Here is a 72,089-nt window from a genome sequence, read left to right on the forward strand (position 1 = left end):
CCATCCAGAAAAGTTTTACAGTGACAATGGCACAAATCTAACGGCTGGCGAAAAGGAGCTACGTGAGCCCATGCATGAATGGAATTAGAGCCGAATTTCGAGGCATTTGCAACAAAGAGGAATTGCATGGCACTTTAATCCTCCATACGCAAGCCACATGGGCGGGGTTTGGGAGAGGTTGGTACGCTCTTTCAAAAACGCATTAAAATCTGTAGTACGCGAACAACTTCTGGGCGACGAGGCGCTGTCAACCCTCTGCATGGAAGTAGAAAAGATTTTGAATGACCGACCGATTACACAGGTAATTGATGATCCCCGTGATCCAGAACCGCTGTCGCCGAACACAATTCTGCTTCTTCGCCCGAATAGGTGTTTTCCTCCAGGATTATTTGAGAAGGGCGATAACTATTGTCGGCGATGGTGGAGACAAGTTCAGTCCCTGGCAAACATTTTCTGGAGACGCTGGCTTAAGGATTTCTGTGAAACCATTTATTTTCGACAGCACAAAATTTCGTCATTTTTATAAAAATGACGATTTCGTCAGCACTTAAATTCGCCGATTTCTGATTTTGAATTTAAAAAAATTGCGTTAGTCACTATCCGATTTGTGTGTAATACATATTCGCGATCTATCGCAGTTGCGAAAAATCGTGGTACGAATGCGGGAACACACTTGAGAATCACTGCAGGAGGTGGGGCCTGTTTGTCACATGCCAATTAACTAGTCTTTTGTTATCAAGGGACAGTAATGGACCCTCTTAATGTATGCCATTCACACGTTCATTGTTATGATTACCGGACAAGTGGGATCGAATAACCGTTAACGAGTGTTTGTAACAATGAAGCTAATTGCCAATTAGGCTTAAAGCTGGGCTGATTAAAAAAAAATTGTCCATGTTGTGTTGATGAAACAATGTTGTTTCCGTTTTTTTTTGCTCTCTAAATGAAATGAAGTATTTTTTTGCAAGCAAATCAAACTAGTCACTTTTGTTTATTTTCTTGGGTTTGTGTTCTAGTTGGTATGATTTTTATTAAAATGCTGTCAATACCGTTTTAAAACTGTGTGTGTTATACGAAAGAGGTTCCAGTTTGTTAAGTGTTTGTTTTTCAAATAAAATGCTTTTTTATTCTGATATCAACATTAAAATTATAAACTCTATGTGTGTGTGTGTTATTAAAAAGTAAACTACCGGTATATTAATCAATAATGTCACTAATTTAAAAATAAATAAATCGATACATATAAAATAGTAATAAGTGTAGCTAAACGCAAACAATCAAACAACAAACAGCAATTAAAATATTCTTTATTAATTTGTGATAAATACGCATGTTGATCACACATCGTCATCTTTGCATTTGGTTTATTGTCTTTCATCGGCATTCGCTGCTTGATGGCTAATATGCAACACCCTGAAAAACACAATGCACCTTATGGGTAATACAGTTATAAACAATTAGCGCGAATTCATTACCATTCTACATAAACGAAGTCAACGCATTCGATACAGCTGTACTGTACACGCGTTTTAAAGAAGTGTCACGTGTCAGTAAAGTACCTTGTGTAATCTACATCCCTTTGTGTCAAAACCGGATTAATCTTGATTACGAAACAGCAGTGAATGTGTGCATGGATTGTTTTGAAATTTAATGCCTCATGTCTACGGTAAAGTTTTAAAATATTGTTCAACTAAGTGTTTGTTTTCATTCAAACATAGAGCATGATTGTTCGTTAGGATCTTAAATTCGCCGATCGGTCGACTGACGAAATTTATGAAAATTAATGCCTGACGATTAATAATGGTTTCACAGGAAATGGTTCGTCCGATTACCAAATTGTGCGTGTTAGAGCACAACGTAGCTTAGAATCATAAGCAAACATTGCATACAGAAAAGGTTCGGATGTTTATAGTTTATATCATTTAGTATAGTAGTAGGACCTTAATATTGTTGTTATTGTTTTTCTCTGTAGTCTAGTTTGCTGATGTAGATGGATATACATGTACTCGTATATGTTATAAGTTAGGTGTAAGGGTTTGAGTTCGTGCCTAGTCTTTGAGGTCATTTTAAGTAGTTAAATAAACTTCTGTGGAAAGTTCATTGGGCGGCGGTGTTGCAGACTAGCACCATTGTTCAAAATAGCAGAATGATGATTGAACAATAACGGTGTTGCGGGACTGGGAGGGTCGACCACCGCTATACTTTAATTGTTATGTCACATCTAATACGTACTTATCAATTCTTTGAAGTTTCGACACTCCGAATATGGTCATGGCATTTCCGGAACTCCAAATTTGGTAAAAGATATATTTAGACCGGTTGATATGGCAATATTCTATATTTTCATTGGTTTACCATTATGAATATTAATTAATGTATGTAAATTTTTGCTGAACGTTCTCTTAGAAATCGCCCAAAGCATTAGTTTGGAAAAGGCTCTGAAACAAGTGGGTCGTATTGTTTGAATTTGTGTACGTTTTAGGGGAACTTGGCATTGTTCAGTAAATTTTAATTGTATTTTTGTGTGTGTGTCTTGTTTTCAGTATTGTATTGAGCTTATTTTACAAAAAAGTTACAGTGTACTTTTTTTATGGATTATTGGTCATTTTTTGAAGTCTCCTAGAAGTGTATTCATATTTATAAGTAAACCTTATTTAGTATGAATGGAAGTTAAGTTTATTTTCAGAATGCGTAATTGATATTAATTGTTCATTTACATGTGTTAAGATCAAGCATGGTATGTGTTTCTTTTCCTTTTGTTACTTCTTTATAACATTGTTTATTTCAGATAACCGCAATCTTAATCGTAATCGTAAACGCAAAAGTTGTTTGAATTGATGTTGAATGATGAAGAATAATTAAACGATGTATGAACTGTAATGCGCGTTATTGAGTCTTTTGACCCTTAAACGTATATCATGCCGACTTGCATGTGGCAACTGTTTGAAAGCATGTTGAGGCCGTGACTTTTCGCAGTAAGTGTGAAACACTCATCTCCGTTTCTTCTTGATAACGGTAACACTTTGTTATTTAATATCGAATACACTTAATTTTGTCTAGTGTATCCACTTTTGCGACCTTCCACAATGTCGTAAAATACGATACCCGGTACATTTAATTGACATTGTTGGTGCTAAATGTCAGTTTATTGCTGAAATATACACTAGAGAGCAGTAGAGACCTGATTGCAGGATTGTGAAGTGTTGCAAGATAATTGAAAGTTTCATCTGCTCTCGCTGTTTTCAAATGAACACAAGGCCTTTAATTGAAATTCACGCATGTCCATGTTTATAAACACGCGGCTTTATATTTCTTTATGTACGATTTGATGCGAGTGTAACCTTTACGGTTTGTATTTAAAAATATGTTCATGTCAATCAAAAATCATCGCCATGCGAAAAAGGTTCTTATTACATATGCGACCAGCATAGCTCCTGCATAGCCTGCGAAATTGGGCAGTCTGGTCATGAGCCCCGCTGACCGCTTTATAGTCACGCACGGTTTCGTGGTCAATCGCCATATTTACTGCCGGATAAAGGGATGTCGGATTAACCAAGTGATATACGGTTAGTTTACACACGACTTCTGCATTGACCGTGTCAAATGCCGGAAGTAACTGACGACGGCCGGTATCGAGGTTTATCAACTTTATAATGTGTATACATACATTTGTAACAAGGAAAGCTTGAAATAAAGTATAATAATGGTACGAAGAAAGCTCAGTTTTTAAATAATAAATGTACTAAGCATTTAAATATTACACATGTAATAAGCGTTTTATATTTCGTATCCACCGAATATATATATATATATATATATATATATATATATATATATATATATATATATATATATATATAATCGACTTATGTGGAACATTTAATATGGTGGACCTATTATACAGTTTGAATGAAAATTATGTTTTCAGTTAATGTTCTATAAATCACATAATTAACAGTATAAGTAAATAGCTATTTGATACAGCAAATTGCATCGTCGCGTGTGCTCACCCCCTTTAGCTCCGAAACCGGTTTCATTTTGTTTTTAAGCACGCTTTATTTGTCTTAAGTTTCCACTTTTTATCTGCTCTTATGGCGACCTTTCGCCACATCGTATAATAAGTTAAATTTATAGGACATGTGAGTGTTTATTGTAGGTTATTAGCGTAAAAATACATCGGAGTTATGCATTCATTTGCGTTTTCAAAATTGTTATCTTCGAGTTGTTGGTGAAACATATACTGTAATCAAAAGGTCAGAATAATATGCATGCGGATTAATTAGCATTGACACTGAGCACCAAGCAATGAAAATGCGAGCAGTCAGTTAAAAATGCACCAAAATTGCCCGAGATTATGCAAAAGAAAAATGTTTTCTTTATGAACACAACATTTGCATAAACACTGAAATCTATAAGAAAACTCAAATTAATATCAAGTTGAGAAACTGAATTCTGATTACAAAAATGACCTTATTATAACGGCGTTCTTAAAGAAACAAACATTTATTTGACTTCACCCAATAACAGATTATTTAAACTTAATATACGTTTCATTAAATTTATATCGCTTCAGTTCAGTTTAAATGTGAGAAAAAACAAGAAGAAGTACATTACGTTATTATTTAATCACATGCATACAATCATTACAATAAAATGCTTGTGGTTTTTTTTTCAATTCTTTACTTTGAAAAATAAACTTTAATACCAATTGGGTAATTATCCATAAATACACAGTTCACGTCGGTAGTATTTATGCACACATATGAGCACAATCAATTAAAAAATAAGAAGCACATAAACATAAACTTAATTTCAATCTAACAGAAAGGCATTTTAAAAATGAGATCAATTGACAAATTTTTAGTAGCATAAAACCTTGACGGTTTTGCTTTCTAAGCTACCCGTATGATACATTTAAAATACAGACGACTTAAACCAGGATCTCAATTGACTGTTAACGAGGTAATGATGTTTTAAATAGACCGCCCAAATTCAAATTAATGTTTGACAACTTTGCGTATTACCAATAAGAAGCAATGAACGATGACTACAAAAAAACACTAAAATGCAGCCTTTAATCAAATCAATGTTAACTATGTTTTTTATTCATGTAAATGTTATTTTTATCTTATTTAACTTTAACAAAGTTATTTTTTTGTAATTATCCTATAGGTTATTTGTAATGTCATTATAAAGAGACCATTCGAAAACATAATTTATTTAGATCAGTGACATCCAGTATTTAATATTATTATTTCAAGGTATGAAATCGGTCCGAAACCAATCACATTGTTCAAAATTGATAATTCAAAACTTAAAATATTGACGGTTTTGCTTTCGCGTTTATTAAATCAATGGAGTACTATGAAAAAAATGTTACAAAACTTCATCTTCAATCAAGCTTGGTCGCCAAACGTGTTCATCTGAAAATCGTACAAAACACAAATAAAATCAAACAAGCAGATTATAATACTTCATATTGGTGTACCACGTCTTCTCTAAACTGAACACATACAAATTCTGACGTCAATTAATACGTCATTGTCGTCTGAAAACGGTCAAATCAATATCGTCCCTGAATTCATAATGTTTGGACGCGACACTGCAAAGTAGCCTTTTCACCGTAGCTAAGGCGTTATACGATGGCGTCTCATAATTACGTCATCACTGGACGCATTGAACTCGTCGTCGCTTTGAAGCGACTGAAAATATCGGGTTTTAAAGATTGTGACGTCATGAATCGTCAGGCCGGATGTGATGAAATTTAGGACTGATTGAGACGTAACGCCACAGTGACGCCCAATAGCCTTGGTTCTGAAATGTATTTTTTAAACGTAAGTCTAGCTAGTGATATGAGTTTTTTTAAATTGTGTGTAGGCCTATCATCATCCTCCTCCTCATCATCATCATCATCTGCAGCAGCAGCAACAACAGAAGCAGCAGCAGCGCAATCATCATACTAAAGATCGTTGTTCTTATTTTTAATGCAATCACAATTACCATCATTACCACCACCATCAACCAGCATTCAGTATACAGTTTGTTTGTATGTTTTTAAACAAAAATAAAATAAAAAGACCTGAATCTGTTGCAAGAGGGAAAATAATTAATCAAACTGAAGTGTAAAATAAAAAGCAAGAAGCACTCGAGTAATCTTACTTACATAAGCCTAACAAAATGCTCGCGTCCGCTTAAACATAAAGTGTCAACTTTTCCTCCTGCGAAGTACATTCATCAAGAGTTGAAAAATGTTCCCCATTTAATTAAATATATATGTCCACTCTCGCGCGTTGAACGATATAAAGTTACCGCTTACTGTCTAATAAGAGTCTATTAAGTTAAAAAGAAACAATTTCCCTCCCATTCGATTGATTCCATATTCCGCATTTCTTTTAGTCATCGTGTTTGCACGTGAGTCACAACAGTTCGGGCCCTTTCTTATAGTAAGTATATTGCGTTGCGCGATTTGAGTAATTCACACATTTTAATGGCTGTACATACTGTGATCACAAAACTTAATTATTATTCGCCAATCAATTGAAACCGTTAATTGGCACCCCATTGGCAAACAACAGTCGCGGCCTTTCTTAGAGCGTGTATATTGCATTGCGCAATCAACACTGATACGGGCCGCGTTATCAGTTTGACACGAAGAACGTCACGTCAAACATGTTACTCCCAGGTGATTTGGGTTGCTTTTTAGTAAGCGGTTCGCAGGTCATTAAATATTGGTGAAATTACGTTTGGATAAAAATGCGAATATCATTTTTATTATTCGAATGCTGACCATTCAATCGAATATTCGAATAATTTTGCCATCCCTAGTTTAAATCATACGCATACATACACAAATCAATAGTGCGCACACCATTCAATACAAATATAGTTTATCATAATTTGACAATGCATAATCTTATGTAATAAACAATTACAATACATATCAAAGTTCAAAATATCCAAACCCTAAAGTAGGATAATAGGAGTAGGAAAAGTCAAGTTTGAACTGTGCTGAGAATAGTCATACAAATTTTTGCATATCCTTTACAGAATTAATTCGCGTTTGTAAATCGTCACTGATATATGATTGATAACACGTGGATTTCCAATCTCCTAACAGTTTGATAGTATCAGCTGACATGCCATTCTTGTAACAAAAAGATGCCCCGCCTCTCCGAAACGAATGTGTTCCAATTTTTCCGGGGTCAGTGCCGCTTCGACTTAGACAATCCCTAACACGAGCAATGAAAAACGTCATCGCGTAGAGGCTTGCAAGAACCTTGTTCATAATAGACAAAAGCGGGGCCAGCAGTGTTTGCACATTTGGTCAACTCAAAATAGTGATAAATAGCCTGGGCTGGACATAAAGGACTGCCTGCCATGCGTGTTAATGGCTCCTCGAAGATCCGCGTTTGGTATTGAATAACTTTGCTCCAACGAACTGACAGCAGTACACCCCAGGGAAGGAAACTAATGTCTTGTCGGCGTAAATTCTTTGAGGGGTTAAAAGTCACCGCGCTTTTGAGAAGAAAATTCGAATTACGTAACAATCCATAGAACATAGTCAGACAGGCAGCCCAAACATTTGCGTCCAAAGAGTTAGCTAAATTGAGTTGCACGTAAATATTCCTGAGCATATTAGGGTCGATAAGCGTTTTTCGCACTACGCTGTCGTCCAGAAAACGTCTTATACCTCTTAACACACATGTGAATTGAAAATTATTTGTAAGCGGATTAGGTAAATTGACTAAATTCCATTCAGCATGTAGTAATCTAATTATATTCATATATTGTTTCACTGAGCTATATTTCTTTGACTTTGCTAGATAAGCAGCGTAACGACAAATAGTCTGTGACGTAGCTGGCACAGGGCAGTAATTCATCTCCGAACAAAAGGACATGTATGCTTTACGATGTACGTTATAGGCCTTCTTGGTATTGTCCGAATACGTATTGCTGATGTAGAAATTCACGTCTGAGTCGAGACCCGCTTCTCTACTGCAGTCTGTAATTTAAAAGGCACCACAGATATGAATTGAAATATCCCAGCTGTGTCATAGTGTGAAGGAGGCGTTGCATAGCTCCATGTTCTTGTAATCTGCTAACACAATCACTTAAAGTATTATACTGGCCTGGATAGTAAACTGCCCGTAACCTAAAATTATAAAGAACTGATAACCAGAAAATACGTCTTAGAGATTCCATAACAAAAGGGTTTTTGCAAGTCTCCTTATTGATAATAGCGCAAGCTGCCATATTTTCACAATGCACAAAAACCCATTTATTTTTCCACAAGTGTGACCATCTGTGTGCCGCTGGTTCAAGACTTAATACCTCAGGTAGTTTATAGGTAAACTAGTCATAGCATGTGGCCACGGTGTATACACACTATCACCATGGAAAAATTCGCCTCCTGCAATTTTACAAGCATCAATCGAGATTGACGTGGATTCTCTGACTGTCATTCTCAATCAGTAAAACGCCATTGAAAGTTTGCATGAATGATAACCACCACTCAATATCTTGTCGTATGTCAAGCGTTATGCGCGTTCGGTGCCAATGTCTCCCTAATTTATTACACCGATCTACCAGCCTTCTGAAATGCGTACGTCCACCGTGAATACATAGTAAAAGCCAGCTTAATTTCCCAATTACACTTTGAACTTGGCGCTTAGTAATCTTTTTATAATTAAGTGTTCTCTTTAATTCTGATCGTATTTCAGATATTTTATCGTCTGGCATGGAAAGGGTATACTGTACGGAATCTACTGTAACTCCAAGAAATATTAATCTTTGAACCGGACCTTCGACTTTGTTATAATTTATCTGGAAACCTAATTCTCGCAACAGACGGATAAGTTCATGTAAAGCAGTTTGACATTCGTCGTACGTTGGGGGCGATGATCAAACAATCGTCTAAATAACAAATTATCGTCTTAAAACCATTCCGTGCCATAATTGCACGCACTGATTGTGTTATACGATTAAATATCTGGGGCGACATTGATGCACCAAATGGAAGACGTTTATCGATCATAAAGGTTTCATGAGTGTCTCCAGAGAATTTCCACTTAAAAATTTGAAATTTGATGGAAGCAATTTCACACTTCTGTAAGCATTAGTTAAGTCGACCTTTGCTAGGAAAGAGTTAGGTGTTATTTAATCCATGGCATCCTTTAAAGTTTGGTATTTGAAGCGTTCCGTTGTTGTGTAATCGTTTAGCGCTGAACCGTTTGGTCTGCTGCAGTCATGAATTAGCCTGACCTTAGATGAGCCCTTCTTAGGTATCGCGCCGAGATCAGAAATAATACACGGTCTTTTATCGACGACTTCGTAATGCCCATTTGCAATATCTGTTAAAATTTGGGATTCACAACGAGCGCGCGCATCAGCATTTGTTGCCGATAGGTTATTATTTACTTCAACTTTTTTCGATATTTTTTCCGGGTCGACGATGTTAAAACCATGCTTTATTCCGTTCAGAATGAACTCGCGATCACAATAATCCACAGGTAAATTCCGCTCCCATGCTTCGTAGATAAGGCTCGTAGACCGGGTTAAAGGTTTTTTGGCTGGTCGCCGATTGTCCCGGCTGCCGGGTGACGGTACCGACACTTGAGTCCAAAGGGCACGATCCCTTAGCTTTAAATATACGACAATCTTCCCGAGGTTGTCTCGAAGGGTAAGACGGTATGTGTTGCGTGACGTTACGCGGTCGTTTTGGGAGTAGAATTTGCAGCTTCATATGTGGTGAAAACGTCCCCCAACCAAAAGCAGGCTCGGCTTGGAGCTCCCGGTAGCTGTAGTAGAAGTTGAGGACGCTGTTCCATTCGTAGTTTTCTGCAAATTCGAAGATTTTTGTTGTTTACGCGAGATAAAACTCGACGTCGGTGCGTTTGATCTGACCGGTGCGTAGGAGATGGTTAAGAAGTCGCATGTTGGCAGCCCCCCATTCTTCTATGTAGATTCCGAGGTAAGGGCGGTCTTCTGATGTTTTGTGGACGGTCGCCACTTTCTCTCAGCACGTATTCTATTCTTTTATTTTGGCGGCGGCGTTTCGTCTTTTCAGTGAGAAATTGCGTGATATGTGTCGCCTTTTTGTTTACTGATTTTATAGTAAGTATAGTTGTCGAATCCATGAACGACATGTCACCGTGTGTTGAAATTTCTTTGTCTGCTGAGGCACTTAAAAGATTGTCAAATGCCTTACCTGCCACTTGCAGTATTTGGTCTTTGGTCCTTGGTACTTCATATGAGGGATTATCCTGCTTTGTTTTAATATTCACCATGATCACTTTAATAGCACCAAGTGTCAATCCCTATTTGTTTGAGATCGCTCTCAGTTAAAAGTCGAATAACGTCCCATGTCACAATATATTCCTGCCGAAGTATCTGGGAAACTTTCCTCGAAAGTTGTAGTTCTGAACACCACGAATCGAAATTAAATGGTTCCTCGATTTCATTATCGACTGTTATTTCTGGTTCATTACTTGCTATTGTTAATCATGTTATTATAATCACGTTTATTTAAAAAAAATCATCACAAGCAAAATAGTACATAGCGATTCCGAGGAAGAAAACCGCGCGACTGACAAAGAAGCCCGCTCCCTGTTCCCTACAGGTCATGACCTCGTCACGTGATGTTTGGCGCGCTGCAAGTTTGTAGTGTTTAAACGATATTAAGAAACTTAATACCAACAAATTATATATGAATGTTAACTTGACAATCAGCGAACGATTAATAACACTTACAGATTGTAACAGAACAAAACAAGGGCAAAAGTTGTCCTGATAAATGATTCATGGTCATTTCGTCGCTAAATTCAGTTGACCTTGGAACTTCACCTTTCTGTATGTCAATTCTTCTACATTGTTTTATTAACTTGACAATTTATCAAGTAGATGTATTTCAATCGGACAAACTGTTTTATAATTATAATATATCCATACAAACACAAACATACACATAAGTGGGATGTGACAAAGTTTTATTAAAATGGTAAACACTTGACATCCACTACTTCTACTTGTAATACTTATATACTACTTATACTACGGCATCATTAACTATTTCTGCGGCTTCTATTACCAAACGTCACTACTTCTAATGTAAATATAAAACTGTATGACAGTACAGTTTGTAAATATATAAGGGTTAAGCCAAAGCTGTAGACTTGTATTCATTCGTGTCTACTATCAAGAAATTTATCCAACGTTATATGCGCTGTTGATGAGGGTGAAAACAGTTAAAAACCTGAGAAAGACAGCTACGACGGAAATATCATTATGCCATGGGAAATAACCCGTGCGACTCTAATATGCAACTACGGACAAACCGGTATACACGTTTGTTGGCCCAAAGTTTGCTGGTCATTCGACCGCATACGATCAAAACAACTTATAATAGCTATATGGTGTTTGAGCAATTAGTAAAATATATTATTAAAGTTACACGCAGCAATGTCATATTATAATTTTTAGTGGTTGAAAGGGTTTACTACCGATAATGCATCAACTCTTCCACATTTAGTTTTAACTAAATAATCGTCTGCCTTGCCAACAAACATTGACATTTGGAACCCGTGAAACGCTATCTTCGAGGTCGACCTTGCGGGAAACCAGAAAGTACGTCAGGCATATGCACTTAGTGTAGTTCGCATGTCCCTAATTCTAGGTCAAATTTGAAAAATCTCGGTAACCGATTTTATGCGATGTTTTATCAACAAGTCAACTGCGAACTTGTATGAAACTCGATCGCGACAATAGTCACAATATGGTCAGATATCTACACTAGGCAAGTGCGAATCTGTATTTATATATGTGACCTTGACCTTTTTAAAGATTGCAAGTATCATGCAATGACTCAAACGTTTAAGCCACATCAAATTGCCATCATAATTGTTTTTTTCATACTGATTCAAAACAATCAATCCTGATTTTCAAAACAGTTTAAGGATGTTCGATCGTTTTGTGATAATTTTCAAAATATCCGGAATGCTATAATTTTTTGTATGGTGATTAATGAATCTGTATCTGAAATTAATATAAAATAAAAAAGAGAGGTCACCGTGAATAATTTTGAGATAACGAAGGTTTTTAAATGCCATGTGCGTTTGAAAAAAGGTCATTTTTGCGGGGCATAAATTTGGGGGTACGGTAAAATGTTTTTGTGTAATACATTTAAAATGGCATAATAGTATTGAGATTGCATTAGATTAGCAACTGTAACATGTGTATTATCATAGTGAACAGTTTTAAAACCAAAAATTATGGAAATCGTAAAAAATAATGAGAAATAAGTATGAATAGTTTTTTGTTTGTTTTGAATTTTTTATTGCACAGTTCAAAATAGATAACATGCAATACAGATACATATTTCTGTTGATGTAATATTCATATTCATTTGAAGTTCTCAATAATTAAAGGAAACTAGCTAAGCATTAAAATGAAGTAAAGAAATTGATAGGTCACCGTGGATTTTTTTTTGCTATAGACATTTTAATATGGACTTAATTTCAAAAATACAATGACTAACATTGTAATAGTATTTAAAACATATCTATATAATAACTGCTCCATAACAATCAAATTATCAACTGAAATGTGATACACGTAGAAATATTTATAATGTATATTGTTATGAAAATATTTCAGATGTAACAACTGAAAAAACAATGTTGATGTTCATATAAACATCTTAAATTACCCCACCCACCTGTTACCCATGTTGTTGGTTGTAAATTGAACATATGTATTAGGTATTTTAAAATTATTTTTAGAACTGTGTGATGTGTATTTAAAGACAAGAGGCCATGATGGCCACGTATCGCTCCACTGCTGAAAAAAAGACTGAAACAAATATTCTCCGCATGTGCAGATACTTAAATATAGGCCCTATTTAAGCACATGTACAATTTTGTGACCACCTGGGCTGGGTCAAATTTAACCCCAGGGGCATAATTTGAGCAAACTTTGTAGAGGACTACTATATCTCACTCCATACAAAATGTGGTGGCCCTAAGTCTTAGATGTAGAGTTAAGGACAAGAATATTTTTAAAGTTTTCACAAAATAAGCAAGATACAAGCGTATATAATGTTCAATTTTGTGACCCGCGGGTCAGGGTCAAATTTGACCCAAAGCAACAAACTTGGTAGATGACTATAAGATGTTCCTGCATACCAAATTTGGTAGCCATAGCCAGAATGGTTTTCAACAAGATTTTTTTAAGATTTCACAAAATAGGCGCTTTATAAGCGTTTATTAAATTTTGTGACCCCCCGCGGCAGGGTCAAAGTTGACCCCAGAGGCATTATTTGAACAAATTTGGTAGAGGTTTATAAGATGTCACTACATACCAAATTTGGTAGCCCTAGGCCCAATAGATATGGACAATTTTTTTTAAGTTTTCACAAATTAAGCACTTTATAAGCATATGTTCAGTTTTGTAACCCCCGGGGCAGTTTTAAATTTAACCCAAGGGGCATAATTTGAACAAACTTGGTAGAGAACTATTACATGTCACTACATACCAAATTTGGTAGCCCTATGCCATACTAATATGAACAAGAAGATTTTTAAAGTTTTCACAAAAAATGCCTAATATAAGCATATGTTCAATTTGACGGACAGTGCGAAAACTATGTCGCCAATTGGGGGCATACAAATGAAGAATACTGTGTTTTAAATATAAAATGCCCATAATTAAAAATACCGTTCGAGTTTTAAGTCTTATGCGTCACTGTTTTGCTGCACGAGTAACAGCTATAGCCTTTCTTTTTTTGTGCTGAAGGTCATGGAGAAGGGCCAGTTTCGATGTGAAAGTCCCAGGTGAAACACCCAGTTTTTGATTTACCTGAAACAGATTGCAGTAAATGACAGAACAGTTGACAATGCACAATGCTAGAATATGCTTATGCGGAATAAAATAATATGAAATAATGTCACTAATTTACAAAAGTTACAACATTTTATAAGACCTAGTGATCTACATACACACAAATAAGAATTAATTCAAGCCCTTTATTTTTCAAAACCAATACGTATTTGACAAATTGAGAATATTTATGTTTTGTAAACTTGTAAAATTTCATATTTATTACCAGTATTAATAACTAGGACTGCAGGAAGAAAATAAACTTATGTCACTTTAAAATATACATGTTTAACTAAGGACAACCATTCACATTCTACTGTAATTGTGTTTACTGGCAGTAAATCAGACAAAATATGAAGGAAAAATATAGCAAGTACAATATAAAAAATGTATGCATGTAGACTACACGCGAATTACTTAGAGATAACTATCTGAATGTATTCAAAAGTATCAGTAATTGAGACAATAAATCATGATATAATGCACCAATGTACCAAAAAGACAAAGAAGTCTTACCCAAATGCAAGCTTTGTGATCATGTCATAAACTCTGCCATGTTTCCGTCCAGTAGCCACATTATTTACTGCACCACAATTGCTAAACTGTATGTCCAAAACACATGCCTGTCCGAAATCCCTGCTTTCTACAGTGTTAAGTAAATTCATGGGCACTTGACAAGCACTGCATGCTAAAAGCGATTCGGTCAATGTGTCGAGTTCAACGACACGTCTACCAATTTTATATCCAACTAGCATCGCTGTTGTCACATGTGGTCACGCTTACCGACGAACCGATAGAAAAATCGTCAAAATAACAGTGGTCATACCGGAAATCCTGATTGTCGGTGGAAATAGTCTTTCTATTGAAATCCACATTGTTCTTTTGAACGTTGTTGTTTTCAATACCTTTTAAGTTTCGTTTTGTATTCCGAATTATATCCAAATTAGACATTTTAAATGAAAATTATTAAGCCAAGTATCTGATTCTCATTGTTGACAAATTATCGTTTCGTTATCAATAGACGCTTGTATTTGCACAGAAAATAACATCTACAGCGTAAGCAAGCGTTTCATCGATGTCGATCACGAAGTGACGTCAAGCAATCGAACGCTTGGTTTCAATGCAGTAAATCTCGAAAATATGTAAATGCCGAAAATTTAAAGGCGCATAATCAAAACAGTAAAACTAGAATTTACACTCGTTTATTCCAACCTAATATTTTGAAACCGTGAAAATATATAGGTTTTTAATTTTCACGATATAGTGAATCAATTACCGTAAAGTGGAAACGATCGAACATCCTTAAAAACCGTAATAAAATTTTACGGTCTGTTTGCGACATTGAAATAAGTGTTTTAAAAAACGCTTTGCGTTAAATTCTTCATGCTAGCGCTCCGCTCCCATGATGCAATTTATGTGTGATGAAATCAATTCCGATTTCGAGATCAATAAAAAAATGGAAATTCATCATTTATATAGTTTTTATAAGTAAATAAGGCGATTGCTCGGTGTTTAGAAATTAGCGAACGATATTGTTAGTTATTATGATGTAATAATTAAGAAGACATATAACTAGGCAAACCCAAAAACATTATAAATAATTACATTTAGACTTCTACCAATTATGAAGCAACCAAATTGACCAACATTTGAAAACATGCTGGTACTTACGCATTTGCATTTCCTCACGCATTCTCCAAATTGTAGAAGTTTAAAGAACTAAATTGAAAAATTCTTAAACAAGTTCCACGCCTAAAGCCTCGGTGGTTGTTGATGATAGATGTATTGTTAATGGTTGTGGTTATTTCGTTGGGAACCATGACCTCCATGAACGTGCTCGATGGTGCAAGCGGTTGTAATAGGCATTGGTGTTGAGCCTGTTGTTGTTGGTATAGTGATTTGACATTTGCATACAAAGGGTAGCGGTTGCGAGGGGGCATGCGGTAGCAATTGTGGTGTTGTGGTTTGGGTGGAAGTTGAGATTATAGTTGTGTGTTGAAGTGATGGTGGATGTGTTGGTGCTAGTCGAGGCGTTGGTAGAGACGTTGTTGCGTTTTAACTGTGAGACACATGGGGTTCATTATAAGTTTGTACGTGTCTCTCCTCTTTGACAAATTATTTAACAGATTTCTTAAATGCGTTTTATTATAAAAATTACTTCTTGAATCGGTATAATTATTCATGTTCCACATAACAAATGGTATCGTGCCATACGCTATCGAATTATTCCACGAGGTTTACAAATGATATTCTCCGTAAGACAATCTGTTTTTCCCAACGATCTCGTTGTGGCATTTATAATAGCGTCGGACCGGTGTCTCAGAATTATTTTTCAAATGCACATGGGCAAACAAACATAATAATTATGAAATATAAAAACTTACATGATAGGACTAATTTGTAAAATTTCATCTTTCAACGTACGGAAACGTACGGAAACGTACGGAAGCATATGATACATCCCAATAATATGGTCGAGACTTTTACTTAATATCGTTATGGCGAGTAAAATTAAGAGGGAAAACCTACAAAACTATGACGACAAACCATACTATTTAACAGTAAGTCGATATTAACTAATCCGGCATGACCATATTATTGGGGTGTACCATATTCTATGATGGCATGATATGAAAAAGGGGTCATGGCGTGAAAATAACTCATCGTGTCGACTAAAACAATGATAGCAAGTCATTTTCACAAGAGCATGACGCCAAATATTATGTTGATTTGTCGACTTAGATCATGTCGACCAAATATGTTTTCGGCAAAAGTCGGAAACATTTACGTCGAGACTAAATGTCGTTATGGCGAGTAAAAGTAAGAGGGAAAAGCTATGGAAGCGTAAATGGTACACCCTGATTCTGTGATGATGTCAACATTCTATGACGACATGATATGATAAAGGTGTCATGGCGTAACTCATCGTGTCGACTAAAACTATGATGGCAAGTCATTTTCACATGAGCATGACGCTAAAAAATATTTTGATTTGTCGACTTAGATCATGTCGACCAAATATTTTTTTGGGAAAACCCGGAAACATTTACGTCGAGACTTTAACTTAAAGGGGGCCGAGTTGATGTTGGTATATTTTCCCAATTTTGTTATGTGTCGCCAAAAAAGTGATTATGAGTCAAAATGTGATGTTATTTATGTCAGATGTGCAAAAAATTTGGTCAAAGTCGGTCAAGAAATGCCCAAATTCAGTACAAAGATACGGCTTTTCAATTCCTGTGCACGCACAGAAATGATCTAAATTTAAAAGACGCGCGGGTCACATGTAAAACCACGTGACCATTGCATCATTGTATACAAGCCATTTGCAATGGAGAAACCGCGTCTAGGTAGGCCTCCAACATTAACGCAATCAGCTCGTAAACGACAAAGAAAAGCATCGTACGACAAAAAGAAGGCCAGAACTATCGATCTGGGAAATTCGCTCGAGGCATGGACTCGCCTGAAGAATGAAAATAAATGCACAGACTCGGAGTTGGTGAAAATGCTCATTGCATCACATGCAAAAACAACCGTCTCGGCCAAAGAAAAGTACGTATAGATCTAGGTCTATAAACTATTAAAATTTTTACGTAGTTTTGTTTATCAAATTTTACTTCTTTGTGAATTCGATAATTTGATAATAAGCAAGCAACTTGGCTTTCGATTGTTGTTACATCGAACATAATTGGTGCAGTACTTAAATTCGGACAGTATCATGTCCGAATTTATGGATCACTCATTAAGCTATGGAGCCAGATAAATGTATCAAGTTATCAAATTGTTTTCTTAACATTTAGTTTCACAAAATCAACATGTAAACAAACTTTGTCACAAATATATGTGTAGATTACATTTGCACTGTTTTAAAGTTGAAATTAAAACATTGCCACATAATTTTCTTAATAAATGCCCGTAAGCAGTCTTTTATACCTTTTAATACTGGTCGTGCATCTTAATACTTATGTAAACTCTGCTCTTCACATAAATGAAACAATCATAACACTTATAAGGGTTTTCAACTTATTTTTTGTTCTTTTTATAAGTTATACATTATCCTTATGTGTATCTATTATATCACGGTAAGAAATGTAGTTCACAAATTGCCTTCCTTTAAGACATTCTGAGTCAGAGGAAAGTTCAACTTCAACACACTCAAAAAGAAGAAAGCTGTCTACACCAAAGTCAAAGCTTGTGGAACAACCACACTGGTCAAGTGAATTGTCAGATGTTGCACAAGCAAGTGTCAGGTATGATTATAAAAGTGATAGATATTGAATTTTAATAGCATTTTGCAGAGTTCTCTTACACAGCCTGCAAAATTTGCACAAGCCCGCAGGGTTTTGGCTAGTGAAAATCCATTCGGGCTAGTGGGAATTAAACAATTTATATTGTCGGGCTGGTAAGAAATTTTTCTTTTTATATATGCGTATAAGAATTTGGGCTATTACTTTAAAATCTGAATGTTGCACACTGCTAACATGAATTTTATCAAGTGAACATGCTGCTTTGTTACTTTTATAAATATCTGCAATTATGATTACAGTTCAGGAATATCTGGCGTCCAGGAGATGTCGGACTTCACAGACATGGACCATGATAGGTGAGATTTGATAAAAAATATGAATTATGGAATTACAAACTTGTCTTATCAACACATAGCTCAGTTGGTAAGAGCTTCGTTTTATTATTCCAGGGGTTTTGGGTATGACCCTCTACCCAGGACCACACACAAGTGGTGATTGGTCTTTAAACTATTTATATTGCCATTTGCCCACTAGTAGGCACTACCTCTGAATAATGATCTAAGTAGGGCAGCAGTAAGTTTCTTGTATGAATATGTGTGTGTTTTGTACCTAGTGCATAATGCCTCAAGCGTTACACATCATAGAGAAAGTTTTCTTCCAGTAGAATTAAACCAGAACAACCATGCACTCCAGATTTATAGGCTGTTTACCAATTATTCAGCTTACTGTACCAGCTAAATGGCATAAATGTTAGAATTCTTCGTTACTGTTCATGTTGAAATACATTCTTTTTCAGTCCGAACAGAAGTGGGGAAAGAGCTTTCATAAGGTATGCGATAATTCAAAAAATATATAAACATTTACCTTGTTCATATGCTTCAGGCTTTACCCAAAAACAAAACAGAAATCATATGCTTCAGGCTTTACCCAAAAACAAAACAGAAATCATAGTTTAATCATATTATCATGTAAATTGAAATATTTGGACATGTATAGAAATAAGTGCTTTAAGTTCTTTTCTGCCATTTTGCCAGAGTGAATAATCCAGATCCCCCGTCCAGTCCAGATGCAGGTGCCATCCGTGATAGTAAGGACGCAACTTTCCAATTTGAGGAAGAGCTTGAAATTCCTTTGCACATATGTAAGCATTATATAACATAGTTTGTTGCGACTTAGCTGAAAGTATAGATAGAATTTTCTCTTTTAAAAGTAGGATTGAATAGTTGTGCTTCCTTTTTTGACTGAGCACTAGTTGATGTGATATGGTTCTTTTTCATAATAAACATCACATGCTTTCTTTTAGATGGGAAGAAATGATCATAAGTAGTAGAACAAAAAAGAGTTATTGGTCAAATCTGCATAAAGGGTGCATCTGCAACTAGATACACATACACTTTCCTATAACTACTTTGGGATGAACATTGTAAACCTCATGAGTATCTTTTTGTGTATATAATCACATGTCATGTTTTGTTAATTTTACCTTAGTATATTATAAACCCTTTACTTGACATAACAGGGAATCAGACATTGAGGTGAGCAACGTGCCAGATGTAGGGCCGATTGAAGCTGAGGTGCATGGAGACTTTGGTGATGAAGAGAATGATGACGATGAAGAAGACAATTGTTCCCCCAAGCTTCAGAAATTGAAAAGCGTCACTGAGGAACACTGCAAGCAGCCCATGTACCTGCTCACAGATTCTTGTTTGGATTCCCTGCTGGCTGACATCCCAGTATCCTGTAGATGTAGGGAAAAACCAAAGCCGACAAAAAAGAGAGTTGGGTCGGCTGTCACAGTAAACTGGGTAGGATATGTGACAAAATGTAAATGTCTGTTAACTGAAATAAAAAAAACTGAAGAGTATGAGATTTTCCTCAGAAAAAATAAGTAGTGGTAGTAGTAGTAGTAGTAGTAGTAGTAGTAGTAGTAGTAGTAGAAGTAGTAGTAGTAGTAGTAGTAGTAGTAGTAGTAGTAGTAGTAGTAGAAGTAGTAGTAGTAGTAGTAGAAGTAGTAGTAGTAGTAGTAGTAGTAGTAGTAGTAGTGGTAATGTTAGCAGTAGTAGCAGTAGTACTAGTAGTATTGGTTGTAGCAGTAGTAGTAGCAGTAGTGGTAGCAGTAGTAGTAGTAGTGGAAGTGGTGGTGGTGGTGGTGGTAGTAGTAGTAGTAGGAGTAGTAGTAGTGGTAGTGGTTATGGTAGTAGTAATAGCAGAATTAGTAGTAGTATTGGTTGTAGCAGTAGAAGTAGCAGTAGTAGTAGTAGTAGTGATGGTGGTAGTGGAGGTGGTGGTGGTGGTGGTGGTTGTAGTAGTAGTAGTTGCTGTTGTTGATGTTGTAGTTGATGTTGTAGTGTTTGTTCTTGTTGTATTACTAGTAATTGTAGTCGTATTTGTAAAAGTAGTAGTAGGAGTAGTAGTTATTGTTGTTGTAGTAGTAAAAGTAGTAGTAGTTGCAGTCGTGGTAGTAGTTGTTGTAGTCGTAGTAGTGATAGTAGTGCTTGTAGTTATCTATTTAGTGGAGGAGTATAGGAATGGTGGTGGTTGTGGTGGAAGTAGCTGTAGTGTATTAATATAATAACCTTATTATACTCTTTCTTCTTACAATAATAAATTATTATAATAATAATAATAATAATAAATGGTGGTTTGTTTTTCTTCAGATTTGTGATTGTGGGAAGACGGTGAAGTCTTGGGCAAGCCAGCCAGCATTGCGTTACGGCTCTTTTCTGGGCAATTTTATGCTCATGGCATCAACAATTTTGTCTGGCAACAACTATCAAAAAGTTGCACTGCTGGCCAAGTTCATAAATCTTGGTCTCCCTCATAGAACAACCTTCCAAAAGATCCAGGGACATTTTGTCGCTCCTACAGTTGAGCAGTACTGGAGTAATATTCAAGCCTCAGCCATTGTAGAGACCAGAGCCACAAATGTAGTCATTTCATGTGTGTTACTTTGTTTCATGTCACTGTATTTTTAATTTGTATTAAATAATGTTTAGAAAAACAATAATGCCGAGTTATATGAACACTTAAAATTATCAAAGCGCTGAAGGCACTGTAGGTGTTTGCTGTTGTATAAGTTTAGACGCAACTCAGTTTTAAAAATTATGTAATAGCTTTTTATATTGCAAGTTTAAATTAACACAACCCATCAACATTTATAAAGAGTGTGTCTTAAAGCACAGGTCCAGATGTTGTTGTTTTTTAATCATTAATAAAAATATAAGTTAAGCTTCATTTTGGATTAAACAGGGCTTAATGCATATGCATTAATTGTCATCCCAGTACCAGAGACTCTTTAAATGAAAAACATTATGAAATGTCGTCCTTGATCAGCTTGTGTGCATTGCTCAGGCTAATCAAAGTGCACAGGCTAATCAGTGTGCACAGGCTAATCAGTGTGCACAGGCTAATCAGTGTGCACAGGCTAATCAGTGTGCAAGGCTAATCAGTGTGCACAGGCTAATCAGTGTGCACAGGCTAATCAGTGTGCACAGGCTAATCAGTGTGCAAGGCTAATCAGTGTGCACAGGCTAATCAGTGTGCACAGGCTAATCAGTGTGCAAGGCTAATCAGTGTGCACAGGCTAATCAGTGTGCACAGGCTAATCAGTGTGCAAGGCTAATCAGTGTGCACAGGCTAATCAGTGTGCAAGGCTAATCAGTGTGCACAGGCTAATCAGTGTGCACAGGCTAATCAGTGTGCACAGGCTAATCAGTGTGCAAGGCTAATCAGTGTGCACAGGCTAATCAGTGTGCACAGGCTAATCAGTGTGCAAGGCTAATCAGTGTGCACAGGCTAATCAGTGTGCACAGGCTAATCAGTGTGCAAGGCTAATCAGTGTGCACAGGCTAATTAGTGTGCACATGCTAATCAGTGTGCAAGGCTAATCAGTGTGCACAGGCTAATCAGTGTGCACAGGCTAATCAGTGTGCACAGGCTAATCAGTGTGCAAGGCTAATCAGTGTGCACAGGCTAATCAGTGTGCACAGGCTAATCTTATTTGACATCCATTAAGCCCCTTTTTCCTTGAAAACAGCCAATATGTACAGATTTCAATGATAAACACTAGACTGGCCAATGTTGTCTTACAAGCTGTTAAACACTAGTAGTCATATACACCCACTGCAGTGAACAGGCAGATGTGGTGGTTATCTTTCCCAGCAGACGCTTCTAGCATAAACTTGTCGTCTGCTAATTTTACTGAAACAGGCAGTGGTTGTCTTTCCATAGCGTAGTTTAGCAGTTAAGCACATACTGATTTGCAAAATTTGCTCTGTAACATTAGAGTGAGCTTTAGCTCACACTAAAAACTGATAGATGCCTTAACCTAGTGATCAATATGAATTGCATAATTTACATTGTGTACATGTGTAATTAAAGGTGATGGCCGCATGGACAGCCCTGGCCATTGTGCTAAGTACTGCACATACACCTGCATGAACCAGCAGACAAAAGGGATCCTTGCCATGGAGGCGGTTGACATAAGCGAATGCCAGTTTAAGGTATTTCAATCATGTGTGCCTTTTGTTGATACACAAGTTAACTACATTTTTAAAGAAAACTAATGTAGCATGTACAAAACCCTACCTGATCTGACATCAAATTGCTGAGCATATTTGATATTCTTAAAATAGTTAAGGGTAATCAATTTTTTGTCGAGACCGCTTGCGGTGAGCTCGAAATAGTTGTCACAATGGCGGTTCAGTGTAGGTGCGTCCGTCCGTCCCGCTGGGCGTCCGTCCGGATTATGCTTGTCAGGGCGTAATTCTGTCATTAATAGGCGGAATTTCAAATAACTTACCATTAATGTTCACAATAATGAGACAGCCTGTTATGCGCAAAAATTGTGTCGCTATGAAAAAGGTAAAGGTCACAGTTTGTGGTCAAAGGTCAAAATTAGGTAATATTTTGTTGTCCAACTCGTAACTTTGCCATACCTTGGTTGATTTTGATATAACTTGGCACAAATGTAAAGCACAGTAAGAGGAAGTGTCTGGAATAAGACCCAGGTATCTTTCTGAAAGGTAAAGGTCACACTTAGCCTCTCAAGGTCATAGTACAAGATTGTGTTTTAATAGGCTTGTCCCGTCCATATCTTTGTAATAAATGGAGGGATAAGTAGCGGGGTAGAAATATGATGATTAAATCAGTAAATTCTGGCAATTATGCAAAAATCATGCATATTTACACATTTGCTAACACTAAGATATATTTTTCGTCAATTTATTTTGTTAAATATCATCATTGGAGATTTTTATATAAATACAGGACATGATAGCACACTTCAGACAACAATGACACAGATGGAATGTCTTGTGTGCGATACACTGTCTCACCGTGTTCACTATCATTATCCGAAAGCTCCAGATAAATGACTATGCCAAAAGAGCAAACAACACACTTTGTCCAAATTTCACTTGTTTTCATAACCTATTCACAGTCAACAGGCTCAATATTGGCATTGGGCATCTAGTTATTACTAATTGCCTCGAGTAAAATAACTGAAACATGTATTGAAATGTTAAGGATACAGTGGTCAGTTACAAATAGCAAGATATTTTTACTTGTCATTATTTATTAGAAATCATTATTTTGGACAACCAATTGATGTCCTCAACTTCCAAGTTTTGTTTTTATACTTATAGTCTACAGTGATGGAAACATTTGCCTTCAAGAAAGCGCTTTCGGGGTTGTTGAAGGAGGGGATGCAAGTGGTGGAGGTCGTAACTGATGCCCATTCTCAAATCTCGTCACTCATGAGTAAGTTTTTCTCTTCTTCCAATAGTATTTCTTACTTAAATATGTTTTTTTAGTTCTTTGATTGAAAGGAACACTTTTGTTGTTTGTTGTTAATTTTGCCCCAAAAGCTGTAATGTGGAATTTACTTGCTGAAATGAATTGGTTGTTTACAACTGTTTGCATAATTTATATTCTTTTGCAGAGAAAGAACATGGCAAGATTAAACATAGTTGGGACATGTGGCATGGTGCGAAGAATCTCGGAAAAAAGCTATTTGCAGTAAGGCTTCAGCATATTTAATTTGTTTCAGATACATTTCTATTTTCATATTCTTTATTTCTGAATTTCAATGATTATGCCCCCCTTTGCACATGTCGGTCCGTCGGTCTGTCGGTCGGTCCGTCCGTCCAACAAATGGTTTCCGGATGATTACTCCAGAATGCTTACGCCTAGGATCATGAAACTTCATAGGAACATTGATCATGACAGGCAGATGACCCCTATTGATTTTCAGGTCACTAGGTCAAAGGTCACAGTGACTCGAAATAGTAAAATGGTTTCCGGATGATAACTCAAGAATGCTTACGCCTAGGATCATGAAACTTCATAGGTACATTGATCATGACTGGCAGATGACCCCTAATAATTTTCAGGTCACTAGGTCAAAGGTCAAGGTCACAGTGACTCGAAACAGTAAAATGGTTTCCGGATGATAACTCAAGAATAATTAGGCCTGGGATCATGAAACTTCATAGGTACATTGATCATGACTGGCAGATGACTCCTATTGATTTTCAGGTCACTAGGTCAAAGGTCAAGGTCACAGTGACAAAAAACGTATTCACACAAGGGCTGCCACTACAACTGACAGCCCATATGGGGGGCATGCATGTTTTACAAACAGCCCTTGTTTATTTGGATATTGAAAGAAATTATTCACCTAGGTTGTTGATCATATGTGAAGAATATAGACAGATAATAGTTCAAAGTTTGATTTTTTATATAATTGATATATGTTATATTTCGACCATAAGTATTAGCAGCTTCATACAAAATGTAACAAGTAATAGATCTGTTTCAATGATAGCAGCATGATATGTGTATTTTTTTTGTTTGCACTTTATTGTTCTTATCAAACACTTGCTTTGCTGAAGGTTGCTCAAGAGAGAGGGAATGAGTCGCTAAGACCATGGGTGGAGCCTGTTGTCCACCATTTTTACCATGCAGCAGAAACATGCGAAGGGGATGCTCTGAAACTAAGTGTAAGAATAGCTCAAGTTAATGATTACATTGGCACAAATAAGAACTTTATATACTTTGAAAGTCTAACAGCCTGATAAGTTTTTTTTTAGGGATGTCAACGAATATCCGAATATCCGAATATTCGGTCCCGGACCGAATATTCGGATAGTATTTTCCGAATCGAATATTCGGAAGAAAAAAATAAAAAAAATCGAGTAATTTCAAAGACTTTGTATTCGTGAAATTTGCTTCAAACATTGTAAAAAAAGTTGTTCCTCGTGTCATAATGTTTAGTCCGGTAGGCGCGATAATGCGTCGCTATGGTGATGACAGTATACCGGTCATAAATCCCGCTAATTGCCTAACAAAGACAGTCACTTTGTGTCAAAATTATGATAGGTGCGAATCGCATCGGCAATCAAAACACCGACGTGCACTTGATCCAATGACTCAAACTACATTTAAATGATCAAAGATTAAATGAGTAAAGGAAGTGCCGACTTGGTGTAAAAAAAAACAAAAAAAGATTGTATGGTTATAATCACGTTGTCCAATATAAAACGCATTTTGAAAATAATTTACTCAACCTCTTATGAGTATTTGCGTATCGTATGGTCCAAACTTTAATTAATTACTCAATATTCAATCAGGTATTATACTTAAAGAAATGTGCTTGGTATTTCGCCCTTATATCATTTGCTTATGAAAATGGAGCCACACGCTAAACCTCTTGACTGGTGGAAACGTCACGAGAGCGAATTTCCGAAAGTCGCTTATGTTTTAAGAAGTGTTCTTTCTGTACCTGCAACTTCTGTGCCATCTGAGCGCATATTCTCAACCACTGGATTGCTCATCAATAATCTAAGAAATAGACTCGCCAGTGATTTTGTCGACGCAATCGTGTTTTTAAATAAGAACAATGTTCATGTGCCCAGTGACGCCGATCCGTGTGACTTTTAAATGTGGCAACGGTGTTTTGTTTGCACGTGTTCGCTATGTAAATAATACGTTTAAGTTCAGATTAAATTATTTATAGATCTGTTTTTTACTCATGTAAATATTATGTTTCTCGTTCTATTGTTGATGTACCATATTAAAGCACGTGTTCACTATGTAAATACTACGTGTAATTTCGGCTTAAATTATTTATAGATCTAACTGTTTTGTCTTGTAATTGTTTTGTCGTCATGTAAATATAACAGTTTAAAAACAGTTTTCGTCATTCAATTTTAACAATAAGCGACGGCAATGCTGTGTCAATATTTATTCACTTCAGGTGAACTTCCGGTAAAAACGAAAGTAGAATTCATGGAGTAATGGTACGGTAAACATAGTTGTTGTTTTTTCCAACAGATGTTGACCGAATATCCGAATATTCGTTCGTAAGGATGACCGAATATTCGAATACCCAAATCGGTATTCGTTGCCATCCCTATTTTTTTTACATGTTTTTTCTCGATTGTTTGCAATATGATCTTTTTTTTAGATGAAGATGGTAGCAGTCCTCAACCATACTGCCAATGTCCACAGATGGATACTCGGTGAATGTGACCATGAAGCTCTGGATGAGGATCAAGACAGGGGAAATAAGCAATGGCTGGATCCAACAGGACATGAGATAGTGACCCTGGAGAAAGTTGAACGTGACACAAGATTCCTTGGAAATCTTCACCACAACACCACATGCCAGTATGTATCTGCTTCGTTATGAAAAGAGTGCTGAATAGGATTTTACTATCAGGAAATAAAGCAATTGAGTAAGAGTAATTGATTGGTGATTTAAAATAAATACATATATAGTGTTATTTGTTTCGCATATATCAAAGTACATACAAACATCATTCTGCTTTTTGCTTTTACTGCATTCAGTTGATAAGAAAACCAACCAGCCTCAAAAGTTGTTCTGTACACTTAAATACAGTCTTATGGCAGACATTTTAGAATATTTTTATCGTTATGGCGAGTAAAATTAAGAGGGAAAACCTCACAAAACTATGACGACATACCATGTTATTTCAAGGTAAGTCAATATAAATTAATCCGGCATGCCCATATTATTGGGGTGTACCATATACGCTTCCGTAAAAAAACTACAACACTATGACGACATACCATGTTATTCACATTAAGTCGATATAAACTTATCCGGGCATGACAAGATTATTGGGGTGTACCATATACGTATCGATACTTCCTGTGCTAGTCACGCACGCATTTATATCATCATATGGAAGCGTATATAGTACACCCTGATGCTGTGATGATGTCAACATTCTATGACGGCATGACATGACAAAGGTGTCATAATTATTCATCGTGTCGACTAAAACTATGATTGCAAGTAATTTTCACAAGAGCATGACGCCAAAAATTATGTTGATTTGTCTACTTAGATCATGTCGACCAAATATTTTTTCGGGAAAAGCCGGAAACATTTACGTCGAGACTTTAACTTAATGTCGTTATGGCGATTAAAATTAAGGGGGAAAAACCTACAAAACTATGACGACAAACCATTTTATTTGACAGTAAGTCGATATAAACTAATCCGGCATGACCATATTATTGGGGTGTTCCATATACGCTTCCATAGAACATCATCAGTTTCAAGTGCACTCTACTTTACACAATGAATGCACATGTCGACAAAATACAAACATAGAATTTCACGTGGTTGCTCGTCATAATAAAAAAAAACTGATTTGTCATCGTCTTGTGATTTTAAAACATAAAAAAATGTAAGCGTTACAATTGTTTTTATTATCACCGAATCCCATATCATATACCAGCACATAACAGGCGCATGCGCGCTCTCGCTAAATTGCATAAGCACACGATATAGATGGCCTTGAAAAATGCAGACGATATGAACAAACAAGGCAAATGCAGACGGGATACTGTTTTCATAAAATGGATTTAAGTAATTACAGCTGCTCTACACTTGTAAATCTTATATTTTATCAAAAATATAAAGCATCTGAAAATATTTTACAGATTACAAGTATATATATATATATATGCTCGGGAATCGGAAAGTAAGAGCTGGAGAGGCTGTAAAGCGCGGTTGTCCCTTGCACCAGCCTGCATTAAATGGCCAACGAGCATATATTTGCCCTGAGCACTGGTCTTAGCGTCGGCTATAAAGCGCTTATCTGGAGTAAGCCTGAGAGGCAACGAACATATAATCCCCGCCGTTGGGAGCGGCCCCAGATGTGCAAATTCGGGGCTATATATAAGAAGGGCAGGTCGGTCGGGTCTTGTCAGAGTTTTCAAGCCGATGTGCCAGTCAATCACTAGGGCATGCGGCGGAAGCCTTGGGCTTGGAAAAGACTGAAGTCCCTCATCCTAATAATGTCGGGGTAATTTCAGAGGTGATGGGCCATCTAATGCAAACGTTATGACCCCTGAGAGTCAGCCGAGAGAGAAGCAGCGGCTAGGCGATGGACAATGTGATGTGTTGTATGTGCCGTCCGCATTAAGTGTCCATGAAAGTCATTTTTTTTAAACCACGAAATTTCGGGCTGATGAATATTAAAGATTGAACCGTATCTCTCGAATATATCTCAGGAATATTTTTGCATACCAGAAAACCATTGATCTGCAAATATCAGTCAGATTTACTGATTTTTTCCTAGTTATGTCCTTCTGTTTTATATATTGTCAGGTTTGTCTAACTCCTCGCAGACTAGTAGACAGTTATATTTTCAATCAATAATGAAGTTTACCAATCATGAGTTAATATGTGTATGTATAACAACAGCAAATTGTTGCATAATCTTATTTATTGACTGTAAACATTCAGATAAACAACAGATTGGCCTTGCTTTAAATTTTTGCTTCCTGGTTAATTAAGCTAAGGTCTTTCCACCATATTGATCGTGTATGGGAGAGTTTACAAACTAGTGTATCAGTAAACATCCCCAACCTAAACTATAATCATGGAGTAAACCATTTGAAACTGTCGAGCGTCTCAAAATGACCATAACCTTCTTAATTGTAAAACAAATCAAATGCAACAGAAATAAGACCATATACCGATGTATTATGTTGATCTATCAAACATAAGTACTTGTGGAGTCGTTAAACCAATGTTTAATTAATATCTGGAGTGATGAACTTTGTGACACACAACTTGTTTATCTTTAAGATTTTTCCACAAATACTAGTCTTCGTTTAGCGTTTACAATCTCAGTGTAGGCTGTCAGATGAGATTTAAAGCTCCGTTCGTACTAATTTAAATCTATGAGGATGTAATTCGGCTAAGACTTGTTCAGAAATACATCCGCAATAGTGGTCGTAACTATTTGATTTGATTGACGATCGTTTTAAACAAAAAACAACAACAAAACAACACTTAAAATCAACGCCGTCATTTAAAAGATATTTCATGCAGTAATTCGCAGTTGTTGTTGCAGGTCATGACCAAATCATTTGGAAGTAATTCGACGTTGTCAACTTTACTAATCTGACAAATGAGCTAACATTTATGGTTCAATTTTTCGATGCTATTTGGTTTAATCCAAAGACCAGATAAATGCATTGACCTCAAACTTCACGACATCATAACTCATGAAAATCATCCAAATGTAATTCCATCATCTTCCATGCAAGATAAATTAAAACGTTGCCCATGATGACCATGCAGCTTTCACCCACGTTTGAGGTAAACGAAGCAATTGTCTACTATTGGTGTGGTAACCATATTTTGGACACACGTGACACGTCCTTAAATTTGTCAAACTTAACGTTCTGACCAAGCTTCATCAAGATTGTGTCTTACATGCGGTCTCTATTGTAGTAACAAGGATTTGCTATGTTTCAATTAGGTAATCTAGTTTTTAAACGCATATGACCCAGTTTCGAACACGGCTTCTAGAGTGGTAGCGAGTTTTTTCTTAGAATTTACATGGATTTTGCCCTAGTTTTAGAACGCGGAATCGGGTTTTACATTTTCAGGATAAACATTCTTACCAAGTTTAATCAAGAAGCGCGACAAACGGACGGAAAGACGACGCGATCACTATATGCACCATAACAGTTTCGAGGAAAATAAAATACTTACTCGTAACAAATACGTAAACAATGTACAAATGTAAATTTAACAAATATGTTAAGAAAATATACATCTAATCAATTGACTTTTAAATACTGTGTTAAAGGAGTTCTCCGGAATGAAACATATATATGAACTTCGCTCTGGGTAAACGGAGCTTAATGTATGTGCGTAAAGTGTCGTCCCAGATTTGCTTGTGCAGTCCGCATAGGCTAATCAGGGACGACACTTTCCGCTTTTATGGGTTTTTTTGTTTATATAAAGTCTCTTCTTAAAGAAACTGTAGTTGAGGTGGAAAGTTTCCTCCCTGCTTAGCCTATGCGGACTGCACAGGCTAATATTGAATGACACTTAACGCACATGCATTAAACTCCGTTTTCCTTGACCGAGGCACATATAACATGGTTGCATGTTAACTGTAGCATGAATCAAAGCTTTGAATTAGTCGTGATGCATCGCTGCTCGGAATAAGTATTGATACCTTCGATTAAAGGGAACGTTATACATATCCATAAATTTGTGAGATCTTTTAAAAAGGTATGTGTTGTTGAATGTTTTGCACAATAATTAAAAAAGATAAAACAATTACTTTTCTAACTTAAAAATAGTATAAGGGACGTTTATTATAAATATATAAAGTTTTAGGCAGCACAAAATATTAAGCACACACAAATGATCAATAATGTACACGAATATACAATCGTTGAAGATCAGGTAAATGTTCATATTTATTAGATGTATATATATATATATATATATATATATATATATATATATATATATATATATTTCAAAACAAGTTTGACATGATATGGTTTTCTGCAACACATTTTATGCACATTTAACATGATCGATCGAACTCTAATTAATTTAACAAGTTTATAGTTATTGGTCCTCTTCGGCTAGTGGTCCTCGACCAATATATAAGGAGTGATCGCATTACACGTGTCACGCATTATACAACGATGATGTACTTCTCACGCTTTTGGACATTACATGTATAGACACTATATAATAACAGCGTCGCAAATGTTTACACGTACAGTAAATTCCAAGCGATGTCTCATATTTGTAACATAGTTACACGAACAAACTTGCTTCAGGAGCGTTCATTATTTCTTGCAAGGCAAGTCATTGATGTTTCTATCGCAGAGTTGTCAATAGAATTCAGTTTATATTCAAAGTCAATCCAGAACGCGGTTACCTCATGGTCACTGCCATGAAGAGGAAATTGTATGAAATAGTCTTGGTGTATTAACTTGTCTGCATCCGGTATCCCATCCACAAAGTTGTAATCATATAATAGTACCAACGTGATGTGTTTCCTTCTCTGGATCGCTTCTTCGTTCGCCATATGGACCGCAATAGTCCATTCATTAGAGTCCTCGCAACCTGAACTTACAACAAACAAAACACATCTGCTTACGTGGATAGCGTTTCCAATAACACTACAAAGGTTCAAACCAGGAATAATGTCTTCTTGACTGAACACTTTGTACCCGAGTTCACTCAGTTTGGGTAAGACAGTGTCCGCGATGAATTCCTGTCCCTCGTAAGAATACGCCAAATATGCGTGATATTTATACGACCAATCATTGGAATTTTGAATGACGGTATATCCATTTCGCATACGCCGTTTGCCATTTCGAACGTAAAACCAGTATTTTATTTTCCATTGAAATTTATACACCAACATAGCGACAATTATGCTTAACAAAATAATCACGGTCATCATCACACTAAGTATAATCCGAGATGTTAAGGTGCTACAATTGTTATCAAAATTGTTTTTGAATGATTCAAAGTCTGTTTGAGTGTTGACTTCGTTTTCATTGCATGTAAACTGTAGTAAATACCGCTGACTTCGGACGTCTTCAGCCACGCTTTTCATGAATGCCACGACATCAGCGTTACATGAACATAAAAAATCATTGTTCCTCAGATCAACAACTGTTTCGTTTCTGTTTTCAACATTGTTTCCAATAACGTGTAAAATCGGTTTAAATTCAGTCCAAGTTAAAAAACAATTTTGTGAAAGATTTAGCACTTTGAGTTTTGTTAAGTTATCTGCATATATGGTGAACGATTTAAGTTTGTTTAGTGACAGGTCCAAGAACGTCAAATTTATCTGATTTTTTAAAAGATTATAATTTAATGAATTAAGTTCATTTCTTGATATATCCAGATGTCTAAGCTGTATATTGTTTTCAAATAAATCAGCATAATTTGTCATTGCAAAGCTAAGATGATTTCCAGACAGATTTAGAAACTGGAGAGAACGCAGATCCGCAAATACAGTGCGATGAACGTCGGAACAAAGATTGGAACTCAAGTCAAGATGTGTCAAGGATATAGACTCAGGCAATGGATTCGGCAAACTGTTTAATAAAGCGTTTGAGGCATACACCGTTTTTAAAGAATTATTCTTAGCCGTGTATGCGTATAGGGCTAGCCCCAAGTTACTAGAATGAACATCAAGTGTTTCGAGTTTAGGTGGCAAAACAGTGGGTATCTTAACCTGAACTTGATTAATGCAGCCTGATATAATAAAAGCTGCATTTGTGTTTTTGTGCGTGGAAATGCGACTCTTGAATTTCTTTGGTATTTCATTTAAATCCGATAAACACATGTCTATTAAATCATGGTTGGTGTTATTGTCATAAAGCGTTAGTTTGTTTAACGAGAGGTCTAATAATTCCAAATTGGTTAAGTCTTTTAGATGCATAAGGTAATAATCCATATCAAATCTATTGTTGCCAGCATACAATTTCTTTAAACTTCTTGGTAAGTTGATAAAAGCATTATCATGAAACCTGAAAATATTGTTGCTTTCTATGTATAAATGTGTAAGAGATGTATTTTGCAGGCTCTTTGTGATACTTTCATTTATAATTACATAATATTGTCTGTCAATATTGTTTAATGCGAGCATTTTTAGGCCGCTATTTAGGCGACCAAAACCCCTTGACGCGTTGACAAAGCCTAATTCTAAATTACACGTAAGGTCCAAAACGCTTAGATTTTTGACGCCATCAAATGCCAGATCGGAGATTGAACGAACATTGCAATGAATTATTGAAAGGCTCGAGATATGTTCCAAATTTGTAAGCATCTCATTGCTTATATGTGCGATATTACAATATTTATGAGCCAGCCGCGGTGGATCTATTAAATCGCCAGAAATTCGGATCTTTTTCAAGTTTGGCATTCGTTTAAACTCTTCTCCAAACACTCCGAATGGTAGTCCATCTATCCAGATTTCTTCCAGTGTGGGTACATTATACCACAGCTTATTCGGATAGCTTTCATTTGCATACGATACATGTGTGGTCCCATACATTCTCAATATTTTAAGAGATGGCAAGTTCTTGAAGAGGTTCGAATCTGTCAAATTTGTGAAAGGCATGTTGTGGTTGTTTGAAACGTCAAGCTCCTCTAGAGAATCGAGTCCTGCGAATGTAGTAGCATTGATTATAGATCCTTTCGATCCGTTCATTGATAAAGATGAATTACTCAAATCCAATGTCGTCAAATTGATGAATCCTGCAAATGGTGATTCAGAGATCGCGGTTAAGCGCGAAAGATTGTTGTTGGCGAGATTAAGCTCTATGATGGCACTAAGTGAAACGTTAACAAATGGTGGTACCTCATTCAATGACTGTGATGAACAATCAACGATAAACAGAGGCGTCGTATTTTCATAACACTCGCAGCTACATGGCCAAAATGAGTTGTTGCGACATGATGTGTGTGATGCCACAACCTGTTTGACCGTGAGGAGAAACAATGTCAATCGAAGAACAAATCTTGAAAGCGTATGTTGTTCACGGAAAGCCATGATCGATTCCTGTAATCTGAATACGATAAAAATATAAACAAACATTGCGCTACTATTAACTACATCTAGGTAACACCAGTGGTAGTTGACAGCTACACCGAAAAATGCGCAATAATTTTGGGTTTGTAATTGCACAACCGAAAACATGTTTGTATAGACGATTAACGACGTTAGAGAAGATGCTCCGAATACCAAACACATTAGCCGATTAAAAAAATATTAGTCGGTATAATGAGCACTTACAGTCAAACAGAGACAACTCTTAACTGGATATAAACTAATGCGATTATATTTAATTTCCCTATTCAACTGAATGTAAAAATAGATTTCGTACAACTTTTCAAGTAATTTTCTGAAACTTGCAAGAAAGTGAAAGTAATTTTTTGAATAAACCATCATTTGTTTATATTTAAACAGTCAAAAGTATTCATATTTTGTGTCGTTTGTGTATGTTCGTTTTTCTCATGACTGAAAGATTAAGTCAAGTTTTTAGTTAAATAAATAAATCTAGAATCTAGGCCGTTACACACGTAAGCCATCTTTTTTGCGATCCATTAATACATGAGCCAATGCTACTTCCGAGGTGGCGCTAAGGACCAGGTATTTTGAAAATTAACGGATAATTCTACATGGTGATTAGGTTTTATAAGTTGTTTTTCAACATATTTCGCATTATTTAAAAACTCGGGCATTATAGTGCGATTCAGCGAAGATGTGTTCATCCTCAAATGTACATAAGCATACAATCACAGCCCATCTTCAAACGCGAGGACCTTTGTAAGCGGTTGCATGGTGGGATTTTTAAAATCAAATCGATGTATTTTACCTTTGTGACGAGCACATTTCTACCCAATCGAATCGCTAATTTCAGTAAATAATTGCTTTGAAAATGTACAAGCTGTTGCATTCACAAAAATATTTGCTTCTTGCCGATCTTATAGATATTTTTTGCATTCTTCTAAAAGAGATGGAGCCCATGTAGGTGGCGCTAAGAACTTGAGGTGGCGCCAATAAACATTTTAAGCTATTTTTAAGTGACATATTTTATGTAACAATTTCTACGTATTATGTTTTCAGGACTTATGTTCTGAATTTGACTACTTTAATTGTCAAATCTATAAGCAAATTTTATTCGCGTAATTTTCTAATAATGCCTTAATATATTTAAACGTTCGTCTTTGTAAGATAGGAAAATGTAACGTTGAACAAATGAAGGCGTTTCAGGGAATGGCCGTTTGCATCTGTGCGTGATATTTTATTGATCCGCCTCCGTGTTTTAGCGAAATTAATCAAAATAAAGCCAAGTTATGTTCTTTTAAATACTTAAATTATGTTTGTAGCGCATGTATGTTTGCCCAATACTTGTGGATAGCGATTGGTGAACCGACCTATAACTTTACTCGTCTCTTCACTCCTACTTGAACGTCGTCTTGGATTGCTGAATGTGGTACAATCGGGTCGACACCTTAGAACTGTAATAAGGGGACAAAACTCAACGTTTCATGCAAAGGTAACATATTTTAATTATTTCGAGATTTATCTTACTGTATTAACAAACTTGTTGTAGATTAATTATTTTGAGAATGCTGAGAATTAGGTTATACAACTTTTCGGATATAATATATTTTCGTGTATATATCCTACAATCTGTTTAATTCAGGTTGCTAATTTCTAAGTTGAGTTGTTTACTTATTTTCTTAAATATTTACATCTGGTATTTTTATCAAATGTGTTGAGGTTCTGTACAGATTTGGTTGTTCGTATTTATGTTGAACATAGCACTGCATTATTAGAAATGAAAAGTATCTATCAATGAACAAAAGAAAGTCATGTGATGATGTTATTGTCATTCGACTGTTCTTAGCTCACCTGAATGCTCAGGTTAGCTTTTGTGACCGGTCTTTGTCCGTCGTCTGTCCGTCCGTCCGTTAACATTTGCTCGTAAGCACTCTAGAGGCCACATTTCTAGCCCGATCTTCATGAAACTTGGTCAGAAGCTTTGCCCCAATGAAATCTCGGTCGAGTTCGAAACTGGGTCGTGTCGGGTCAAAAACTAGGTCACTAGGTCAAAAAAAAAGAAAAACCCTGTAAACACTGTAGAAGTCACATATCATGCCCAATCTTCATGTAACTTTGTCAAAATGTTTGCATTAATGATATGTTGGTTTAGTTTAAAAGTGGTTTAGGTCCATTGAAAAACATGGCCGCCAGTGGTCGGGACAGTTTTCCCTATTTGGCTATAGAGAAACCTTGTAAACACTCTAGAAGTCACACTTTTTGCCCAATCATCATGAAAGTTGGTCAAAACATTGGTTTTATTGAAATCTCGGACGAGTTCGAAAACGGCCCAGATCAGTGAAAAAACATGGCCGCCAGTGGGCGGGGCATTTTTCTCTATATGTATATAGTGAAAACATGTGAACACTCTAGAAGTCACATTTTTGGCACAATTTTCATGAAATTTGGTCAGAACATTTGTTTCCTTGATACGAGAGTTGAGTTCAAAAATGGTTCCGGTCAGTTGAATAACATGGCTGCCAGAGGGGGGGGGGAGGGCAGTTTTCTTATATTTATATAGTAAAAACAAAGCTTGTGTACACTCTAGAAGTCACATTATTTGCCCAATCATCATGAAACTTGATGAAAAGATTGGTTTTATATATATCTCAGATGAGTTCGCAAATGGTCCCGATCGGTAAAAAAACGTGGCCGCAAGGGGGTGGGGAAGTTTTCCTTATGTGACTAGAGAGAAACCTTGTGATCGAACACTATAGAAGTCACATGTTTTGCCTAATCATCGTGAAACTCAGTCAATACATTGGTTTTATTGATTTCTCTGACACTTTATAGCTCACCTGATTGCTCAGAAGAGGTTTTAGGATTGGTCTTTGTCCGCCGTCCGTCCGTCCACATTTGGTTTGTTATAACTCTCGCATACACATTTCTTAAGCATTCTTTATCAAAGTTGCTGAAAGATCTCAGTCAAGTTTGATAATGAGCAAAATCACATAATTAATGCCATAATTATGGCCCTAAGATTGTCCAAATTTTCATTATATTTTACAAAATCCTTGTAAACACTCTAGAGGTCACAATTTTGTTTCAGATTTTATGAATCTTGGTCATAATATTTGTTTTTGTAAGCAATTAAGTTTGATGTTTGGTAAGGGGGATCAACTCAAAATATAGGTAACCAGGTCAAATCTTACAAAAACAATAACACTCCATACGCCAGAGTTTTGGTTCAATAATGATGAAACTTGACCAGGATGTTTGTCTGGACAATATCTAGGTCAAGTTTGACATTTGGTAAAGATTGAATGAACCGACGCCTCTCAGGTGAGCGAACTAGGGCCATCTTGGCCCTCTTGTTCATATTAGCGCCACCTCCTTGGCATTGGCTCCATCTCTTTTGGAAAAATGCAGAGGTATCTATTAGATTTACACGAAGCCAATGTGTTTGTGCAAACAGCAACTAACATATAAACGCAATCGTTTGATGTATTTAGCGATTTAATTGGGTGGAGATAAGCTATCCTCAAATTCAAAATACGTCGATTTGCTTTTAAAAACTCCACCATGCAACAACCTAATTAGGTCATCACGTTTCCAAATCGGCTGCGATTGAATGTTCATGTACATTTGTGGGCGCATAAACATTCACTGAATCGAACTTCATTGTCCGATTGTTTAACACAATGCGAAATTTGGTGAAAACATATAAAACCTACTCACCCTGTAGAATTATGCGTGATTTTTCAAAACATCCGGTTCTTAGCGCCATCTCTGAAGTATCATTGGCTCATTTATAAATGCTTCGCAAAAAGAGGTGGCTCCTGTGAGCAACAAATGAAACTGGGGAAAGCGCACAGATAGATAGCTAAGATGCTATGTTACAGTTGTATCTTAACAGGGTTCCCGCTGTCGATCGCCATTGGCGCCAATGGTGACAAAATAAAATTTCTGGCAACGAATATCCGCAAATCGCGATTTTTTTAAAATTCCACATGTATTTATGCTTAATATGTCCTTAAAATGACAAAGACGCTCTGTTTACCAGCTGATTTACGACAGTCGTGATGCAATCGATTTCCGCGATAATGCTGAAATCAATAGAGCATGATGACTGTCGCAAAGTGGCATGTTATGGTGATAATTGCGTAGATTTGAGGTGTTGTTACAAGTTATCTTAAAATTGGGCTCGATTGATCAATGTCGGCTCGGATACTTCTTACATGTAACCCGAGTACTCGTAAGTATACTTACATGTACCCCGGGTACGGTAAATATACTTAAACGTACTCGGTCGATACCCGAAATGTACCCGAGTTGTATTCCCGCCAAAAATCCGATTTCAGAGTTTATAACGCCTTTTAGAAAGTGAACGTATGATTTTGATTATGTTAATAATATTGAGACTCCTTCAAAAATAGACAAACGGTAATGTTCAGGCTTCAAGAAATGACCGATAATGGTCATTCTAGACTTTTATTCAGATTTGGAAAGCAGTCTTTTTATTTGGCATGTAGTTCCGAAAAGTATCAATTTCTTAAGCACATGGTCACTACACATGTTGAAGCTATCACACACGATAAAAACATGTAACTACATAACTTACATTGATAGATTGTTGAAACAATAACAACACGTGTTTTATAGCAAAATAATAAGATAACCTAGCCGACTGATATTTTCACTTACCGAAATTGACAGGATTTATTCAATTATTAGTGTTCGGACTAACAAACGCGACTCGCAATCAACATATCGCAGAAAAGAAAGAGCGCAGTAATGATGTCATTATACCGATTTCATAATCCTAGCATCCACCACGATTTATAAATAAAAAGGATTACTAAATTTTTGTTCGGAAAAAGTAGCTGTTCGGATTTTGGATTTAACTCTACTTTGCTTTACTTAGTGCTGCATTATAACGTTTGTTTTATGTTTTGTTGTCTTTCAGCAGTAGAGGATATTCATCTTAAGATGTTTGATGCAAATGAGCATCAGTATTAATAGGTTTAAATTAAAACCAAATATAAATAAGTAAAACTTATAACAAACCTATACACAGCAGATCTTTATTTCTTTCTTTTTTTCAAAATAAATCCATTTTACGAACCCTTACTGTGCTAGTCACAAATGCATTAATATAAGCAACACATTCCAAACTTTCTAATACATTTAACATCTCAGTGGCTGTTTATTCCGTTTGATTAAATTCGTTGAAATGAAATTGTGTGCAAACATTGCATAATTTTGTTTTTAAGCGGTTCGGGACAACAGCAGATAAGGGTGTGCTCCATTTAACACATTGAATGCAGACGACACAATGCAAATACATGTATAGAATTTCACGTGGTTGTATGTCATAACAAAAAAACATGAATGTGTCATTGTCGCGTGACAAGAAGTGAACTTAAAGGGACCTCTTCACAAATTGTTAAATTGACAAATTGAAAATAATATTTTAGACTTGCAAATTTTCGCTGTAGTGATGTAGCGAAGAAATAGTTATACTGCACATTTACCAATCTCGAACATACCAATTAAATATATCTTTTGACGTATTTTTTCCAAACCTGAAAATTATAAAGCGTTGCAAACGCGAAATGATTTATGTATAACCACATAATCGAAACTCATATACAATCGTGAAATAACCGCATGCGCGCTGCGCACATCCGTGTGTTTGTTTACAAACAATGCCTGGACCAAAATCGAAACCGAAAGTGCAGAAAAATGCAACACAATATAGAGACAAGCGATTTCATTTGAATTTGATCAATCTTGGCGATACGACTGAACGTTGGAAGATCTTTAAAAGCATCTTTTGAACAGACAAAGAAAGAGGTGTGGCTGATATACTAATCGGGCTGTAAGTTCTACATTTCTTATTCTAATCTAGGCAAGGTTTTTACCAAGCAAAAGTTTCGATATGAATTTTGTTTTATGACATGGAGAATTTGTTCTGCAACGTATCTTAATAAGTATTGATAGTATAATATGTGCTTTGTGCGTTTTTATTATAAGCTTGCCTGCCTCATAATATTCGTACAACATTTTCCAGAATTTGTTGAAAAAATCGATCTATCATGAGACAAATGAACTATGAAATTAAAAATAAATGACTAACTTCTCCTATATATATTCAGTTCTTTGAACATTAATTATGCATTATTCTGAGTTAAGGTATACATGTTTTAATTTCTTTAATATATCATGAATGAAACTTGTATATATGTTTATTTACTGAGTATTATATTATGCAATGATATATTATTATCCAGTGTAGTGTTTTCTCTTAATTTAAAATAAATGTTGGTGTTTCTGAAATTTAATATATTGAATCGATTTGATATTCTGTCGGTAAATAAAGCTAAGCCTTATTTTTTAAGCTCTTTGGAAAGGGGCATGCTGACTAAACTGTGCAATTTTTACTGTGTAGCATGGTGTTATAACAGCAAGCTGTGAACCTACGAACAGTCATCAGCATCGTGACCTGTCTTCTGTGTCGGAAGGAAGAAACATACCTGATCAGGTGTCAGGAACTGGAGAGATGACATCTGACTTGGAGTATGAAAACTGCATTGTATTACTAGATTTCAATTGATAAAGTAACCAATTTATATTATAAGCCGATTTGACGTGCTTCCTTGGTTATTAATTTAATTTTGCATTTTTTACTTAAGGTTAAAACATGTATTGTTATGAAAAGGAGGAAATCGGGTGTTTCGTTATGAGATTAGCAGACGCCAGTCTCCTTCATCCTCTAGTAGGACAATTACTAGTATTGTCAGTTACTGACTCAAGTATGATCACTTAGTACTGGTAAACCATTTAACCCATACACGTGTTGTTCGGTTAACTGATTGGCAATATATGAATAAAATACGTATTAAAATGGCATTTTCAATACATTATTATTATTATTAGTTTAAGTGTACATTCCCTAATTACAAAATAAGCTTGTACAGAGATTTCAATTGACACAGAATCATGCTTTCTAATGCAAGCATTTTTCAAAATTTTCACTTTGGACTCTTGCTTATTATCTGCTGTGCATCATTTTACAATGAACTTTTCAATCACGGGGTTATTTGACTCCTTGTTTTTTTTTAAATATATTAAAACCCCTGCTAATATGCTATTTCAGAGGTGTGCTTGTGCATGCCAAGACTTGGACAGTGGTGCCGGTCAACGCAAAGAACAAATAGGTATACAGGTTCACTCCATGATAGCACTCTAAGTTCCTTGTTGATCCAGCTGATCCAGAGCTGATGCCTCTACAATTTCCCCTTATCCACATCCTGCAACTGCGGAGCTGCGATAATACAAGAGATAATACAAGAGAGCAAAGATCAATGGCAAACAAGCGGGAGGCAATTGGTAGATTCACTAAATGAGTTAATAGAAATAGGCACATGCCGTATGTCGTTTTAAAAGATTTTAACATACCATCACCGTGAAATGAAAACTTTGCGATCTTTACAGGATGGTTTTATAGGATATAGATGACTATATGACTTGAAACGATGCTTGATTTTTTTTTGTCAGTGTGAATGCGTGACCAAATGCTTGTTGTTATTACATACTAATGATATATATATATATATATATATATATATTACATTTTAATTGCTGAACTGCTTATCAACAAACAACTTAAATACAATTGTTGAAAACTCAAGAAAAACGCAGACAAGAGTCCTGAACCAGAAGACTTACTAGTAAAATTGTATGTCTATGTAGCGTGTTCCAAATCATCATGTATTTACAAATAAAGAACATAAAATTTAAGTATCGCGAAATATCAATTTTGTTTTTACAGATGACTTGATATAGAGAATACATCGTTGGTGCCGGGATGGAGACAGTTTATTCGGCGAGGCTTAGAAAATGGAAGCTCGCCATATTTTCATTTTCGTGCCGAACCGGATAAACTTTCTCCATCCCGGCACCTACCATGTATTCTATTTATACTGTTTCCACTTTATTTGATCTTAATTATAGTCACACGCAGTTATTAGGCATCTCAAAATTGGTACAGTGCCTTTAAAACTTGACCGTAGAACCTTCATTGAAAAGCACTACATGTACACAACAAAATAGTTCTTTGCTGCGGAAATTCATCCATCTTTATTAACGATTTAACAACAACAAAAAAGCATATTGGAGTATACAAGTCACAATGAAAACTATTAGCCAACAATTTGAACAGTACAATGTATAGAAATAAACAACACATTTTCATTTTCGAGCCGAACCGGATAAACTTTTAATCTTATTGTTTTATTTCATTTTTTATATAATTTTATTGGGTCTTCAATTACGATAGCAGCCGATATTGGTAAAATACTACACCACTGTCTAGTGTATTGGAAAGGTTACACTCAACTATGTGTAACAGCGTGCATAGGAATACACTACCGGTATTTCCTGTTGACCGGAGATAGGAAAATGTATTTGCCACCCCTTTGTTAGGTCAATGTTTGCAACAGAGGCAGGATAAATTATATATAATTTTTAATTAGAAGAAAAGAAAACACCTTTAGATTTAGAAAGTGTTACATACTTTAGGAGTGGTGGTCCGAGGTTTGCGAAAGTTTGTGAACAGGTGGAGGGAGAGGGTTAAACATTGTCAAAAATAGCGTGACATACAGTATGGAGGGCCTCATTGTCGGTATGTTTCCATCCATGTGTGTGCGTCTCATCGGCGAATTAGAGCTGGGTGCTTATCCGATTGGCTTCAGCAATCTGTCCGTTCAATTTCCATCTCAGCCAATCCACGTTCACCATCTGAGGCTGTTTCCATATTAATGAGCGAGGCTGACCAGCGATTAAGCCAATAGACGGTTTTGTTTTCTAACAAAAGCACGTGCGTGCCGCGCGTGCGTTTAGCACGGTTAGTTAACAGATGCCGCTGAGTAAAGACACTATCTTCCTTATTATCAACAAGTTCTAACGGTAATGAAATATTTATATTTCTCAGTGTATAGTGAGGATAGAAATTGGAGAATAAGCAACAGTAAAGGATTGGTCGAGATTATTTTGTTGTCGTTCTAGTTAGTTGATCACGCCCAATCGTCATTAGTTACAACACGCATGCTATCAGATCTTAAAGCAATAACATAATTTGCTAACAAACGTTTAATAATATGCCAACAATGTTAAAATACGGTAATACGTATTTCTGAAAACGAAACTTTCGAACTTTCGCTATCGACAAAATCGTAATGGCCACAGTCACAGTCTTTGTTTTAATTCATAAATAACAATGTGTGAAGTTGTGAGTAAAGTAGTTTTATTTATTAAAGCAAGTTGTGCTGTCGTTAGTATTGCTCCTAAAAAAGAATTAATCCGCTAAACGAATGTCCCGGTAATGCGCTTCGTTCGCCTGTTTCCTTTGGAGGCTAATCAAATTAATAAAATGCGTGATTGTGCGAATAAATCACGCGTGTTTGTGAGTATAATTCTTTTTTTAACCGGTAGAAGACACCTGGGACTCGTACCTGTTTACAGACGACATGCAGACGACAATTTCCAAAGGGTTGTTTATCGGGTCTTATTATCGGAGAGTGCTTATTTTCTCGGTTAAATTAAAGAATAAAAGAAATGAAATCGATTTGATAATAGTTTCTGATTGGAAACATCCATTGTGTAGTCCTTTGATACTTGGAACAACGAAATAAAAACCCGATTTGTATTGTCGATTTATTATCATAATTACCAACACCACGTTTACTTGCTTTCAGTCTGTGTCGATTATTAGGAAGTTCTCAGAAAATGCATCCTTTGTCATTTAGATGCATGTTAAGTGTTTTTGAGAAAATTATTAAGTGATTTAAGTTTACAGTAATGTAATGAATCGAAATTCCGTCACTGTAAATCGGCAGCCGATAGAAGTTCAAAGGCTAAATGGGGCCGAATGTTTCCAATTAGATTACATTATCATTCTGGACAACGTTTCCATCATGAATTGTGATATTCAGTGACAAACTACTACGGTATTATTATGATACCTTGAAATATATTTTGTTACAGATTAATTGTTTCGGCTAGTATTAAATTAAAAATTCGATCACTTGAGAGTTCTTGTAGGAAAAAATCGCGGGATGAACAAACGATTGTTTTCTCATCAAAACCGTTTTTTAACGTTAAAATCAAAATGTGAAAGCTCGAATCGGTTAAAAGCCCAAAAATGCAGATATATAAAAAAATTATAAAACAATTAATAATAATAATAATTTTAATATATTATTGTTATTATTATTAGTATTATTAGTAGTATTATTATTATTATTATTCTTATTGTTATTATTATTATAATTATTTTTTTATTTTGTATCATTTTTATTATTATTATTTGCTTAAACATAAATGTTAAGTATATTAAAATGTTAACCATACGTTAGCGAGATATAAAGGAATGGCTTTGCACGATTAATTGATTGAATATTAGGTTTGAAAGAATATGTACCGGATCGAGCAACTTGTTAATAACACAAACAACAAATACAAGATATAAATATAAAATGATAGCACAAGGTTACTAGACTTTTACTCCTTGAACGTCTTTTTATTAACACGAAATGGCTTAACGACTCAAATGTGTCTGCGCCAAGCGGTTTCATTAAAACAGGTGACAAGGGGGTCGGGAAGTAAACATCGTTGTCACGTGACGCGGAAATCCAATCCATGGCACGACTGAAACGACAACGAAGACCAATTTATTGAAAAAAATTCTTGGTTAAGAAACTATAAATTTATGATAATAAATATGAGTATCCGGGTACCACATTATTTGATTTCGGAGACAAATTTTTTCACTCCGGAGGCGGTTGTGTACACTTGTCGACTATTTTTGGATAGCAAGCGCTTAATTACTCGGATCGCCATTTTCGCCACCGGTCTTGTGATTATAAGCATCTAATGGCTCGGAATCGGGATTAAAATGCTCGTCGGCACGCGACGAAACGACAGGCAGACGACATTTGTCATGGTTACTATCCTGTTGAAAAAAATGAATCGACAGCATTCGGCGCATGTCGTTTAAATCTTTTTCAAGCTACAGGCGATCAATAAAAGAGGATACCCGCATAATTAAGGCACGTCCTAATCGCAATTAAAGGCATTTGGCATCAGAGCGTGTTTTGTTGTCCCTCGGTGGTTTGTGGTTTTACGACTGGCAACGCCTGCGGAAAAAAATCTCAGACGATTTCAACCTGCTTTTTTCCCACGGAACCGCGAAGCCTCTTGGTGAATTGCCCGGGTAGAACTTAGTTTCGAGGCTAGAGAGTTACAGTATGAGTGCTTTATTTCCGAGTTGCGTTAACCTGTATTGGAGACGCAGTCGATCTCTGTGTGTGAATTATATCGTTATTAGTTACTTAGTTGTGTGGCTAGTGAGATTAGAATAGAGCGTTCCATGAATAAGTTGCGTTATTCGCTATGGCAGACTAAGTCATCAACGAACGTTTAGTGCGTCGTTACCTTCGTGCTCATTACGAACTTCCTATACGTAGATCAGGTAGATAAAGGGCAATAAATAATTACTATTTTTTTAAATAAATTAAACGGTAACCGGAAACTGTTTCTGACCGGGCATGTCCTTTTGCCTAACATATAATATTTTTGCTAAGAAAAGACTTCATTTAAACGAAAAATTCATAAAAGCGGAAAGTGTCGTTCCTGATAAGCCTGTGCGGACTGCACAGGCTAATCTGGAACGACACTTTACGCACATGCATTATGCCCAGTTTTCTCAGAACACGACTCATGTAACTGCACTATTTTCAGTCATGCAATCACTGCGGTGAAAAAATTCCTTAACCAATTTATGCCCAGCGTCTAGAAAAAAGGCCTTGGCCAACAGCGTAGACCCATGCGGCGTCTCATCAGGGTCCGCGCTGTTTGCTTAAATGAATTTATGTAAGAGATATTCTAAATATAGAAATAAATATACTAGACATCCCTAATTTTGAAAATAAATTGATCCAATTTAGAAGGATGGGAGAGTCCACTAGGCATAAATGGGTTAAATACCCCCGGTAGTCGTTACATCTTTCGTAGATTAAATGCAGGGTAAACACAAAGGGTTCGCAATAGTTTGTTCGTGAGGCGATGATGATGTTAATGTCTGGTAAAACTAAATCTAACAGACGTTGACTAGTTGAAAGTTATTAATATCTCGATCGAACAGATCTCGACATGAAAGGGACACTTGAATCGGTGGTAGGCATGAGAAACAAAATCGTAAACAATGAGAAGACGTCAGTGACAGAGTACTAGTGATCGAAAACGCATAATCATTGAACGGGGAGCATACTTTGTCGCCCAGGTGTGCCCAATGGGATCGTTTGAAAGGTGAAAAGTCGGAAATGTATGACCCCGACGATACACGTTCTTTAGATGAGACTTGATATGAAAGATTGCTCGTGTTGATTATATAATACCAGCGGAACTTGCAGGCGTGGCTTTTAATGTTATGATGATAACGTGAAGAACAAACGCGTAAATAAGCATACATATTTTTGGGGTACATAGGTTTTGACCTAGATTTCTCGCGATAATTATATGTCCACAGCCACTGCCTATAGAATAATGTTCGTTTTCATTTTTATGGAATACAAACTTACAAAAACGGTTTGATGATTTTTCAAATTATTTAAACGATCGTGTGCTATTAGAGTGATATCTTCCTTTACAGAATCAAATTATTATTCATTTATCCTATAAAATCAACACTGTCAAAGTATTTTCATGGTGCGCAATTCACATGTCGAAAATAGTTAAGGTAGTAAGCTTTATCAGCGCGTAACGTCTGCCTTGTATTGAATTTGTAATATTCATGGTACAATTGTTGCAGACTTGGACCATTGTTCAAAATAGCAGGTTGATGATGAAACATCCGGGACTGGGAAGGTCGACCACCCACATATTATAATTGTTGTGTCACATCTAATGCTTATCAATTCTTTGAAGTTTCGACACTCCGAATATGGTCATGGCATTTCCGGAACTCCAACTTTGGTAAGGGGTATATTTAGAGGTGGTTGCTGGGGCTTATACTAGAATTCGATTGGGCAAAATGATGTTATTTGCATGGTTTTATTTAGAATTAGTTTACGTCCGATTGAAACGACGCCCGAAGCCCGCAGAACATGTTAAGACTCTGAAACAAGTGGGTCGTGTTTCTCATTAACGAAATATAAATTTTGGGGATTGCGAAGGCATTGTTCAGTAAGTTAATATTGTTATTCTATGGTTATTTTTTGTATGTATTAATGTTCTTGCATTTTTTCTACAAGTGTAAATTAATTGATTATTTTTTGGGGTTAAGTGACTTTTTAAGTCTGATTAATTAACTCTGTAAGAAGGGTAAAGGAAAACCACACAGTCATTTGTGAATGTAATATAGTTTTCATTTCAATTATGTGTTATTGTATCAGTTGAGACCATTGTTGTGAAATTTTCATAATGTTATAATTATGTTATTATTACGCACATGTTTTTTTAGATTCTGCATGAAATATTGTCATTTGCTTATTATACTTTCCATTCGCATTGTTAATTACAGATAACCGTCACTAACGTCACAAAGTTTGTACGTACGATGATATATGTCAGAATCGTCAATTAGAACGCATTTGTAATCGCCATATTCGTCATAGTCTTCGCATTTGTCATCGTTGCCATAACCGTCGTAGACGTCATTGTCGACGTAGTACTTGTTAATGTCGGCGTCGTCGGCGGCACTGTTAATGTAGACGAAATAAAAGTGTAAACGAGACGCGTGTATTGCAGTGACTTGCCCCCAAAACTTTATATTATCGGACCTAGACCTAGTCTACTCCTATAAATATGAGGTCGATTTACATCGACCTCATATCGTTTAACGCTATTTTGCAAAAGCATCGTTCCGACATGAATTCATGTCGGAAGCATAACAGCGCAGAATAATCATGCAATCAATTATTAAACATTAAATATCAACATTATTTTACTAATTGCATTAGAAGAATGTTTATAAAAACTTACAAGTAATGATATTCCTGACCTTAAAACACTAACACTGTTCAAATTCCATATTGTTGCCATATAGCACTGTGTAAATTGAAAGTTGCATAATGTTACCTCATTGGTCGGTTATAAATACATTGTTTTGTCTATATATAGTATTTGATTTAGACGAAAACAATAATCTACGTGCAATGTCAGATTAGTTTTCCATTAAAACTTTGATCTTGCTGTGTGTGTTTATGGACGTATTAATTATGTTATACTTATTTTTGCTTTTCATAAAGAATTATAACGTGTAGCCCTTTTTGTTAACTGTTTTTAGCAAAAGATTCGCGCCTTAAGGCACGGAAATTAGTTAAAGCGACACTTTCATTTAAAGGTTTAATGTGAACAATATTAAATGAAACCTTTTTCGGTATTAATAAATTTTATTGACATGTTCAATTCGATACTTGAAAAGGTGTTTAGTCTTTAACAAGATGTCGCTGATATTGTCAATTTCAATCACTGTTAATATTCTCAATGTTGTATAAGAAATTGAATAGTTAATGAATTATCACTTTGTCTAATTAAAAAAAAAACATAATTGACGTGTTCTTTCTTTATTTATAAACATATACACTTTATAAAGTTTTTATACGTTTTGTCAGTTGCATTCAAATCCTAAAATACGTATTAAAACATTGCGGTCACGCTGTCATTTTAACCAAAAATAAATCGTACACAAATTCGAAAGGTTAAAGTTTAATATTCAATGAACAAAATAAAGCACGAGCTCAACGACCAAAAAACGAAACGCTCGTACGCACACAGCCACAAATGCACAGATATTTATTTTTCGTCTGTTTTATTCCTGGTGGAAAATCAAATTTATGGCAGCATTAAAATATGATAATTTTTCACGCGCTAAAATTGGCGCGAATACAAGCGAAGATATGCTGAATGGTATGAATTCGAAGCATATAGAGAAATCGAGATTGCAAGTATTTAAAAAAAGTCATTACGTGGTGATAATTATACGTAGCCGTCACTGGACGGATTCCAACCCCGTCAGAAATGAAGAGTTGTTGCCACTCGACGCATGACTTTTCTGAGCCCGGGACATATCGACAGATGGCGGTTGCGATCGGGCTTTTTACTTGTACTTTTAGACTGTTGGCACGATAACGCCGGTGTACTGATTTCTGTTTTGTGAGAACAACATTGTTTCAATGCCGAATGCAAATCGGAAAATTGCCGACCGATGTGAACTCTTCGAATTGATGGGCGGTAGGTAACGGGTCTCTTTGTTTTGATATGCGCGGCTCGGTAGATTTACATTGCGAATTTTCGTTGATGCCATTTTCTATGCAATTAAATTTATTTTCACCCAATATTTTGCACGGCGATCGCATAGTGCTTTTCAAGGGCGCCGTCCGGTAATCCGGCTGCTGTTGTCACATGCTTTAAAGCATCAACAACCGTCGATCAATTTGGAACCCATATATGGAATCTATATTCATGTATTTACTTTGTCCCTGCATAATTGACCATATTCAAAACTCCGCTAATGCTAAGGTACAAACATCGATATGGAAAAAATCAGTTTATATTGAACTCCGAATAACTACTATTACAAGGCGACAGTACAAGAACTTTAAGATCTACCGGCACTCGTTGAAAACAGCACAGAGTCTTCTTTGTGTATATATGCGCTTATATGGCAACATCAATAACATGTTAACACTTTTGCATTATTTGTTTTGGCTGAAAATAAACTATAACTGTATATATTGATTAAAAAAAGAGAAATAAGAATAATAACTGGATATAACGTTTCTTCCAAGTATAGCTGAATGTCGTGACACGATCGTGATCGCCTTGCCAAAGTCGGTTTTAAAACCAAAATGTAGGTATATGTTCCTGTCAGAAACGCGTCAGACTCACACATCACTCATAGTTAATGACGCTCGATTGGTTGTTTACTCTAAAGTATACTTAAATGTACCCCGGATACGGCAAATATACTGACACGAACCAGGCCAATTGAGACTGTAGCCGAGTTGTATTCCCGCCTAAAATCCTATGTCGTAAAACGCGCAACGGTTAAGAATAAGGTCTGAATAAGGTTAAGTATTCAGATCCGAATATCAGCAGCTGTGCCAGCTGGGAAGCCCCGTTTTGGTTTTAACAACCGCAAGCGAAACAACATATTTTTTTAAGTCTTGCACTTAGACTCCATGATCACAAAAATAACATTGAAATCCCAAACCAAGATAATATTTGCATATAAAGTAAGGAGTATGCACAAGAGTTGAAATGGTTGATAGAACATCTAAACGAGAAAGGGGAAATTATCTAAAGGATTTAAGTATTGTTTATGTCCATTAAAACATTTAATGAACTGTTCGATTATCAGTATTATGTTTCGATGATTATTATGTCTCACTCATAATGAGCTTCTCCGCCTTTATTCATGATTTAAATTTTGTTCATGTACGTTTATGTATGTTTTGTTTACTTGTGAGTGTGTGCGTGTGAGCATAGGACTGGTGCGTATTTCTGCATTTTTGTTTTCTTTTTGTTGATTTCTTATGAAAATATGTTGTTCTCGTGGGCCTCATATGGCGTATTAGATCGAAATAAACACATACCATATATTCTTTAAAAAATGTTTTATTAAGTATTATTCCGTGTTTGCTATCAAACACATTTTTTTTAAAATAATACATTTTATAACGTTGCGCAAATAATTAATGATGCATACAACTGGTAGTTTTAACACACACACATATAGGTTTCATTTAATTAAAGAGTACAGAAAGCTAAAAAGTGATGTGGTTTGTTGTACAACAATAATTGGTTATGTGTAACATATTAAAAAAATAATTTCGTTCAAGGTAATTCTTTAAACGACAAACACACTTGGTGTGTTGTGTGAAGTATATTTTTAAAATGTACAAGAGTGGTTTAAAGGCACAATTTTTACACATTTAAGAGGTAATCGCTCACATTTATGTCTAATTAATGATAAGTTTATGCATTCGCAAAGATTTAACAAGAAAAACTGAAGTTTAAGTTGAAATCAATTTGCTATAGGGAAACGACGTTAGGCGTTTAGACGTAATCGGTAGATTACGTCTAATTATTTGGACTAGACCTAGTCGGGTTCGACTGGCTCGCCACAGTTAACAGTTTTCGGTGAAGACTGCAAGTTAGTGTACAATTGTTGGACAGTTATTGTACAGTCTTCAAGGAGCTATTGAACAGTCTTCGAACAGTCGCCATAGTTATTGAACACTTCTTGGAAGGCTGCGGAGTTATTAATCATTCTTCAAGGAGTTATTGTACATTCTTCGAAGAGTTGTCGTACAGTTAATGTACAGTTTTCTGTGAAGACTGAAAAATGGATGAAGATAACATCGTCATGAAAAGGTCGAACATGAAAGGCTGTTCGTCCGGTCTTGCGAGAATGTCAAAGGCTATGCACATTTTGTTATCCGAGAATCCACCTGTTGAAAAGGTAGAAAACCTCCAGTTGGATTTAGCGAAATGCTGGAGTGATTATGAACGTGAATATTCAGACATATCCATGTTCAGGTCCGAAGAACGTTTGGAGATCAGTTCGTTATTTGAAAGGACCAAAATTGACTATCTAGCACTTTAAGAACGTGTAAAAATGTGGCTAGCGACAAGAGTTACACCCTCGAGTGTTACACCCTCGGGGCGGAAGCGCCAACTTGCGGAACTGAAACTGGCGCAAACAAAGCGGCGTCTGGAAATAGAGCGACGCCGTACTGAACTTGGGCTACAACAAAAGTTACAACAAACAGAATTACAGCAACAAATAGAAATCCAAGCCCTGGAGGACCGAATTGCTAGATCGGAAATATGTTTCGATTCCGATAGCCAGCTTTCCGGGAATAGTGGTGACAAGGGATCGAACAAGGCCATCCCAGTGTTGCAAGTGGACGCCCAATCTTCACAAGAGAAGGTCACCGATTACATTAGAGGACTACGCGCTGAAGCTGACCCATCGGACCGACAGGCAGATGTCTACAGAGGATTTAGGGACATGACTATTAGTGTTCAAGAGAGTTTAAACTTACCCAAACCGGAAATATTAACATTCAGTGGCAATCCTGCGGACTATAGCAACTTCATTCGGAATTTTGGGTGCAGAGTATCAGACGATAGACTTAAGTTATTTAATTCAATTTTGTTAGGGTGATGAAAAACGTGCAATTGAGGATTGTGTGGTTCTTTCTCCCTTAGATGGATATTTAAAGTGATATTATGGGCATCTAACAGTTTATAGGTGTCTATCGCAACCGTTGTTTATTTTTGGTATTTTCACTTCATATACACTTATATTTGTTAATGCAGCATCATCATACTAAAACAATATCATGGAAAGATAAAAAATAATCCATTTGAATATCAACCGTACTTTCGTTTGACAACTGATCATGCATGTACGATTTGAACCTAAATTTTGTTTAAGTGCATATTCGTTCATACGACACAAAGACATAATTTTGTTTTACGGATCATTTCGGCTTAGAGGACTGGGTGGGTCACGTAAGAATATCGAATATAAAATATATTTTTATAAACAACTGGTAGCAGATGAGTTGCAGATAATTGGTCAGTAACCACATTTTAACTCTTTTGACCTGTGAATTCTTTTCAGCTCAATTCAACAGTGAAAAAAGCCCATAATATCACTTTAAGGGCTAAGGAAATTCTTCTCAACAGGTATGGTAAGTCTCACTTAGTTGCTAGGTCGCATGTTGAACGTTTGATTAATGGCCACAGTATTCGATCTAATGATGTCCAAAGCCTAATGGATCTGTCACTTGACATGGAAAAATGTGAAATAACACTTTCACAGTTGGGTGATTCGTCTGATATTAATAACACGGAAAATCTTAAGAAAATTGTATGAAGACTACCAATGCATATTCGGGCTAAATGGGCTGATCAAGCTAGCAAACTAATTGAACAGGGGTCCGAGCCCGCATTTAAAGATCTACTTGCATTTATTCAAAAAGAGGGCTATTGTTGCAAATACATTGTACAGGCAAGATCTAGTGAATGAGTGTAAACCAGTCATTTCTAAGCAGCCAGCCGGGCGATCTGGGTCAAAAAGTGGGAAATTTGTAACTCTATCCACAACAACAGCTGAAAGTAATGACAGAGCGCGTAGAGGCAATGACCCGGGAAAAGAGCGTTATAAATCAGTTAAGGGCTTATCATGTGTTTATTGTGGGGAGATCAATAGGCTGGTTGACTGTGAAAAATTTTAAGCTCTTGATTATGATGCAAAATTAGATGTTGTAAGAAAGAACCGAATGTGTTACAATTGTCTAAATTTCAAGCACTATGCTAAGTTCTGTCGAAAGAGTAGTTGTTGCGAGATAGATGGTTGTAGACAGAAACATCATACTTTGTTTCATAGGGCCGTTGCTGATGTAGGTCGACGTGCAGACGATAGCACAGGGCATAGCAATTGTTGTGCAAAAGCAGACGCGGTCAAGGTAAGTTTACGCATTTTCCCTGTTGTAGTAAAATATGGTTCCAGACAGACGGAAACATACGCCTTGTTAGATGAAGGCAGCGATATAACGTTGTGTAGTGATAGTCTAGTAAAAAAGTTAAACGCTAAGGGTACAATGCGGGATTTCACCCTTACAACTGTTAATCAGTCTACCCAGCGCAGATGTGGCATGCAGCTGAATTTAAAGGTGAGTTCTCTAGATGGTCGCGATAGTATCGACGCAAATAGAGTTTGGTCTGTACAACATTTACCTATATCCCTTCAGTCGCTTCCAACTGGAGCAGAAATTGGAAAGTGGAAGCATTTGGCGGGTATACAACTGCCAAAGGTAGAGTTGCTAATTGGGAGGCTTTCTGGGTAGAGGAAGAGATGAGAGGTAACCGGGGTGAGTCGTATGCAATACAGTCAATCCTTGGTTGGAGCATAATTGGCCCTACAGGGAAAACCTTGTCCTCTACCCGTCATGTAAATTTTCAAATGTGGTCGGTACATAGCGATATAGAAAAACCGATTTTCCAGATTGTAGTTTTGACAATCGGACAGGTATGTCACAGGAAGATAGACGGGCACTGGCAATGATGGAAGGCTCAAAAGAAAAGGAAGGGGAGCATTACAAATTAGGACTACCTTGGCGTGATGACCAGGTAAGTTTGCCAAATAATAAACCCTTAGCAGTCAAACGCTTAGAACAGTTACGACGTAAGCTTTATAATGATTCAAATTTGCATGCTCTGTACAGCGAAACCATGTGGAGTTACATCCAGAAGAGATACGCAAAGCCTGTTGAGGGCAACGGTGAGTGTAACTCCAGGAGGGTATGGTACCTTCCCCATCATCCGATATGCAAGCAAAATAAGCCAAAGGTAAGGATTGTTTTTGAATGTGCCGCCAAGTATCGGGAAACATCGCTAAATGATAATCTGCTATAGGGACCCGATTTAGTGAACAGTCTAGTAGGCATGCTCACTAGGTTCCGGGAGCAACCAGTGGCCCTAGTTGCCGACATTGAGGCCATGTTCCATCAGGTAAAGGTCAGTGACAAAAACAGAAATGTATTGAGGTTTCTTTGGTGGCATAATGGTATTATGGACAGCCAGCCGACGGAATCCTGTATGACTGTGCATCTGTTCGGAGCGACGTCATCACCGAGCTGTGCTGCGTACAGTCTGAGATGCACTGCCAAAGAGAACGCATCACAATTCAGTCAGGAAACGGTAAGGACAGTAGAACGAAATTTCTACGTAGATGACCTATTGAAGTCCGCTCCTAATGCAAAGACGGGTATTGCTTTGTCGTCAGAACTAAGAGACATACTTTCTAAAGGTGGGTTTAAGCCGCCTAAGTGGATTTCTAACGATCAAGAACTCTCAAACTTTTCCGTAATCTATGAGAGCAGACAAGTGCACCAAGGTGGACCTTGATAATGACGAAAAGTTTAAGCGTGCTCTTGGGTTGCAGTGGTATGTAGAAAAGGATAAGTTCATATTTGATGTTGATCTTCCGGACAAATGTCACACTCGTCAAGGCATACTTTCAGTAGCTTGTTCATTGTATGACCCACTTTGACTTGTGGCACCTGTTACTCTCATCCCAAAGCTGGCTTTACAGAATACTTGCCGACAAAAGTTACAGTGGGATGAGGAGATGTCGTCCACGGACATTGATAAGTGGACACAGTGGCTAGATTGTTTACCTGCATTGTCACAGGTAAGTATTGATAGATGTTTCCAGCCAAAAGGAGTAAATGACTCTTCGGCAAAGGTGGAATTACATATGTTCTGTGACGCATCCGAGCAAGCGTACGGGGCAGCCGTATATATTAAGATATGCGATGCCATCGGTAGCTGCAAATGCAGTCTTGTTATGGGTGAGCACCCATTAAAGCAATGTCGATACCAAGATTAGAGCTAGCTGCGGCAGTCGTAGCTGTAAAGTTATATCAGTTTGCATCGCAAGAATTGGATATGAAGGTTGATGACAAGTATTTTTGGACAGACTCAATGATAGTTTTGGGATATATTAGAAATGAGTCTAGATGTTTTAAGACATTCGTAGCGAACAGATTAGCAGCGATCCATGATGTAACCACGCCAAATGACTGGAGGTATGTTCCGACTGAAATGAATCCCGCTGACTTAGCGTCTAGGGGATTATTTCCATATGAGATAGAAAAATTCAACATTTGGCTTAACGGACCGGATTTCCTGCTGAAAGGTAAGTCCGACCGGCCATCAATACCACAACCAGTAGCCAGTCTATCTGACGATATTGAGGTAAAGCAGGACCGTTATGTGCACGCGACAATATTGAAACCCGATAGCGGGCTTGATAACCTGTTGATAAGGCATTCCGACTGGTTTAGGCTACAGCGGTCGGTAGCCTGGCTTCTCAGATTCAAGGCATATCTCATACAGAAATATTTACGACAGAAAGAGAATGTCTGCTTAGAGGTTAAGCACTTGACGGTAAGTGAAATGAGGGTCGCGACAAATGCTATTTTGTCACTTGTACAAATTGGTGAGTATAGTTGTGAGATTATTAGTGTTGTGAAATCAGGACGGGTTCTAGGGAAAAGTTCAATGGCAAAGTTAAGTCCGCTTTTCACAGATAATTTGCTAAGAGTGGGCGGTCGTCTTGTGAACGCTGACTTGCGCAGTGATACTAAGCATCAAATAGGTGATCATCACGTAGCACGGATCTTTATCAAGGCATACCATGAAACAAACGCTCACATGGGTGCTCATCATATTTTGTCGCTGATGAGACAAAAGTATTGGGTATTGCCAGGTCTTAGACGATTAAGTCTGTTTTAAACAAATGCATAATTTGTAAGAGACAGAAACAACGTCCTGAAACACAACAAATAGGGCAACTTCCAGCTGAAAGACTGGAGCCGGACAAACCACCGTTTACGTAGGTCGGCATGGTCTTCTTCGGACCAATGTACGTCAAATCCGGCAGGAGACAACTGAAAAGGTACGGTTGTTTATTTACATGTTAGTGCACGAGAGCTGTACACATAGAGATAACGCACAGACTTAATACTGATTCATTCATATGCGGCATGCAACGATTCGTTAGTCATCGAGGCCATCCAGAAAAGGTTTACAGTGACAATGGCACAAATCTATCGGCTGGCGAAAAGGAGCTACGTGAGTCGATGAATGAATGGAATCAGAGCCGAATTTCGAGGCATTTGCAATAAAGGGGAATTGCTTGGCACTTCAATCTTCCATACGCCATCCACATTGGCGGGGTTTGGGAGAGGTTGGTACGCTCTTTCAAAAACGCATTGAAATCCGTAGTACGCGAACAACTGCTGGGAGACGAGGCGCTGTCAACTCTCTGCACGGAAGTAGAAAAGATTTTGAATGACCGACCGATTACACAGGTAAGTGATGATCCCCGTAATCCAGAACCGCTGTCGCCGAACAAAATTTTGCTACTTCGCCCGAATAGGTGTTTCACTCCAGGAGTATTTGAGAAGAGCGATAACTACTGTCGGCGATGGTGGAGACAAGTTCAGTACCTAGCAAACATTTTCTGGAGACGATGGCTTAGGGAGTATCTACCAAATTTACAGGTACGCCAGAAATGGCACAGCAGTCGAGAAAATATTGCAGTAAATGATCTTGTTCTCGTATGCGACGAGACATCGACTCGTGGCCATTTGTTGTAAATTTTAGTATATTAACTCAATTTAGACTGCTTTGTTTGATGCCATCGGAGCATGGTGGACATGTGTTATCAGAACAGGATACCATGTGGTGACCATTTCATAATAAAGACTAGTCTAGTGTGTTGCTCAGCAAAGTCTGCTTGTCAAATATTTCAACAGTTGCGATAATAAATATCAATTAAATGTTAGGTCCTATCAGTGTCTTTCCACACATCCAAATATGGGAGGGTGGACAGATTTGTATGAAAAGCCAGGTTCTGTGAGGGAGCTAGAGAGAGTAGAATTGAACGTAGAGATGTAAAGATACAATAGTATAGAGAGAGGGTGGCAGTTTGAGAGAGAATGGATTTTACCTAGATTGTGAAGACAATTAACAAATAAACATTATTGGTGTATATATTTATTCTCGTAGTGTGTAAATAAAATGTAGAGTACATATACTGTGTGGTAAAGTTATGAACTTACCCCCTCGAAAATTGTAACACATTGGCCTTTAGGACTTGTAGTAGAGGTGAGTAAGGGAAGAGACGGATTTGTGCGGTCATGCAGAGTTAGAGTAAACGGTACGGACAAAGTTCGACCGATTACCAAATTGTGTTTGTTAGAGCACAATGTAGCTTAGAATTCATATGCAAACAATGCATACAGAATAGGTTCGGATGTTTATAGTGTGTATTATTTAGTATAGTAGTAGGACCTTAATATTGTTTTGAGTTTTTTGTGTAGTCGAGTTTGCTGATGTAGAGGGATATTCATGTACTCTTATTTGTTAAGGATTATGTGTTAGGTTTTGAGTTCGTGCTTAATCTTTGAGGTCACATTAAGTACTTAAATGAACTTCTGTGGAAGGTTCATTGGGTGGCGGTGTTGCACACTAGCATCATTGTTCAAAATAACATGTTGATGATGAAACATCCGGAACTGGGAAGGTCGACCACCCACATATCATAAATGTTGTGTCACATCTAATGCTTATCAATTCTTTGAAGTTTCGATACTCCGAATATGGTCATGGCATTTCCGGAACTCCAAATTTGGTAAGGGGTATATTTAGAAGTGGTCGCTGGGGCTAATACTAGAATTCGATTGGTCAAAATGATGTAATATGCATGGTTTTATTTAGAATTAGTTTACGTCCGATTGAAACGACGCCCGAAGCCCGCAGAACATGTTAAGACTCTGAAACAAGTGGGTAGGGTTTCTCATTAACGAAATATTAATTTTGGGGATTGAAAAGGCATTGTTCAGTAAGTTAATATTGTTATTCTATGGTTATTTTTGGTATGTATTAATGTTCTTGCATTTCTACAAGTGTAAATTAATTGATACATTTTTGTGGGTTGAGTGACTATTTAAGTCTGATTAATTAACTCTGTAATAAGGGTAAAGGAAAACCACACATTTGTGGATGTAATATAGTTTTAATTTCAATTATGTGTTATTGTATCAGTTGAGACCATTGTTGTGTAATTTTCATAATGTTATATGTTATTATTACGCACATATTTTTTAGATCCTGCGTGAAATATTGTCATTTGCTTATTATACTTTCCATTCGCATTGTTAATTACAGATAACCGTCACTAACGTCACAAAGTTTGTACGTACGATGATATATGTCAGAATCGTCAATTAGAACGCATTTGTAATCGCCATATTCGTCATAGTCTTCGCATTTGTCATCGTTGCCATAACCGTCGTAGACGTCATTGTCGACGTAGTACTTGTTAACGTCGGCGTCGTTGGCGGCACTGTTTATGTAGACGAAATAAAGGTGAAAACGTGACGCGTGTATTGCAGTGACTTGCCCCCAAAACTTTATATTGTCGGACCCAGACCTAGTTGGGTTCGACTGGCTCGCCACAACAATGGTACATAACTTATTATTGTTTTTGTTTCTCTTTTTTCAACTAAATAGAGCTAAAAAGACAATGACACTTTTATGAAGTTGATATTTCCTTAACATTGTTGCAAAAAATAGTGTTATTTTAAACTGTCTTCCCAACCGTTGAATTAATTCTTACTTGCGAGTAAAAAATCTCTGGAAAAGCTGCTTTCCATAAATATCGCTCATATAACAGGTAATCTCAACAAATTGTGGGTAACGGCGTTCGAATAATCTGACTTTTGAGATTTCGCGTTTGTAGCTTATGAACCAATATCAGGCCAAAGTCTTTGGTCTCTGGTTATAGGACCAACATGACATGAGCTTTGATTTAAACGCTCATTGTCTTTTTAAATACAACGGTTTATTATAATAAACATGAACCAGACTTGTGTAAGTTAAGTTTTATTTTTAATTATTCGGTTTTCAAATGCTAGGTGGTCACCTTTGTTGATGAAAAATGATGATAAAAAATAACATTTCATCATATATCTAAAGTAACTACATGTTAATACATATCTACATGTTAATATTTATTTATTATATAACTATTTCAAAAGTGTGAGAAGTTATTCCATTGTACATGCCTTTCGGTCTTGGTGTTCTAAAAGCTTGCACCAATACGCCAATATGTCTGTCTCCCGGTTGAGAGGTAATAAATCATAAAACGCACAGGGCATTGGAGATAATTTACATTTATAAAAGAGTCAAATCAGCACATATTTAGATTAATGTTGCATTTCGTGCAGTTTTACAGTAAAAACGACAGAAAAGACCAACCCAATCTGCCGTAACTTCAGTTGTTTATTGAAAATAAGTACTACCAATTATGGTAATAACAATATTGTAGAAAGAGGTGCAATTTCGGATGACAGACTCTACACTGGCCACAGTTTCCGACCTATATCGTGTTGACCCTCGAGGACATAGCGAGCAAAATGGTGCACAACGTTTTCAAAACCCACGCCCCTTTTTGGTCTTTTACAACATCTAAATAACCACGTGTCAACCAGATCGCGATGTTATGCGCCACCATTTTGAATAAGGAAAGACATAAACTGCAGAGGTGTTCCTAAACGCGAATAAATCCCAGCATGCCCAGCTGTGTTTTAGCGCTGTTTGCACATGCGCAATGTGGACACACTTTAAAATTACTACTTAAACGAACAGCATTTATAGCGCTAATATTGCTAATGACCACTGAGGTGTCATTTCATTTATTTAAGGTGATAACGGGTCGAATGTAGGCCTTTGTCATTTTAATTGGCTTTCACTTCGGAACTATGAACATATTTCCGACGCCTGCAGATTAGTGACGAGATTAATTCCGCTGGCTAAGCGGTTGTTTTATTTATGAACAAAAACTTAACTCGTCCAATATGAGAATTTACAGTTGTCTTAAAGGATGGTCATACTGATGAAGATAGATGTGTTTTCGTTATGTTCTATGATGATGACGACGTTTGTGATAGTATTATTTTTATGATGCTGTTAATTAGGTCATGCTTCAGGGTTTTCTGCTAATGACGCTTACACTGCTTTTCTTGATGATGCATTTCGTTGTATTTGTTAGATACATTGAGCTTACAGACTGAGTATTGTGTCTAAACGTTATCTGATTATGCCATATTTATTTTTCTTACAAATCACGTTTATTTCTCGCGAGCATGTTTTCTTATGATTTTATATTCCGGCTTTCAGGTCTTTAAGCTTATTTTGTGGGGGTATTTTATTCCAGACATATCACAAAACAAGACTTACAGATAAAATAACTACAATCTCACGCTGTTTAGATAAAGTATATTTTATCATTATAAATACAAACGTTCACCGCGTAGCGTGATACGCTCTGGTACGTGATTTATTTGTTTCTTTTACAGCATGCATGCCGATTGCCCGCGCATTAATTGAGCATTAACTTGAGCCACTTGTATCTTGATCATACATACACACATACATTAGTACGGCATCGATGCAGCTTCTAATAACGGCTTAAACAACTTCACGGACGATTTAATGGAGCTCTAGAAATGTTTAACAGTATCTGATACAAGTGTAAAAATCTCCCGAAAGTGAAAACAGATTATTTTTCTATTGGTTGACCCCATTGATCTGACGTTTATTGGGTCCTGCGAGCCATTACGAGAGGAATTCGAAGAAATTAACCAATTATAACCCTGAAAAGTTCTCATTAAAACAATCAAATTGATGAACACTGTATTAATTTATATATGTCTGCGTTAAAGGTCGCCACCTGGCGTCTTCGAACGTTCTCTTGAGGACGACATAGGAACGCAGGTAGAACCGAAGTCCGATGTGTATATGGGTATAATGTGATTCGCACTGTTATAGTGAGGCCTATCGGGTTCGTATTAACCGGGCGCAAAATAAACACTACACAAAAGTCTTGAGGACTACGGTATTATAGATGTTACGAATATGGTTTTATCGCCCAAAAAACCAAATGAAAAAGGACGCGATATCAAAAGGAACGAGTCCATAAAATAACGATTCTCCCTTTGTTTTCTGTCCTTATTTCGATAACTGTGTTTAGCAATTAAGCTGTAAATCTGGTTTCGTTGGAAAAATCTAGACGTGAATCGCAACCGCGATTGAACATAACAAAGCCGCATCCGTTCTTTATACGAACCTTCCATCATTTTTAGAATTGTTTTGTTTTTGTTTTAATCTAATAGGCTTGTTAGAGGAAGTAAATGAAAATACTAATTAAAATAATTAAATGTAATGGCTTAAAGTCAATGTGCAATGCGCGTAACCACAGCTGAGCCCAATAAAAGATTCATCAATGCATGATAATAAACTGTCTCAAAAATATAACCACAGAGTAAATCTTTTAGAAAACTTACGGTAAAAATAATTCTCTTTGAGGGCATCTATTGTTTCCAAGGGATTATTAAACCTAAGAAATGTCATTAAATCCTCTCAGACATTAGAATACTGATAATGGAATCATTGAACTGTAAAATATCTAGTGAACTTATATGACCCTTTACCTTGTGGAGTTATCTTCTTTATAATTGATTGCGTTCGCAAACGTGACATGAACACAAGATGAAAACCAGTCCTTTGGAATCAAGGCTTGGCCGATTTCTAAAACAGAGAACTGTAGATTTATTTGTTAATAGTTGAGACGGTTTTATAATTTGGATAAAAATAAATCAAATATTTTTATTAAATAAAGCATTTACATGGAAATATTATTGTTCACTCATGCACACGAAATTAAAACCTCTTACCATTTCTTATTATTTGCTAAAAATAAAGAATTACAAAACACACAATCCGCCTAAAATGTCATATTCAAAGCAAACATTTTAAGTTTTTGCTTTAGAACTGACAACATTTGGACTAAAAATTACAATTAAGATCAGTTCTTAGAAACTGCTCAAGAGCAGATTATTTTGATTAAAAATTACATAATGTCGATTTTTCTAACAAAATCAGAAGTGGTCATTCGAAAGTGGCGAACAATCCTTCAAAATGACATATCCAACCCAATCAACATATGGTCGGAAAGATGCAGTAATGGGCCGCAAGTAACGGTGAATTAAGGAAAATTAGTTGCACATTGACGCTGGGTGGGGTGAAAAGAAATCCCCATAACAGGATATTGTATCGTATCGATCAAACGTGATTTTACAACTGGAATTGTTCATAATTACTGGGTTGTTTCAATGATGCTGATTGGAGGTCATTTCCAGCCAATGAAACACATCCAATATGGCCGCTACCACGTGCCGCGGTGATTATACTGTAGTTCATTCACTATTTTCTGGAAGTAAACAAAATAATAGTTCAGTGTTCAGTTTCAAGTACTAAAACATTTTTTAAACGAATAATTATTCCGTTTCTGCATACGGTAAATATTTTAATTTGTTTTATGGCATCAATTGAAGTATAATATGGTGAAAATTAGCACGCATACTTATGAATATATATATATTTGTATAAAATATAACCATCGTCTCTAATAAAAACAACTGGAAGTCTGATTTATTTCTAGATTGTTGTTTTGCGGTGTTGTTATATTTCTGACAAACGTTCTGAGCAGATTGGGACATTTAGCTGTTTGATGCATTTACAGCATCTAAGATATGTATTTGAATATGAAAATAACGTGGGAACGCGGCTATGTTGTGAAAGAAATAAGTAACCGACTAACACATATTAGTTTATTTATACATAATTATGTGTGTACATAATCAAAACCGCGAATAGCATCATACTGCCTAAGATAGCGTATTACTACCGAACATGCGTAATGGGCGATAGTTCATCCACACTCCACAGGTACAAGACTAAATTGTTATAATTACACCGTTATTTTCCAGAAAACGTCGTTAATGTAGTTTCAACCGTTATTTAGTATCGTTAATGCGTATCAATGGCGGCACAACGGAAATACTTGCATTTTCATAAATTACTGCACGAGCAGAAAATCTGTCACCATTATTATACGCCACACTTCTCGTCACAACGGTCTGGACTGCTTTTCGGAATCATAAAACAATATTAAAGCAAAAATTTCGACTCGAAAATAACAAAATAGTGAAATACACACCAGCTAATCGTTTTTTTACGGCTTTCGGATTTGAAATCAGACTCGTGTCAAAAAGCGCTGAAACATCGCGGACAGTAAATATTAATAAAACCGTATAAATTACGGACCGTAGCGCGTTCTTTAATTGACTTGATTGACTCTCTGCGCTTTCATTGCGTTAATATGTTTCCCTGATATAGAATTCCGAATATTGTACATTTCCGGTGACAATCTAGTTTGCATTAGCTAACTTCACACAGCGGAAACTGCAAAAATTATGGCATTAATTTAAGTAAAACTACCTTTCAAAATGTGATTGGTTATTTATATGGTAAAGCGCATGAACCTATCGATTACGAAGCTCCGATTAAAAGCGGAAGTGTACCTGGAATCCTAATGCATTTATGCAAAGAAAATGTCGCGAGGACGTCCTCATTTCGTCCTCATTTTTAAGGCTCAATTTTTGCGACAACCGACAATTCTCAAAAAGCCAACACTGATTCTTTGTTAAGCTGCTGAGGGCATGTAATATTGTAATGCCTGAACGAAAAAAAAAATAAAGCGTTCATTTGAATAGGAAAATAAATAATAAACAAGTAAGCTCCCAATATGAAGATTTTATGTAACGATTTTGCAAGTTAATAGTAACTTTATCTTTTACAAATGCCATGAATAAAATGTGCAATTATTTCGACCGACTGTCTGATTTAGGAACTCCTGTTAGCGCAGTGCTTTATATATACAAGCGCTTCACACCAGACTTCATTCCCCGGTCCTGGCGCATATGAGCGTGGTTGGTGTTGCCTCCTGATACTCCGTTTTCACCCTAAGCATCCTAAGCACAAGATCTCTCAAGAATCAAATAGTTTTAAACACAAAAACACCAAAATAGCTGGAAATCGCAACAAAAATTCAAAATTCGTCTCAACTTTCGCGATTGTGGCGAAAAACATTCCATTATCATTTATAACATTATAGCCCGTTCATACGCAACACTATCTTCTTATCAGGGCAGGTATTAAACGGATATCGTGAAAATTCTTGGATCAGGTTACAATTTAATTAACGATAAATTGTTTCTGAGCAAACTACGTCGCCCGCACGTGCATGCGTTTTGTGTTTCACGTGCGTGCGCATGCATGCGACATTTGAGAATACGTCCGAAGAGTTACAAATGACAGACCTGAAATGTGTCTTTGGCGGATCTCTAGTTTCCTAGGTGACACACGACTGTTTAAAAGCAGATGGTTCGCTATTGTTTGTAAAATTGTCATGACCATCACGACCCAGCAGACACAGTACGTTGATTCAACGTTGAATCAACGTCAGATTCAACGTTGAAAATTGGTTGGATTTATATTTGATTTTGAAAATTGAGACAACGTTGAAGCATCAACCTAAAATCAACGTCGAAATCAACGTTGTTTCAACGTTGAAAATAATGTGGATTCAAATTTGAAACAACCATGACTTAACTTCAATATATGATTGAATTTTCACTACATTGAGTTCATTAATAACACAACACTTTATTTATATTTGAGATTGTATTTTATTTTTTATTTTAACACAAGTTTCATAATATTCCAAAATAAGCAGTTTTTACTTGTACACTTAATATTTAGTTATTTTCAATATTGCTGGTCAAAAAGCAACTATTGTCCACTAATTGCTGATCTTAATACAACTATAACCCACAATAAAAGATGTTTTGATGTTACTAATTTAAAGCCTTAATTCTCACTAACTAAACTCTTTCCAGACTCGTTATTAAGCTACAAATTTGTCCACTCTCACCAAACAGACCCACACTTATCAACATTCACAACATAAACAGCTGAAACTGTAATCTCTCTTGCAACAGAGCATATTTAATCTAAAACAAACAAACCCTCTTTCTGGAACAATATCAGATATCAGATCCAGCATCCACACCCAAGGTATAATTAATCGCAGTTCGCGACACTCCAGCCAAAAAAAGGATGAAAATCAATAAGCAATCAACACAACATAACATAACACTCATACCACACCAAACCATAACATAACATTGCATAGCATAGCAAAAATTGTCAAATTTGATCAGATGCATTTACACAACATTTACATGGTAATTAACACGCTAATGTATATTCAATGTTGACAGACTGCTTAATATCACTATATACACAATTAAAGTGTTTGAAAATATGAATTTATTAATCTATCAGTTGAAAAAATAATTTCGACCTAAACCAAATATCAACGCTGATACAACGTCGAGTATCAACCAAGCAGAATGCAGACATCCATGTAGTTGTATATTGGTTGAAATAATGTTTATCGACGTCACGACTAACATTCAACGTTGTTTCAACAACGTTGATTCAACGTTGTGGGTCTGCTGGGGATATTGTTGCATAAGCGTTTTGTGTCAGTTCACATTATAAAAATGTTTGTCAATATTGTTGTTGAGATCAGAGAGAAAAAAGGCTCAGTGTATTACTGAAGCCCTTTTCAGTGTAGATTGGTGGTCACAGATGTATCGTTGCGGTCGATGTTGTAGTTAACAGTTATGCACAAGACCAGAATTCCGTATAGTTGTGTAACTGTGAGTTTGAACTAATCGTTGGCTACACAGTGCATAGAATTTGTATAGCTTAAAGGCGTATTTCTTCTTCTTTTAAAAAAAATAATATCAGAGAGTTATGCAAGAAACCTTATTTCGTCCAGTAATGACTGGTCGAACCGGAAGCCCCAAATCTCGCATATACTGTATCCAAACGTTACAAAGTTGTTACTTCATCTGCGTTTAAATTAAGTAGTTTATTTAACACTTCTTAAAATTTCGCTTATAATATTTTTGTACAGTTTTTATGTAAATTATGTGCTTTGTTTGTTAGAATATTTCTGTTACAAATCAATTAATATTTTGGATGTGTTGGTCACTCTATCATTAAGTGCATAATCATTGGGGTTAGTGAATAGCATGAAAAAACAACAACACATATATGTACGAAATTTCATTATGCGATATATTTATATTCAAAAGAATCATCAGATGCAACAGCTACTTAATTTTATCTCTTACTTAATGAGAGCATAAGGTCACACAACCGTGTAATTGTGTCTTTCATTTGCCCGCTTTTCAAGTGCAGAAGCGCTATGAAGCCGGTGCGAAAAAGCATTTCCCTGAGGCAAGCCATAATATCGTCGTTATTCTTATTGTATTGATCTGATAATAGCAAACAATATCATGAAAATGCATCACGCGTCTGCTGTTTAATGTATATAGACGTCTAAAGAAACATAATAGAACAGGTCATCAATACTTATTACACACTAAATTTAAACGGTTTGTTTCTATAACGTGTGCATTTGATCAGTACTGAAAATGTTATTATTTATATTATGTAAAACACCGGTATACCAATTGTAAATTCGTCCGATATTCAAACCTTTAAATTGGGGAAAATGTATAGCAATTTTGCAATCATAATTTAATACATATGGCGTTTCTGACACCATCACTGTCACTTAATAAGCAACAAGCGCCATATTTTTATCAACAAAATATCTATAAAATAAATATCTAAATATCATGTTCTAAATCATGATCGAACTACTCAGATTATTTTTAACGCGGTTGTTTGCTTCGAGGGGTGTTGATGTCGTCTATGCTAAATTTCCGTTTTGTTCAAGATCACGAAAAATACCTTCAAAATAACATACCATCTGGCTTGAATATTAAATATATAGAGCTGATGTTGTTATTTGCAGTTGATTTGTTTATTGTAGGTACGACCCGGTAGAGTTGCATTGTCATTTACTTATTTGGATTGTTTACACAAATAGTGCCATGCTTTGGGTTAACTGTTTTTTCCTCTAAAACTAAGAGTATGGTGTTTCGTTAGCCTAGGAGAGAGCTCCTCTCGGACTCTTAGGCTTACCATTGCCCACCCTTACAAAAGCCAATCCATCGAAGATGTAAATGAATTTATTTAGCTTGTGCTTTTAGCCTTTGAGTTATAATGACAACTTCGTTATACATATTGAGCATCATATTGGTGAATCTTTCCAATCTTTACATGTATTGTTTTGTTAATGTTTGGTAATCGAATGTTACGGTATTCATCCGAAGTTCTGTAAGCGGTATTGCGTGTAAGAAGTTATAATATGCACAGTCGAATTTTACCTCAAACTCAGTAGATTCCCATTATTTATTCAAACATACGTTATAATATTGAAGTATTGGTGCAATGTTGTACACAGTGGTAGCATAATTTTACAAACAATTTAGAATGAAGCATTCAATGATTTTAAAAAGAAGAAAAAACTAAGATTCAAACACAAAATACTGTTGAATGAATACGGTGTTTTCATGGGTTTTCAAAATCTATAACTGAGTCTGTAAAAATATCTCTCTTTGAAACATGAGTATGAGAATGTCATAAAAAAAGTCTTGTTATTTTGTTGTATAAAGAATATTAACTTATTTTGAATATTAAATGTATTTAGACATCCTACTTTCAAGGTTAAGGCATTATTGTTTCATACGTTGAATTAAGATTCTTAATTTTATTTAGACGAAAGACCAAACGCGCTGTTGCCCATATGTTTGTCCTGCCACGTATGCTTTATGATGACAAGCCGGCTAATGTCCCGCCAGCACCACCTTTGAGACCGCGTGTCAGTAGCCGGGCTCTGTCCAGCATGCAGCTTTTTCATGCAGTCAGCGCGCGCAGCTCAAAGTGCTTACACGTCTCTCTTCCGGCTATGGATTTTTGTGTTTAGGACAATTTGTGTTGCTTTTATATGTCTGCATACCTGCGTGTAATTAATTGAAATCATCATGGAAGAAGAGGTCGTTAGAGACAATAGTGACTTTCAGTTCGATAACTGGGCGGTAGACTTAAAACTACCACGTAAAGTTATTCAGCAACTCCGGCAAGAGGAACTCGTTACCAAACAGGCGCTACTTCTTGTCGAGGAAATCGATTTGAAAACTCTCGGTTTGCCATTAGGATGCACTAAACTTATCATCGCAGAAATTCGGAAATGGAAGGGCAGCGTATCTTCTGCGTCTGGGAACCAGCTGAGCCCGGATGCAGCTTCCCTCGACGGAGCTGGTAAGTTACTAGATGACCTACTTATCAGCAGCAATGGAGTACTAGCCGGTGGCGACGAAACACCCACATCTACTTTCATGGACCCTCGGTCCCTATTGACAATGAAGTCAACTTCAAAAAAGCTGTCCATATAACACAGTTCCTGTCAGAAGTGACGAAACGCCGACGACAAAGCAGGAGGAAAGATTTCGTATTACGTTCTTCGGGCACAGAGACAATCGTGCTAAAAACAGAAGAAGATCATCCATACCTTGGTGTCCTCCTTGAGGAATGGGGTGCCGCAAATATGAGACTCTTGAATTATTTGCTAGTGACAAAAGAACTCAATAGAGAGGATACTGAATACTATCTGGCTTACACAGCCCGAATCTTCGAATTTGCGGAGAAGTATGAGTGGAATAGTGTCCTTCACTACGACTTCCGATACAGAGAGCTCCAAGCTAAACACCAATTCAAGTGGGGCACATTTTCCCCGTATATGGAACTCCAAATACTAACGCCTAGGGTGCAAAAGACCTCATACCAACTTGGAACAGGCCAAACAAGCAAACAGGAAGACTGCAAGATATTCAAGGTCAGAGGGGAATGTCCATTCGGCGACAGATGCCGGTATCGCCATAACAGAGCGACCACCTCTGACTCTCAAGAAGCAAACAAACCAAAAAACCACTAAGCCGACCTACGTCTTTAAATTTTGAAGCATGGAACCGCCATCTACCGACCGATTACGAAGATAGAGAATGTTTTATTATCAGGAATAAAACGTGGATTTAATATCGTGGATACAGATCTCATATCGGACAGTGTCGAAGTTGAAAATTATTCATTGTCCCTAAATTTTAAAAAGCGCGCGCTTTGTGAAGCCCAAATTATCACGGAATTAGAAAATGGGCATTACAAATTCGTCGATGATAAACCCCTTATCACCTCGGCACTAGGAGCTATCCCCAAGGGACTAAACTCTTCAAAAGTAAGACTCATCCATGATTGCAGCCAACCGACGGGACAAGCCGTTAACGATTTCGCAAGAACTAATTATTTTAAATACCAATCAATACAGGACGCAGTCAGAATGATAAGTCTCAATTGTTTTTTGGCAAAGCTGGACCTGCAAAACGCGTATCGTAGTGTTAAAATTCACCCATCGAATTACCAAGCTACGGGAATAAAATGCCGATTCCACGGCTCTTCAAAATTCACGTACATGGTTGACACTAGACTGCCATTTGGCGCTGCTCGATCCCCGGAGATATTCAACAAACTTACGCAAGCCGTGCGAGTGATAATGAAAATGCAGGGACATAATTCTATTGTTGTGTATCTGGACGATTTTTTAGTCATTGATAAAACCTATGAAGGATGTCAACGTTCACTTTACGCACTCATGAAACTAGTACGTGAGCTTGGGTTTCAAATAAATTACAGCAAACTTGACGGTCCGTCCCAGGAAATCACCTTTCTCGGCCTAGTTTTAAACTCCGTTCAAAGGACTATAAGAGTACCGGAAAACAAACTACATGAAATCCATTGTCTTTTGCACACAACGCTTAACGCTCATAAGGTTACGAAACAGCATATACAGCAAATTGTTGGAAAACTTAACTGGATAACCCAATGCATCTATGGTGGTCGTTTTCATATGCGCCGTTTAATAGACCGTGCAAATGCTCTACGCGCTAATGGACACAGAACCCGTGTCACAACAGACATGAAACGGGAAATATTGTGGTGGCTGGAATTTATGAAAATATTTAACGGAACCATACCGATGCTTGACGATAGGTCGGTAATTTCTGTCAGTATTGACGCTTGCAAAACAGCTTGTGGCGCCTTCTACCAAGGAGACTTTATTTACATGCCATGTACACAAACTACTTCTCAACTGCCTATTAATTATTTAGAAGTCTTATCACTGGAAATTGCTGCAAGACGTTGGTCACATATATGGTCTAATCAGATGGTTTATGTTCACTGCGATAACATTGCAGCCTGTGCCATTATTAACAAGGGTTCGAGCAGACACCCAATCGTAATGGACTCGTTACGCCGTGTTTTCTGGTTAAGAGCAGTGTTCAACTTTCGTTTGCGCGCTGTTTACTACCCAGGTCGTTTTAACACACTAGCTGACAATGTATCCAGGCTTCATGAGCCAAACGGCATAAGGCGACTTGTGGAAACAATGTCTCAGGTCGGTAACGACTGTGTGACATAACGTATCATAATTGGGGTATTCGGTTGCACGTTCGATGGAGTAAGACTAACCAGTTCCAGTCTAAATCATTGAACATTCCATTACCACGCCTTCAACATCATCGTCTATGCCCGGTTTAGGCAATTTTTCACGCTGCCCGACAGACTGCCGGAGCTGACCCCTTTGGCCCCGCCTTCCTGTGTGTTATCGGTGGTAACGCAAAACCATTAACTAGCGAACAATTCATAGTGCGAATACGTCAGTGCTTGGAGGCGGCCGGTATTCCTTCCTCCAACATCGCTAGCCACTCATTCCGACGCGGCGGTGCAACATTTGGTTACAGCATCGGCCTTTCTCCCGACGCTATCAAACTGTTAGGGGACTGGCGCTCCAACTGCTACCAACAATACATATCAGACGATTTTCGGCAGCGTTTCCGAACAATTCAATTAATGCAACGCGCAATCAAAGACAGCTTTTAATTATTCCTCGTTACATTACGTCTACTCCTACTAACCAACACCTACAATTGGGTTTGGGAAGGTCAATAGTCAAACAGTGTTTGTTAATACAGTGCTTTTATCTCATTGTTGATTTATGTTATGTGGAACATTACGAGCTTGATATAATTGTATTTTCAGTATCATTCAATGTGCGTACCTTCGCTTTGTCATAGATCATTACTTGAATTCACATGTATCACTCAGCGCTACCAATTGGATGTTATAGATGTAACTTTCGCATGGTATTTGTTGACGCATACTAGTATTTGATTTATGTTCTTTTGAGCGCGCATTCTTAACTGTTGTATATTATGTACGGTCAGCGCGCGCTTTATACTTTGATTTATATGTTTGCGCGCGCATTTTTGTACTTTGAGCTGTAGTTAGTATGTAGAAATAAAGCTCTCTTTCCCCTTTATACTTTGTTTGGTCTTAAGTTTAAGTTGAATTAAGATTCTTAATTGTATTTAGACGAAAGACCAAACGCGCTGTTGCCCATATGTTTGTCCTGCCACGTATGCTTTATGATGACAAGCCGGCTAATGTCTCGCCAGCACCACCTTTGAGACCGCGTGTCAGTAGCCGGGCTCTGTCCAGCATGCAGCTTATTCAG

The 72,089-nt window shown here is 36.7% G+C and overlaps 3 protein-coding genes and 2 long non-coding RNA genes across 6 annotated transcripts; 3 read left to right on the top strand and 2 right to left on the bottom strand.

Annotated features, from left to right (window-relative positions):
* Nucleotides 1-13,768: 13,768 nt before the first annotated feature.
* On the bottom strand, nucleotides 13,769-15,102 carry LOC127858202 (uncharacterized). The gene is made up of 2 exons (XR_008038809.1): nucleotides 14,389-15,102; nucleotides 13,769-13,851 (listed from the first exon to the last, which is right to left on the bottom strand). It is a non-coding gene; the product is annotated as an uncharacterized LOC127858202 (long non-coding RNA).
* A 2,094-nt stretch (nucleotides 15,103-17,196) lies between these two features.
* LOC127858393 (uncharacterized) lies at nucleotides 17,197-21,053 on the top strand. 2 transcript variants are annotated; one of them, XM_052395512.1, is made up of 7 exons: nucleotides 17,197-17,421; nucleotides 17,988-18,119; nucleotides 18,416-18,472; nucleotides 18,913-18,945; nucleotides 19,151-19,203; nucleotides 19,636-19,921; nucleotides 20,774-21,053. In XM_052395512.1, the coding sequence occupies exons 1-6, from the start codon at nucleotides 17,201-17,203 to the stop codon at nucleotides 19,653-19,655; spliced, it is 516 nt and encodes a 171-aa protein (XP_052251472.1). In that variant the 5' UTR covers nucleotides 17,197-17,200; the 3' UTR covers nucleotides 19,656-19,921; nucleotides 20,774-21,053. The 2 variants fall into 2 exon arrangements, with proteins under 2 accessions (XP_052251472.1, XP_052251473.1); XM_052395513.1 differs by lacking the exon at nucleotides 18,913-18,945 and having other exon boundaries at nucleotides 18,416-18,471; nucleotides 19,138-19,203.
* Nucleotides 21,054-23,623: 2,570 nt separating this feature from the next.
* On the top strand, nucleotides 23,624-26,808 carry LOC127857378 (uncharacterized). The gene is made up of 4 exons (XM_052393775.1): nucleotides 23,624-23,876; nucleotides 24,058-24,134; nucleotides 25,010-25,117; nucleotides 26,584-26,808. Exons 1-4 carry the CDS (start codon nucleotides 23,771-23,773, stop codon nucleotides 26,806-26,808), a joined length of 516 nt encoding a protein of 171 aa, XP_052249735.1. The 5' UTR covers nucleotides 23,624-23,770.
* Nucleotides 26,809-30,913: 4,105 nt separating this feature from the next.
* LOC127858987 (toll-like receptor 4) lies at nucleotides 30,914-39,266 on the bottom strand. Its single transcript, XM_052396378.1, has 2 exons — nucleotides 39,053-39,266; nucleotides 30,914-34,004 (listed from the first exon to the last, which is right to left on the bottom strand). The coding sequence occupies exon 2, from the start codon at nucleotides 33,986-33,988 to the stop codon at nucleotides 31,250-31,252; it is 2,739 nt and encodes a 912-aa protein (XP_052252338.1). The 5' UTR covers nucleotides 33,989-34,004; nucleotides 39,053-39,266; the 3' UTR covers nucleotides 30,914-31,249.
* A 233-nt stretch (nucleotides 39,267-39,499) lies between these two features.
* On the top strand, nucleotides 39,500-41,788 carry LOC127858417 (uncharacterized). The gene is made up of 3 exons (XR_008038885.1): nucleotides 39,500-39,866; nucleotides 40,437-40,564; nucleotides 41,145-41,788. It is a non-coding gene; the product is annotated as an uncharacterized LOC127858417 (long non-coding RNA).
* Nucleotides 41,789-72,089: the final 30,301 nt, after the last annotated feature.

Source organism: Dreissena polymorpha, chromosome 14 (assembly GCF_020536995.1).
Source record: "Dreissena polymorpha isolate Duluth1 chromosome 14, UMN_Dpol_1.0, whole genome shotgun sequence".
Taxonomy (NCBI): domain Eukaryota; kingdom Metazoa; phylum Mollusca; class Bivalvia; order Myida; family Dreissenidae; genus Dreissena; species Dreissena polymorpha.

What these genes read in the sequence shown, in the direction of transcription:
- LOC127858393 (XM_052395512.1), top strand. Translation starts at nt 17,201, where the DNA reads ATGGAGAAACCGCGTCTAGGTAGGCCTCCAACATTAACGCAATCAGCT. An exon ending in ACCGTCTCGGCCAAAGAAAA is followed by an intron (nt 17,422 to 17,987) that starts GTACGTATAGAT and finishes CCTTCCTTTAAG; the next exon opens with ACATTCTGAGTCAGAGGAAA. An exon ending in TGCAGGTGCCATCCGTGATA is followed by an intron (nt 19,204 to 19,635) that starts GTAAGGACGCAA and finishes TTGACATAACAG; the next exon opens with GGAATCAGACATTGAGGTGA.
- LOC127857378 (XM_052393775.1), top strand. Translation starts at nt 23,771, where the DNA reads ATGGAAACATTTGCCTTCAAGAAAGCGCTTTCGGGGTTGTTGAAGGAG. An exon ending in TCAAATCTCGTCACTCATGA is followed by an intron (nt 23,877 to 24,057) that starts GTAAGTTTTTCT and finishes ATTCTTTTGCAG; the next exon opens with AGAAAGAACATGGCAAGATT. An exon ending in TCGGAAAAAAGCTATTTGCA is followed by an intron (nt 24,135 to 25,009) that starts GTAAGGCTTCAG and finishes GCTTTGCTGAAG; the next exon opens with GTTGCTCAAGAGAGAGGGAA.
- LOC127858987 (XM_052396378.1), bottom strand. Translation starts at nt 33,988, where the DNA reads ATGGCTTTCCGTGAACAACATACGCTTTCAAGATTTGTTCTTCGATTG.